Raw genomic sequence first — 72,089 nt, 5'->3', positions numbered from 1 at the left:
AAACAGCCATGGGGTCAACGCTATTTCCCAATTCATAGTTCCGGTGAAAAGTAAAAAGTGTGGAAGTTACCATGGAAACGAAACGGTAAATATACAGGTAGCTACGTGCTTCAACCTCGCGGAAACGACGAACTGAAAACTAATGGGCACTTGAGTCGACCCAATGTCTGCTTCGCATACCACTCGGGGTTCCGTTACGGGAAGATGGTGTAATTTTTTGGCGGTTTTTATGTTTATTTTTTAGTTTTTATTTTGTTTTAGCATTCCAAATAGCTCAGACGACTATTCTCTCGATAGCATTTGTGGAGTAAACGTCCCTTAGATTTCCATAAATATGTCATCTCTTACTGCAATGCTTAGTCGGAAAGCCGTTTGCAGATATTGAGTGGTGCGTCTGACCCCTTGGCTAGTTCATTTAGGGCAAAAAGTGCTTCTCGTGCCTTGGTTTGAAGCTGTAAGGTAAAAGTTTCGGTTGATCTTAATTCCTTAGTAACTATGTTAACTTCGCTGACTCTTCTGCCGCCTTCAATTGGCCTTTGATATTTCTGCTAGCGTACGAGTAAGCGAACTGTCGCATGTAAGTTTGTATGGAGCTACTTGGACTTCAAGCATCATCAGCTAAAGGCCATCGGTGGCTGAGTGGCCGGGCATATTGCCGCTGCTTACCGCTTTAGATGAGCGTCAGTGATTGACATGGTATCGGGGGACAAATAGTCAGCGATGTGGCCGGCGGGGGTCACTTTCACTCACCATTCTCTACTACTGGTATCGATGGCTGGGTGGCCCACCATATTGGCGGTGCTTACGACTGTCGAGCATCACCAATGATTAACTACAATCTGGAGCGGATTCGTGGAAACATGCCAGCGTTAACTGCTTTGGGTCAGCATCAGTGATTAATTGACATTGGTGACCGCACGGCTGGCATTATAACTTGGTTTGGTAGCGTAGCCGGCCATATTTCTTGTGTCGACCACTTTGCATCAGCATCAGTGGTCGGGCCGTGTCAACATCAGAACTTCACTGGTATCGGGTAAAAAATGTCCGGCTATATTTCCGATCTTTAGCACTTTCGAACAACATTAGCAGTTCACTAACTGAGTGGCTTAGTTGCCTGTCATATTGCCAGTGTCGACGGTTTTTATCAGCATCCGCCCTTAACCTCGTATTAGGGACTGAATCGCTGGACCTATGGCCGGCCATTCGGTTCCCGATACCAGATGGGCTTACCACTTGCAATTATATTTAGCTGGTAAATACAATAGGAGAGTGAGTGGCCGGCCATTTGGCGAGTGCTTTCCACTTTTGATCCGTATCAGCGGTTAATTGCTACCCTTGGCAGATTAGCCGGCCATATTGCCACTGCTTGCCACTTTCTATCAGCATTAGTGGTTAAATGGCATTGATAGGAGAGTGGCTACACATATTTCCAGTGTTTACCGCTTCAAATCAGCATCAGTTTAAGTGAGATCGGCTTCTTAGTGGGCTGCCGTATTGCTTGTGCTTGCCCCTTTGAATCAGCATCAGAGGTGAATTGGTATCGATAGCCGAGCGTCCGGCCATATTGCTGGTGCCTACCACTCATTCGTAGGAAGATTGTGGAAGCTGTGGTAGTGCTAACCAGGACGAGAATGTAAAGGTCATATCAGTTTTCGCCCGAACGTCTCGGTACGACGATGAGGCTGTTGACAGTTTTTTGCGAGTATGTGGAGTGGCCATTGAATAAAGTAAGCCCTAAGTACAGAATAGTGGTGGGTGATTTTAAGGAAGGAAGTTATGTCGTTACATTTTTTATCTTATGTGTGAAAATGCCCTAGCATCAATTCTCGCCTAATTGCGAAAGCATGCTTATGTGTGGGTGTGTTTACGCCTTATCTAACGGAAACTGGAGAACTGGCCGTGATCCACTGACAGTTTGTGTCATCGTCGCATTCCAGTTCATTCCTCTGAATCGGAAGCTGGTGTGTTGACGTGGTAGCCAGGTGAGAGCTTGAAATTGGCCATGAGGTTCTGATGACAACTGATGACACGAAATCGTCATTGGCTGATCCTCTTGAGTGTATGCGTTGGAATTGGTGTTCCATGTGAGTGGACGAAAGCCAAAACGGATGCTACTCATAGCGAAATTTCATTTCCCGAATGGTACAAAACCGGCACCTCCGGCATGGTTCTGAGCTTCAGTTAGGCACAGCGAGAGGCTGCACACTGCCACTAAAGCAATCCAAAACATACCAATCCACCGCTATTCCCGAAAAATGTGTGCACTTGATTTAAAGTACGTTGACATACGAAAATCACGACTTAAAGCAGCCTTTGGGATGCCATGAGCTCGAACGTCCTCTTATATAATTAAAACCTGATACTACGGCAAAACTATGAAGACATTACATGGGCATATTTTCCTGTGATGGGGAAAGAACGTCGGAACGTCACTGCTTTGAAAGCAAACCAGTATTTAGCGCTAGGTGCTTCCGGCAGGTGCCAGTGCAGTACTGTTTAGGAATCTGAATGCTTCTCTGTGAATTGACTGTGAGCTTCTGTTGTCATCCGCACTAACCGGATGACTAGAGTGTACGTTGTTATGCGTATATTCATCCTGACTCTTAGTAGGCCTTTACGCTGACCCTAACAACGTGCCAGCCAACGTCAAACTCGTTGTACGCAAGCACCGGTCACAGATTGAAAACGTTAAACCTGCAGCGCAATGTTCGGGCTAACACCAGGTGACGGATATTCGATGGGGGAGAACTGGCTCCACATAACCCCGTTCACAGCTGATTGGAATGAATGGGCTGGTACATATCCGCCTTTGCTTCCGGTGGACATCCTTATCAGAGGTTTGTGGCCCAACGTGGAAAATAATAATCTTGATGACATGTTCTGCCCACTATAATGTAGAACACTGATTTTTTCACTAACTGAGGCGAGGGATGTGAGAGTAATTTTCGTGCACTAACAGGAGAGACCGAGGCGGGGGGACGTTGAAGCCTTGAAATATATACTGTTTAAGTGGGGCACCCGCACAAGGGCGCTTGGCTGCTGAGGCCAAATGCCTCGTACATCGGCCGGGAGGAATCTCGCCCCGCTGTCCAATGGCCGGTGGCAAACATTCCTGCCTAACCAGGATGGCCTTCATTTTACGAATTTAAACGGCGGCCAGCGAGATTCCTGGTTTAAGAAATTTGAACTGCTGGCGGCTGAAACGGATTTCCACGGGTATGAAAGCCCGAGTCTCTCGAAATGGAGTGGCGTTGGGTGGCAGACCTCGGAGACACCGAGCTGATGCGTGGTCCTGCCTTTTTGCAAGCCAACTATGCAACGCCTTCGTATATAAATGCGTCTTTCACTCACCGTCGCCTCGACCACTTCATCCCTGAGCTATCACAGCACTGGCAGCGGGCTCAGCTAGGCGCCTTGGCAAAGTAGTCGGAATACCCGAGCTGACGTACCCGTCGTGTTTTCGTGGAGAAACATGTGGGTAAAGGCCACAGTCCTCCTGAAAGGGCTGTATATAAAATAAACGTAGAATAACCCAAACGGACAACGAAACAGGAGCTTAACTTTATTTAAACCCCACGTACGTGTTGTGCAGCATGTTCAGGTGCTAGGCAAAGGCAAGAGCAGGTGCCAGGGAAGGGCAGGGCGCAGAATGGTGTCAGACCTAAAAAGGTATGAGAGACAAAACTCGTGAAAAGCTAGAAACCGAACTCTCCTTCAGTAAAATACTGGGCGCAGTCGCTCAGATTAACTGTTTATATAACAAATTTGCGCTCTTCGGCAGGAAGGATGACGATGGCGTAGATATACTATACGACAGTCAGAGATCATCATGGAGTCGCCTAAGGTGCAAGGAAGACGATAATTAGCCCACCCCACCCCAAAGCAGAAACTGGTAAACTGTTACTGAAAACAAAGGAGCTTACCGATAAACCCATGAGTAAAAACGTTTCGGAGTGGTAGTAGCAATTCGAATTGCCGAAGCTGTGGGAAATGATTAGCATAGGCAAGATAAACGGTATCAGCGCGAACATGGAATAAATACGGAAAAATTAAAGTGGAAAGATTGTATATCGGCAACGAAGAAGCAGCTTGGTTTCGAAAGATAGAGAAAGTTCGCCCTAAGAAACGACACTGGAAACACAAGGAGCAGCCTATATGAGGTAATGAAAGTATCGGAAATAATATAGGCCTTTTAGTACGTAGCCACATTCATCCCAGAAACACTTCTTAATGCGCTTTATTGTTGTGCAATATTGCAGAAGTAAATGAAAACTGTGTTAAAAATGCACTTAGGGCAATTACGAGAGCAAAAACAGCAGTTATGGCAAAATAACGGCGTGTCCTTGCCAGAATAACGGGGATGCAATGCCGTTTGAGTATAGCCTTGTGTATAATTGTTCTGCTACTATTATTATAATATCGAAATTGGGCGTAATGGTACCCTGGTAGTCTCCCAGTGCGTACATTCTACCTCTGCCAATACCCAGCTTCTTCTTTGTTGGCCTCAAGCTTTCTCCTGTCTTCAGTGTTTTCTCTTTGGCTACCTTGGTGTCCGCATGAATGTCATTCGGTTTACTATTATTGATCAATTTAAACAGCTCCGATAATTCAATTTCATCCATCGTACCCGACAACTTCATGTTATTATGCTTCTCAATATTGCCGCGAACCATACATTGGGTTTATTTGTGTTTTGCTTTTACCGCCCGGCTGCGCCGGTCTGTGTTATCTCTGCGCCAAGGGAAGCGTGTGTTCCATTCTTTCTTTCTGTGCCGCATGTGTTATCTGTTGTGATAGGGAGAGCATTCCGATCTAACGTGAACAGCCCAGAATAATCTTCTTGGATCTACTATGTTCTCGATGCGAATCGACGTTTCGAGAACCACGCGCGCCGAAAGATAAAAAGCCTGCACTGCGGACGCCGGGGCATTCGATTCTGCGACGCTCGCCGACGCACGTACGTCACTTTGTTGGCCACTGCTTCGCCGCCTCTGTATTCTTTTCAGTTGTTAGGGGAGCACAAGTTCGCTCCAATAAACTTGTTTCTTTTCCAAACAACTGCTTCGTCCTTGGCTACGTGACATCTGGTGGAGGTGCGGGGTACGCACCCTTCATGCCCACTACAACCTCTGGAAGCCGTCAAGCCAGTCCAACAAGAGCCAGCCTCCGCGTGCAAGATTTACCACCCGAGTTCGGTCTACTACCGGAGAAGACGAAGAAGAAAAACCGTCGCAACCAGCACCATGCTCAACCAAGCCAATCCTCCTGTCGTTCTGCAGCAGCCACGGGAACCGCCATCATTCCGAGGAGCCCCCGCAGAAGACCCAGAAGAATGGTTGGAGAAACTGGAGCGCGTCCCGAAATTCAACAGGTGGGACGACGCAGAAACGTCCCGGCATGTTTTCTTTTACTTGGAAGATTCGGCTCGCACTTGGTTCGAGAAGCACGAGAGCTCCTTGACAAACTGGGCTCAGTTCAAAACCGAGTTCACTAAGACCTTCACTACCGTCGTGCGGAAAGAAAGAGCCGCCCTTTTGTTGGAAACGCGCACGCAGCACCCCAATGAAGGCGTCTTGATCTTCGTTGAGGAGATGAAGCAGCTATTTCGCCGCGCGGATCCCGAAATGACGGAAGAAAAGAAGTTGCGGTTCTTAATGCGCGGAGTGAATGAGGAACTGTTTGCCGGACTTGTCCGAAATCCGCCCAAAACCGTCGCCGAATTCGTTACCGAAGCCAGCACCATTGAGAAAGCCCTCGAGATGCGTGCTAAGCAGTATGACCGCAACTTTGTTGGCGCGGCCAATGCGAACGACTTTGGCAGCACGCGGATCCCGGCCGACAGCCTACGCGAGACTATCCGCCAAATAGTGAGGGAGGCGCTGCGGAAACTGCTCCCGACGCCGCCGCAACCACAAGTCGCTTCTCTTACCGACGTCATTAGAGAAGAAGTGCAGCAAGCGCTGGGAACTTCAACGACGCCAGTAGCACCTCGCGAGCCGCAAGCCATGACCTACGCAGCTGCTGTACAGTCGCGTGCGATTTGAAGGTAATCGCGCGAGCGTCGACCGACCACGACGATAACGCCCCCACGCGGCTTGTTTTAGACTGCCTGGTTCCTGGTTTACGCATTCTTCTCTCCCTGGGTCGCTGTTTAATTCAGCAGCCATCCCTCCTGCAGCAAAATCAATAACCCCTTCCTCTTGTTTTATCGCGCACGCAGCGACGACGTCGCACTCGTGGTATTTTACAGCAGTTCTCGAAAAGGTGCGCAGAAACGCATTCTCTGGAAATACTGGACATTTATAACAATGGGTGCTATCGTTGCTCACGATAACCAAGCAAAAAAGGCACACGTGATTGCAACCACACAAGATCACCACAGAGCGGAAAGGGTGGTTTACTAGCAGCGGGAGTGATCACTGCTTGATGGAACAGCGACCCAGAGAGAGGAGAATGCATAAACTAGGTCCCAGTCGCTCCGAAAAAGGCCGCGCGGGGGCGTTATCGCCTTTATCGGTCGAAGCTCGCGCGATTACCTTCAAATCGCACGCGACTGTACATCGCCCTCGCCCACCTGCACCCTATTGTCACGAGGCTCCGTAACGTCGTCCCCTTTTGCCGGCCCGACCACCTGCGGCGCAACCCCCTGCCCCAAGGAAGACCGACGTGTGGCGAACGTCCGACAATCGTCCGCTGTGCTACCACTGCGGAGAGGCCGACCACGTCTACCGTCGCTGCCCCTACAGGAGGCTCGGTTTGCGAGGGTTCTCCGTCGACGCACCCCGCCCCCGAACTGGCCAGCGCCCATCGGAGATCGAAGAGTACCTGTCCAACACCAGCCGTCGACCAGCCCGTTTCAACCGTTCGCCGTCGCCCTACCCATACCAATCGCCGAACCGCCGTAGCAACGCTGACTTCGCCCGTGGAAGGTCCCCCAGCCCACGCGGGGGAAACTAAAAGCAGCAACTTCTGGAGGTGAAGTTGCTCTACGGCGAAAAACTGGAAACCCTCAAACGACGCAAGGACGCGGTGAAGACAATGATTCACGACATGCCCTCATCAAGACGACCCGACCTAACCCTGACGAGACTCCAGAACACGACGACAGCTATACGCCGCGACGCGTACCCGACCTGACCGAGACGTCCGCTGAGAAGACGACGAAAACGACGACGCACAGTGCCCGACCGCCAACACGCACAAGCAGAGATACGACGCCCCGACGAACCCGGAACTCGAGGAAGACTGCATCTGACGTCAAGGTGTCCATCGACGGCTTTGACGTAGTCGCCCTCGTAGACACGGGAGCTGACTATTCGGTAATGAGCGGACCATTTGCGTCTAAACTGAAGAAAGTTATGACCAGATGGGACGGTCCGCACATACGCACAGCAGAAGGCCACCTCGTGACGCCAAGTGGAACGTGCACATCGCGCGTCACCATAGACGGCACAACGTACCCTGCGGCGTTCGTCGTTCTGCCTAACTGCTCCCGCGACGTGATTCTCGGAATGGACTTTTTGACGGACAACGGCGCAATAATTGATCTGCAGACCAAGTCGATAACATTTTCCTGCGATCACTCCACGACGCCGCAGCCGAACCCCGATCACCGTGCTGCTGTCAGGATTGCCGACGATCACATCACCCTGCCACCCCACGCAAGCTTGATGATCGCCGTCTACTGTGAGGATGCTGCTTCTGACATCGACGCTATCGTAGAGAGTGATCGAAGGTTGCTTCTCGACCGCGGTGTCTCCGTCGCAAGAGGAATTGCGCACTTTAAGCAACGCCAATCTCACGTTTTGGTCACTAATTTCACCGACGAGTACCAGCATTTAAACAAGGGAGCTGCAATTGTGTTCCTCGAAGAAACGCAAGAAGCAAGTGATGTGATCGCAGTCGCCGACTTTGAACGCACACCCGTAGAAACCTTCAAGCTCCCGCAGCCATTCGACGTGAATCCGGCGCTACCGCAAGAACAACGAAAAAAATTATTGGCTTTGCTGCGTCGCTATAGCGAATGTTTTTCGTCGAGCGCAAAACTACGTCAGACCCCTCTAGCGAAGCACCGAATAATAACCGAAGATGGAGCCCGACCTACCCGACAGTCACCGTACCGCGTTTCTTCACACGAACGGGAAGCCATCCGGACTCAAGTCGACGACATGCTGAGCGATGACATTATACAGCCATCGAAAAGCCCCTGGGCTGCGCCCGTCGTACTCGTAAAGAAAAAAGACGGCACATTAAGGTTTTGCGTTGACTACCGGCGACTGAACAAAATCACGAAAAAGGACGTGTACCCCCTCCCCCGAATCGACGACGCCCTCGACCACCTCTGCCACGCGAAGTACTTCTCATCGATGGACCTGAAGACCGGCTACTGGCAAATTGAAGTGGACGAGAGAGACCGAGAGAAGACTGCCTTTATAACCCCAAACGGCCTATACGAGTTCAAGGTGATGCCGTTTGGGCTGTGCACAGCACCAGCGACGTTTCAAAGAGTCATGGACACTGTGCTAGCTGGCCTTAAGTGGCACACCTGCCTCGTATATCTCGACGATGTAGTGGTATTCGCGCGGACTTTCGACGAACACCTTGCAAGGTTGGAGTCTGTACTCGAGGCCATTCGTACGTCGGGGTTGACGCTGAAGCCTGAAAAGTGCCGTTTCGCATACGGGGAACTCAAGTTCTTGGGCCACGTCGTCAACGCCTTGGGAGTCCTACCTGACCCGGCAAAAACTTCAGCCATTGCGAACTTCCCAAGGCCGAAAGACAAGAAGGGCGTGCGAAGATTTCTCGGGCTGTGCGCATACTACCGGCGCTTCGTCGCAAACTTCGCACGCATTGCAGAGCCACTCACGCGCTTGACGAAAGATAGCACCCCTTTCAGCTGGGAAAACGACCAAGAAAAAGCATTCGGCGAGCTGCAAAAACGCCTGCAAAGCCCGCCCTTGCTCGCTCATTTCGACGAAAATGCCGAAACGGAAATGCACACGGACGCCAGTGATATAGGCTTGGGTGCCGTCCTTGTCCAAAAGCAAAGCGGCTGCGAAAGGGTAATCGGCTATGCCAGCCGTGGTCTGTCGAAGGAGGAGAAAAACTATTCTGCCTCTGAGAAAGAGTGCCTGGCTATTGTATGGGCGATTTCAAAATTTCGCCCATACGTGTATGGAAGGCCATTCAAGGTTGCAACAGACCACCATGCGCTGTGTTGGCTCGCCAATTTGAAGGACCCCTCTGGCCGTCTTGGGCGGTGGAGCTTGCGCCTGCAGGAGTTCGACGTTACAGTCGTTTATAAATCCGGCAGGAAACACTCCGACGCCGACTGCCTGTCCCGCGCCCCCGTCGACCCACCACCACAAGACTCTGATGAAGACAGCGCGTTCTTCGGGATCGTGACGGAGAGCGACCTAGCCGCCCAGCAGCGTGCCGACCCCGACTTACGCGTCATAATCGAGTACCTCGAGGGATGCAACGTTGCCGTTCCTAGGACGTTCAAACGCAGCTTACCAGCATTCAGCCTGAGAAACTCCGTCCTTGTGAAGAAGAATTTCAGCCCCGGAACAAGAGCGAATTACCTTCTCGTCATCCCCGCGGACCTTCGTGACGAAATTTTGGAAGCGTGCCACGACGACCCGTCTTCCGGACATCTGGGCACAGCCCGCACTATTGGAAAAATCAAGGCGAGGTACTACTGGCCCGGCCTTACCTCTGACGTCACCCACTACGTCCGGAGCTGCCGTGACTGCCAGCGACGAAAAACGCCGCCGACAAGACCCGCCGGACTTCTGCAACCGATCGGCGTCCCATCGAGACCATTTCAACAGATTGGAATGGACCTTTTAGGCCCGTTCCCTACGTCACGATCACAGAACAAGTGGATTGTCGTAGCGACAGACTACATGACGCGCTACGCAGAGACCGCCGCTCTTCCGAGGGGGACTGCACAAGAAGTGGCGAAGTTCTTTATAAGCCAAGTTGTGCTGCGACATGGAGCCCCGGAAGTCCTAATCACAGACCGCGGAACGGCATTTACTGCGGAGCTGATGCAAGGAGTATTACGCTACAGCAACACGGATCACCGAAGAACGACGGCGTACCACCCCCAAACGAACGGACAAACAGAACGTCTGAACAAGACAATCGCAGATATGCTGTCAATGTACGTTGACGTTGAACATAAGACTTGGGACGAAGTGCTCCCGTATGTCACGTTTGCGTACAACACGGCTATCCAGGAGACGACACAGCTGACGCCGTTCGAGCTTGTCTACGGTAGAAGGCCGACTACGATGCTCGACGCCATGCTTCCGCACGTAGAAGACGACGACCTCAACGCCGACGTCCACGGATATCTTCAACGCGCGGAGGAGGCCCGCCAGCTCGCTCGAGTTCGTATAACGGACCAGCAGCTGGTGGATGCGGGCCGCTACAACCTCCGACGCCGAGACGCCGAGTACCAACCAGGGGATCGTGTGTGGGTTTGGACTCCCATCCGACGACGCGGACTCAGTGAGAAGCTCCTGCGACGGTATTTCGGACCCTACCAGATTCTACGACGTGTTGGCCAACTTACCTACGAAGTGATCCCCGATGGTGACTCCGGCACATCACGACGATGCACGCGGCCTGAAGTCGTCCACGTGGTTCGCTTAAAACCTTTCTACGGACGATGACGAACTTTTATTTTCATTTGTTCGGACTGTCGCTTATGCTAGCATCGGGTCGATGCACTCTTAGAGGGGGGGTAATGCCGCGAACCATACATTGGGTTTATTTGTGTTTTGCTTTTACCGCCCGGCTGCGCCGGTCTGTGTTATCTCTGCGCCAAGGGAAGCGTGTGTTCCATTCTTTCTTTCTGTGCCGCATGTGTTATCTGTTGTGATAGGGAGAGCATTCCGATCTAACGTGAACAGCCCAGAATAATCTTCTTGGATCTACTATGTTCTCGATGGGAATCGACGTTTCGAGAACCACGCCCGCCGAAAGATAAAAAGCCTGCACTGCGGACGCCGGGGCATTCGATTCTGCGACGCTCGCCGACGCACGTACGTCACTTTGTTGACCACTGCTTCGCCGCCTCTGTATTCTTTTCAGTTGTTAGGGGAGCAAGAGTTCGCTCCAATAAACTTGTTTCTTTTCCAAACAACTGCTTCGTCCTTGGCTACGTGACAATATGTTCCGTTCGTTTAGTTAGCGTGCCAATATGTTTCATACATGCTGCTTCTCGAGCAGATGTTGCAGAGTCTGTTGCAGAGTCTCCAGCAAATGTTGTAGAACCAGTGTATATCTGCGACTATTGCGAGTGTCTATTCAAAAAGTTCCCACTGACCTTTCTGCTACTGTCTTTTCACCTACTTTGCGTTAAATGTTTCCCAATACAATATTGATTTGTGTTGTTGGTTTGTTCAGGGCTGATTCTACGTCTTTGTCAAAACAATCTACCACATCCTCATCGTAGCTAGCTGTCAGTGCATAAGCCTGTGCTATATTTAGTTATTTATTTAGGTATTTTGCTTATTTATTTATTTTTATTTATTTATTTATTTATTTATTTGTTTGTTTATTCTTTTTTATTTATTTATGTTTAATATTTATTTATTACTTGAGGCTATTCCCGCGCGCCATCGCCACCAAGTTCCGACGTACGAGTACTGGATCTCGCCACCACAGCACACGCGCGCCGCCCGAGTCCTGCGTTCCCTCTGGGGCTTCGCACGCAAGGCTGACATTCCGAGCCGGACATAATTTTACCCCCTCCTTTTCCGCCCTACCATTCTTATAGGGCTCCTAGCCAACCCTTTTCCTAATAAAGTTAAATTTATTTATTTTTTTGTTTATTTTTGTCTTTATTTATTTATTTGTTTATTTATTTATTTATTTATTTATTTATTATTACTGCGCCCTTGGTATAGAATCTTAGCAGGGCGGGATGATGATGAATAAACTTTATTGGAGACCAGGTGCTGATGTTAGGGCACCCGCCCGGTGGGAGGCTTCCTTAGTCCGGGATGCCTTGGGCTATGCTGGCCATCCGTGCCCTCTCCACCAATTGTCGCTGGTGTGGAAGGTCGGAGCTGGTCAGCTGCTCCACCCACTGCTTATAGGTAGGGTTGGGGTTAGGGGTGAGGGAAGGGGATTGCTGGCACTCCCATACCATGTGGTACAGGATGCCTGGGTGGGGGCAGGATTTGCGTGTGGCAGGGTATTGGGTGGGATACATAGCATGTAGCAGGATATTATGTGGGTAGGAGTTTGTCTGTAGGAGCCGGAAGGTAGTAGCTTCATCGCGAGAGAGGGTCGATTGGGGGAATGGGTATTTGCGACGCTCGTTCCTGTAGTGGGCGAGTATTTCGGCGTATGTTTGCAGCGGCGTGGGCTTAACTGTTGCTTCCGAAGGGGGTTCGTAGCCCTCGTGGGAAACGGCCCGGTGTGAGTGAGCGCGGGCAGCGGCGTGTGCCGCTTCGTTACCCCCGAGGGATTCGTGACCTGGAGTCCAAATTATTTGCAGTGCTGGGAATAGTTTCGCTTGTTGCAGAATTCGCAAGGCGGGTTGTGATATGCGTCCTTTTAGGTAGTTCCTGCAAGCGGCCTGGCAGTCAGTAACAATGGTTAAAAAGTCTTGGCCTGTTGTGGCGGCAAGGGCAATGGCAACCTCTTCAGCTGTTTCGGTGGAGTTGGTGAAAACAGACACTGCAGCGAGCTCAGTTCCTCTGGAATTAACCACGCTGGCGGCTTGTGCAGATTTTTGGGGGTATGGCGATGCATCCGTATATTGCGTGCAGGGTAAATGGTGGTATTGATTATAAATGGTGCGGGATCTTGCTGCTCGGCGTGCTTTGTTGTAGGTGGGGTGCATATTTCTAGGAATTGGAGCAACGCGAATGTTTTGTTGTATAGCCAGAGGGATGCGAATTTTCTGGTCGTGGTTGGGCGGTATAGAGTATTGAAGATTCAAGAGCGTTGCCCTACCCGTTGGAGTTAGTTTAAGCCGCTGTATTAGAGAAGTGTGGTGTGCCTCTTCGATTTCTTCCCATGTGTTGTGGACGCCAAGCTGCAGGAGTTTAGTAGTCGCTGTCTTGGGAGGGAGACCCAGGGCTGTCTTGTATGCTTGGCGGATCGCTGAGTTACGTTTAAGTATCTCGGCTGGTTTAAGGGTTAGATATGGAGCACCATATGCTATCCGGCTGATGAGGATGGCTTGTATTAGGCGAAGCGTGTCGGTTTCTTCGAGGCCGAAGCGACGATGGGAAACGCGATGTATGAGGTGCATGAGCTGTGCGAGGGTCCGCTGTAGGGGGAGGATCGTTTGGGAACCTGACCCATCCTTTGGAATGGTTAGTCACAATATACGGAGGTAGGGGACATTGGGGACTGGCTGGTTGTTGATCTTGAGTTCCGGGTCGGGTATATCTTGCGTGTTTCTCCTGGTTGTTCTTTTGCTGAGTGTTAAAAGGGCCGATTTTTCTGGAGCACATTCAAGACCACGGGCTTGGAGGTATTGCTGTGTCACATGTATTGCAGTTTGGAGGGCCTCTTCTTGGGCAGCGATGGATCCTGTAGGGGTCCATAGTGTCAAATCATCTGCATACATTCCATGTCGGAGGTTGGGGATCGATTTCAGAAGTGGTGGGAGGTCCTTCATTGCGATATTAAAAAGTAGTGGTGAAATTACGGAGCCTTGCGGGGTCCCCTGCGGTATGGTTGTGAAGGTGACCGAGCGGAGGTGCCCAATGCCCACTGTGGTGGTACGGTTGGTGAAGAATGCGGTGACATAGTTGTAAAGACGTTGTCCACAATTGATTGAGCTAAGTCCTCGCAGGATGGCCTGATGTGTTACATTGTCAAAAGCACCTTTGATGTCTAATGTAAGAATGGAATATTTGTGCTGATTTGACAACTTGCTCAGTATATCTTCTTTCAGCTAGAGTAAAATATCGTGAGCGGAGAGGTGCGGCTGAAAACCGAACATTGTGTGAGGAAAGTAATTGTTGTCTTCGATGTGGGGTGAGAGGCGATTGTGGACCGTATGTTCGAAAAGTTTTCCTACGCAAGATGTCAGGGAAATAGGTCGGAGGTTCTTGGTGTTAAGTGGCTTTCCGGGTTTTGGGATCAGTGTTATGTCTGCGTGCTTCCATTGTGAAGGCAAGGTGCCTGCGATCCAGTGTTCGTTGATGTAGTTTAGTAGATTGTCCAGGTTTACAGGATCCAGATTGCGGAGGAGTTTATTGGCAATTTTGTCCTTGCCGGGGGTAGTGTTCCTGGTGAGGTTGTGCAGTGCAGCTCCCATTTCAGTTATGGTAAAGGGTGCATCGAGTTCCGCATTGGAGTGGCCGGTATATGGTGGAAGTATCATGGCAGGCTGTGACGGCGGCACTTCAAGGGGCTGTTTTAGTTCTTTTAGCAGGTCTTGTTCAGTCTCTGGGTGGTTGTGAATAAGCCGTCGTAGTTGGTGTGTTGTAGACGCTTTCGATTCTTTCGTACCCATAAGAGACCGAAGTAAATGCCAGGTGCGGCGGGTCCCGAGAGTTCCTTGAAGTCTGTCGCAAAACTGCGTCCAGTTTTGCCGGCTTAGTTGGTGAGCGTATGCTTCTGCATCTAGCGTGATCTGGGCTATGAGGATTCGGAGTTTTCGATTCGTTTTCCGTTTTTTCCAGCGTTTGAGCAGTCCCCTACGGGCATTCCACAGGTGGCGAAGGTGGTTGTCTAGGACAGGGTTTTCCTGTGTGAGTGGGAATTCCTTGGTGTGCTTGCCCATTTCTGTAAGTAGTGTGGCCGTCTAATCTTCCAGATTGTGGATTGAATCCGTGGGGCAGTGTTCTCTAAATTGCTTCCAATCGGTGAGGCGGGCAGTTCCACTGCGTCGATGAGTATTTTTATGGAAAAGAATTTTTAGCTGTATTATGTAGTGATCACTCCCCAGCGTTTCTTCAAGACACGTCCAAATGGCGTTCTTGATGTTGTAGGTAAGTGTTAGGTCGGGCGAGGTATCACGGGACACGCTATTTCCAATGCGGGTCGGGGTGTGTGGAACGTTGCAGAGATGAAGATGATTTTGTTGGATGGCTTCGTAAAGTTGACTGCCTTTGCGGTTGTTGCGAGAATATCCCCATGCCGTATGCTGCGCATTAAAGTCGCCTAACATTACTAACTTGTGTCCTCTAGTGCACTGTCTTGCTTGCTTGAATAATCGGTCAATTTCAGCGAGTGGGGCGGTGGGAGGACTGTATATGTTCAGAATATAGATACTAGGTAGAGTCTTTTTTCGAGGGAGTATTTCGACAAAGGTGTAGTCAATGGTTGTAGGGTGAGAATGAAGCTGTACTGTTTGGTTGGTTCGTACGAGGATGGCTGTTCGTGCTGTGGAGTTCGTGGCGTATGTTGCATAATCTCGGAGAGTTACGGTGTCTCTGTCGGTTTCTTGTAAGGCGATGGCATCTGGAAAATGTTGCTGGGTGAGGGGAAGAAGTGATGACTTTTTGGTACAGAAAGAAATCAACACTCTACAGCTTGGCACTGCAACCTACGAAGTAATGGCATACCTAAAACCCCCACCGGGCACTGTTCGAGGAGTTATCCATGGCATAGACCAAGGCACTACGCAAGAACAGCTGAGAAACATCATAGCCACCACAGGACCGAGAATCATCGGCGCTCGTATGCTGAGAGCTTCTACTTCTGCAGTGATCACCTTTGAAGACCTGCACGTGCCGTTTTACATCAAAGCTTACGGCCTGCTTACACGCTACAGACCATACCGACCGACAGTCCAGTGTTGCTCACTGTGTGGTGAACTGGGCCACCGGCGAGACGTGTGTCCAAACCCGGACACATCTACCTGTGCTAAGTGCCACGCGAAAGACCCCGCACCGGATCACGACTTCACACCAGTGTGCCAACTTTGCGGGCTTAATCACCTTACAGCTAGCAGGGAGTGCCGAAAGAAATTGCGCCCACCCCCTCCACCTCTTCGAGTGCGGGAGCGGGCCCTCACCGAGCAAGCGCATCGATACTCCTGGTGCCATGAGCAACGGTCACCGCTTCCGCAAGCACCACGACAGCGCCATGCCCAAGCCCAGGTGAGCTGGTCAGCTGTGGCCGCTATATCGCCCACTGCTCTAGAACAATTCCCACCTTTACCCACTCACGCTGAAATACCCCCCACGCCCATAAATGACCCCCGATACACCGAAATTGCGCCATAAACTCGCTGACAATACAAAGCACCTCGCCACCCTCGAACAAGAATTGGAGCAACTTCGCACCCAAATAACGGCAATCCTCCTCTTGTTCAGAAAGCACAGCCTCACCTACGTCGTACACCGCACCCCCTGCTAACCACTCCGCACCTTCAGCAGAAATGCAACAACATTCCAGTTCCCTCTCCGAAACAGCATCCTCCACACCATCTACCTCACTTCGCGCTGGCGGCGCCTCCACTGCAACTATAGACGTCCACAAGCGGTTCATATTTGATATGGTCTCGCAACTCCGATCCGAAATCCAGGTTCTCGACAAACGTCTCTGGGCAATTGTAGCAGGGCGGGAGCAAAATAATATACATAAGTCACCTTCACAGCAAAAAACATGCAAACATTCACAATATATACAGCTAAACGGACAAGTGCATTACGTGTGCAGAAGCGATTCGAAAGCGGATACTGCTGTTTCGGTTACAACCTTGCTAGAGAGATTCTTTCATTCGACAATAGTTCTTGTGAAGTAAGACCATTAGAAGCAGTTGTTGCGTAGATTGAGTGGTGTTATTGATAGCGCGCGTCGGCGTCTTCTATTCTAATCTGTTGAAAAGTTAGATGGAGGCGTCAATCGTCTAGTGTCCAGTAAAAATTTCATTGAAAATTTTAGGACGCAGGATTCGATTCTTTTCAGATAGTGTTGGGCAATTGCTGTCATGATGAAGTGCAGTTATCAATCCTCGCCCGTAAGAATTGTATATAAGCCTGACCGCGTTCTTCTGAACATTTCCTAGTTTCTTCATATTGGTTTTGAGTGTAAGGATCCCAAATAATTACCGAGTACGCACGGGGTTGAAAACTTTAAAGCACGTCTTTAAAAAGTGAGATTTCTTTGCCGTGTATTGCTTATTCAGCTTGATCCCAACGACGTCGGCTATTTCAATTCACTATACTGAACAATTCCTGTACGTTTTCTGCTATCCCTCTGTGGATTAGAAATCCCACTCTATGTTCTTACTTTTCATGAGGTCTTCGGTATAATAGAATATGACCTCTACTCATCTCTTTGAGGTCTTGTTCTGTTATTGTGACCTCGCTCAGCCCTATCATTTTCAATCTAATGTCGGAGGGCATCCCAAGTCATACAGCTAAGCTTCCTTCGCTAGAGAGACTTCGCACATGGAACGTTGCCAAGTTCAAGTTGCGTAGGCAGCCTACCTGGATCTAGAGGTTCTTAGCGCCCTCTCCTGTGTCGCTGGCCAGGTCGCTAGTCAGGTGTGTCGATTACCAGTGCCGTGGTCAAGTGCCCCAGAGATGCTGGAGACTTAGGGCCGAGGGTTTTCTTGGTTAACTTTGGAGGTGGGGCCAGCTACTGCAACATAGAGGCCAGATTCTTCTTCGGTCATGGAGTGCTGTTTGTGGCCCTAAGAGCCTTCCTAGCATGGTTGCATCTATATAGTTTAGCCTCTTAGGAATCCAGGATGATCGTTATTTCCGGAACGCAGCGGTGGCTCACAGCTACAGCATGCTCCTCGTGTGCGGGAAGTACCATGTTCGACTCCGCGGACCTCCCGGCACGCGCCGGTTTCTGAAATGGGTACAGGAGTTCCTGTTTGACTTCGAGACCTTGAAAGTGGAATTCACACCTGGAAAGCTGCTATTGCCCCACACGGGGCACCCTTAGCAATCTTGGTGACGGTATTGGCGAAACCGCCGACCCAGAGCCCCCCTACATAAGCTGTAACCTAGCGTAGTAATATGTTTAAAGGTTAAGGGCAAGAAACCACAAATGGTGGCCTTCTGAGCCCAGGTCAAGCTCCGGCGGATGGGCTCCCTGTCTGTTTACCAGGCAGGGAGCACCGGGACCTCTATCGGTGTCAGGGTAACCCGAGCGAAGAATGTACCCCCGTCCCCTGCTTTTTAACTATGTTGTATCGTATTGTCTATCGTATTGTGTATCGTATTGTCTATCGTATTGTCTATGTTGTATCGTATTGTGCAGCCCTGAAAAGGGGCCGCACGGAAGTATCTCTTCCCCCATTGCTATCCTTAACTTTCGTGAACCAGACAATACTCTTTACTCTTGATTTGTTGTCATAGAATCCCGTGATACAGCGCACTCTCTTGCAACAAAATCACTGTTCTTGAATGCAAAATATCTTGAAGGCATAATTGGGAAATCATATAAGGGTTAAAAACAACGGACTGGTGAAGTCCTTCTTGAGGTAAACCACAAAAGCAGGCTACAAAGCTTCTAGCTCAAACTCGAATGGATGATCTGGATATCACGGTCACACCCCACCGGAGTCTCAACAGCTCGTCGGGTGTGATCGCTGGGCCAGATCTGCTTAGCGAAACGGATACGGATCTCTTTGAAGGCTTGATAGATTAGGGCGACACTGCCGTGAGGCACATCAACATCCGGAGGGACGACAAGGACATTCCCACCAAGCACGTCATCTTGACCTTTGACCACTCAGCACTGCCACAACACATAAATGCAGGTTTTATCCGGTGCTGCATCAGCCCTACATCACGAACCCACCGCGCGGTTTTAAAGGCCCCATGCAACCCTTTTTTCAACTTTTAAATATCAGAAATGATTGCAGAACGTAGCCACCTAACACACTCAGTACTTAGATTAGGGGGTAGGAAAGTACTCCAGCCACAAATTACTTCTCTATGCCCATCAGATAATTTAGAAACTCGCTCAAAAAAAACTGGCGATAACTATAGCTTTCACAGTGCTTCCAGACGCGAAGGAAAGAGTGAAATCGTTTGTCAAAAGTGTTGAAGGAACCCTTTGGGTGCCAGCGCTTCGGACATGGTACAATGTCTTGCCGCGGCCAAACAACCCGTGCAAAATGCGCGGCACAAGATCATCCTAGTGACAATTGTCCATCCAACACCCTCAATTGTGTGAACTGCCGGGGCCGCTTGCGGCATACTCCCTGAAATATGAAAATTTACACTAGAGCAAAAAACATCATAAACATCAGGGTCACAAAGAGCATGACGTTCCCACAGGCGTGGAAGCGATTCGCCTCTTTCCCCCGGGGAGGTACGCCGACGCAGCTCGACGGGGGGCGGAGTGGCATCTGGTGTACTCAGGGACCCAGTTCAGCGATGCTGAACTGGTCCCGCGCCCGCCCCTCGCCGGGTTGCATTAGGCAGCACAACCCGTCACCACACTCCTTGCTGAGCCAGCAGCAGTTGTGGCCCTAACTGTCTCCTGCGGGGCCGATGCCGCTCCCGCCCCTGCGCCCCACCCTCCACTACGTTGGAGGGTACCGAGGGGATGGACACCAGGGACACCGTATCAGGTCCCACCGCTGCCGCACTGCCCTAGCCACCTGTGGCACTCCTGCACCCAAGGCGGTGGCGGCTCATATGAAGGACACCCGAAAGGGTACCAACTCCAGGGGGTCTGGTTCGTCGTGCAGCCCCCTGCCGTCTGACGAGGAGATCGAGGTCGCTCCCTTCCTGCCTGCAACTCAGCGCAAGGAGCAGACTCCGATATCCATCCAACACAAAGGCCCAAAAAGCCCCTTCCGAGAGTACTGTCGCGGAAGCTACCGCGAGTCACGGCCCAGAGCCCTAGACGGAGCGATCCGTGCTTCTTTATTCGCTGTCATCGAACAACTATCGATGATGATCGTGGCGCGTGCTCACGCCCACTTCGTCCTTCTTTTCTACATCCTCCCGCGGGCCCAAGATGATTAGGCGGCTGATTCTAACAGATAAAGTTTTTGCACTGGACGGTTTATCACGTGACCCGTTGCTGTCCGCACCGAGCACGCTCTAGCGACGCCGTCGACGCCGTGGTGCAGCATTGTCACTCGTCCCAGCTTCCACTGCATTGGCGGAGCGTTGTCGTCATGCACTATTACGACGTCGCCCACCTTCAGCTGCGGTGAAGTAGCCTGAGGACAGCTGTGAGCCGAACGCAGTAACAGCAAGTATGCGTTCCTCCATCTGCGCCACAACTCAGCCGTCAGCCTATGATGGTAGCGTGCTCGTCGCCGTAGGTCAGCTGGGGTTGACGACGCCTCGGTCACCGCTAACTCTTGGGGCATGCAGAGCACACGCCTACCTGTCAGGAAGTGGGAAGGCGTAAGTGGCACTACTTCATCGGGGTGGTCTTCGACGTAGGTTAGAGGTCGGCTATTAATAACAGCTTCCACTTCGCAAAGGGTGGTGGACAGAGCTTCGGCAGTAAGGCTACTGCGCCCAAGGTAACGCTTGAGAACGTCCTTGGTGGAGCGAATGAGACGCTCCCACCAGCCCCCCCACCAAGGGGCTCACTCAACGATGAATTTCCAGTGCACGTTGAGCCCAGTCGCATATTCTTGAAGGGCTGACGCAGCGGCCTTAAATGCTCGAGCGCAACTATGAAACGACTGAGCGTTGTCAGAGTAAACAGTGTTCGGTATGCCGCGTCTTGACACGAACCGACGGAAGGCCAGTAGCGTGGTAGCCGCTGTCATATCCGACGTCAGCTCCAAATGTATGGCACGAGTGACAGCACATGAAAATAATAAAATGTAGGCTTTTGCCGGAGGAGCTTTTCCACGCACGTAGAGTGGTCCACAGAAATCCAGGCCTACCACAGAGAACGGGTGTGCTGCCGTGATTCTGTCGCTTGGCAATGGAGCAAACGGCGCAGTTTGGGCAGTCAGCCTCTGGCGTCTGCACGTCGGACATTGGGCCAGCACCCTTTTGACGGTTTGTAGTCCCTTTACAATCCAGAACCGTTCTCGCGTCTCCGTGAGCGTGGCTTCGACTCCACCGTGCAGAGTGTGCTGATGGGCCGCCAGAACGATGAGGTACGTAAACTTGTGCAGCTCAGGTAGCAGAATCGGATGCTTGACGTCGATGCTGGCATTCAATTTGTGTAATCGGCCTCCTACGCGGAGCAGACCTTCGTCATCCATGAAGGGTGAAAGTCGAAGCACCGCTGATGTAGAAGGAACGGTCTGACCGACTGACAGTGCGCGTACTTCAGTGCTGAATAACTCCAGCTGTACTTGCCGCATCCAGTAGCGTTCAGCCTTCATTATCTCAGTTGCTGTGAGGGGACCGCTTACTGATGGCCCTCGCCGCTGGGCATTTTGCAGGAAACGTTGAATCCAGGCCGTGACCCGCAAAAGGCGCCTGAGGGTGCTGTAATTCTCTAAGGTCAGAAGCTGTTCGTGCTTTGTGACATCGCAAGGGCAAACCAAAGTTTCCTGTGACACTGCGAGCTCCTTCGGGTCAACATGATCAATCTGCGTTTCAGGGAACTCCTGTTTTGGACCTAGGAGCCACGAAGGTCCGTGCCACCATTGGGCTGAGTGCAGAAGAGCCGCCGCCGATATACCTCCTGTGACTAAATCTGCCGGGTTGTCTTTCCAGCTATGGTTCCAGTCTGTAGGAGCAGTTAGTCGTCGTATTTCGGCCACGCGGTGTTCTACGAACTGGTCACGCTTTGTGGCGGCGCTAGTAATCCAGTGCAGCGCGACAAGAGAGTCCGTCCACAAACTGACGGGGGAGTCTTCCAGAATTGCAGTTGTTTTGGCATAACGTACGAGTCGTGCTCCAATAACGCAGGCAAGAAGCTCTAGCCGAGGCAGGGAGATGGGCTTGATAGGGGCGACTCGGCTCTTGCTAATTAACAATCTGGTGTCATATAGGCCATTGTCACCCAGCTTTCGAACGTATAGAGAAACGCCGTAAGCTCGCGGGCTTGCATCGCAAAAAGCGTGGATCTGGATTGAACCCTCCACATCGAACGAGTGCGAGAACATGAACCGTGGAACCTGGACCTCATTCAACTCTGTTAATTGGGCGCACCAGCTGTTCCATCGCGCTTGTTCGTCATCTGGAAGGCGTTCATCCCATGAGTGGCTCTTTTTCCAGAGGTCCTGGAACACAAGCTTGGCCGTTACAGTGAATGGTGCAAAGTATCCCAAGGGATCATACATCATCGCAAACGTCTGCAGCACGGTGCGCTTGGTTGACGGATTGGCTGCCGCAAATTCTGATGCGTCTTTCGTCGACAGGTAAATGCAGTCTCCAGCACGCTCCCATGGGACTCCCAGCACCTTCATCCTGATTGCGTCTCCCGCTTCATTTTCGATTGCGACGTTGTCCCGCACAAACTGATGTCCGAGCTCCTCTGAGTTTGATGCCCATTTTCGTATCTCCATTCCGGCCTCGGAGAATATTTTGCGAGCTTCCTCGTACACTTGAATTGCCTTTTCGACGCTAGGTACACCAATTATGAGGTCATCCACGTAGAATGCCCTTTCCAGCAGCGCTACTGTGTCCGGGTACTGCTCCCGACAGGTCTGGAGATAGTGGCGAATCGTGGCACCCAGAAGGAATGGGCTGGATGACGCGCCAAAGGGTACGCGGGTCATCCTCCAGGTGACAATGGGGGACGCCAGATTATCTCGCGTAGGCAGTCTTTCCACCCAGAGGAATCTCAACGCGTCGCGATCTTCTGGTCGAATCAGCAACTGCAGGTACGCCTTTTTTATGTCTGCGACGATGACAACAGGGTGACAACGAAAAGTCATGAGCAGCTGAACGACTTCGACCCCAAGCTTCATGCCCTTGCAAAGGACGTCGCTTAGACATGGCAGGCCAGCTGTATGCGAAGAAGCGTCGAACACTACTCGGAGTTTTGTTGTCACTGCGTCCTTTCGGATGACGGCATGGTGGGGCATGTAATACAAGTTGTCGCCTAGACGCTGCTGTTCCGCCACTCGTTCCGCGTGGTTTTCGTCAAAATATGCTCGAATTGCCCTGTCATACTGCTCGAGCAACTCAGGTTGTTCCCGGAATCGGTTCAGTTGCGTCCGCAGACGGTGCTCCGCGAGCTGACGATTGTCGCTGCCAGGAGGTAAACCAGGAGCCTGGATCATGAGGGGTACTTGGTACCGGCCTGCGATACGGGTGATGTTTCGCTCGAATGTTTCCATCGAGCTATCCTGCAGCGACTTTTCGTGAGTCGGGTTATCAATGCCAATGGCATCCAGCCGCCACATGGCAGACGCGTCAAAGTCCAAATGTCCGGGTGAGGTGCACGACAGGAACATGGCACTTGTAAAAGGGCATGCGGTAGAAGCGAGCCTTCCTTGAACGGTCCAGCCTAGAACTGTTTCTACCGCTGTGAGGTCTCCGTTGATTCTGTCCACCCTGCCCGTGGCCACCTTCCAGTAGGCGTCGGAACCAACCAGTACGCTGATTTCATTTGCCTTCCATGTGCTCGGATGGAAGGCGTCGGCTATGTCGTACCGCTTTTCTATAAGGGTTTTTACGGTCACGTTGTCGAGTTCCGGGCTCGTAAGGGAGCAGATCTTTGGAACCTCTAAAGCTTCCAACACGACCGATCTTCACGAGCTTGTCCGCGTAGCGTCACCTGTACTCGCCGGCACCGTAGAACCTTGGGTGACCTCGCAGTACCGAACGTTACTAAGGATAGGTCTTCCGTGCCGAGAACCGTGCATTTCAGGGCCCTAGCCGCATCCTGGCGAATGAAGGTGCGTTGGCTGCCAGTGTCCAACAGCACTCGAACAACAAGTCGTCGCCGTACACCCTCTGCCAAGGCTCGGGCGGTCTGGAGCAACACGGACGTTGCCCCGGAGTGTCCGCTCGAAGCCGTCATGACGGCAGGTGCGCTTTCTCTAGCTTGTACCTGGTGTGTTGATCTGGGCGTGCTGCTGCCAGTCGGATTGAACAAGTCACACAGGACGGTTAGGTGGCGCCGATTACAACTGCTGCAGGTCAGGTTGCGGGAAGCTCTGCACTGACGCGCCACGTGGTTGTGTCGGCCGCACCGAAAACAGGAGTGAGCGTTGCGCAATCGCGTCCTCTTCTCGTTCGCCATGTCAACTAGGCAGTCCGCCACCTTGTGACCATGGCTGTCACACAAGGGACACGCCGGTATTATTATGGACTCGGACTTCGCAGTCAAGGCCGACGCTGAGGGGACGGGTGCCTCCGGTTGTCCTGGAGAGATCAAGTCGGCGTTTTGGACGGATCGACGAGCTGCGTTAGATGGAGGCTGTCCTTGTCTTCCTTCCTCGCGAATTTCGATTGGAATTCTTAGAAATTCCATCAGCTCCTTTACCTGGCCAGCTCCTTGTTGCTGTGTCGCGGATTCGTCCGTTAGCCCCTTGTCCGTCTCCTTAACCTTCTGCCGGTACATTAGAGTCAGGTCATCCGGCAGGCATCGGAGGAGCACACGGTTCAGGATTACGGCGTACTGCTCTCGCGGAACTCCCAAGGCTTCGAGGGCGCTGACCCGGAATTGCACCTTGTCGTACATTTCGCGGAGCCTCTCGATGTCCATTGAGCTTCTGATCGGCTTCGTTGCCATGAGTTGGTCAATGTGCTCGTTGATGAGCAAGTCTCGTCGGCCGAACCGCTCAACTAAGGTCTTCACCGCGAGGTCGTAGTTCGCGTCAGCAAGCCGGATTCCCTCAATGGCTCGTTTGGCGTCGCCGATCAAGTATGTCAATAAGTACTTGAACTTCTCAATCTTCGGCAGCTCGGCATTTTCGTGGATCGTCACATTAAAATGATCCCAAAACGCTTGCCAGTCGTGCAGATTTCCCGAAAACGCTGGGATCTGGAGCTTGGGAAGCATAACCGTCCGATGACGTGAAGCATGCGTGTGCCCGCCTGACGCACCCATGGGAGCAGACACTGGAGCGGCTGTCCATCCGCTGGCGCTGGAATCGGTCGCGCTGGGCACTTGCTGGGCGTTTCGTAGGAGGAAGCGTGCTTGAGATACGGCGTAGGATATCTTGCGGGTATACTCGGCCGCTCCTTCGAGCTCCTGCTCCAGCCCGTCGTCATCCGTGGCATCGGCGATTTTCTCGTGGAGGGCGGTGAGCTCCGGCTCTCGCTGTACGATGTACTCGACGTGGGAGCTCAGGGTAGCCGCGTCGGGAGACGGCTGCTGCAGCATGTCATTCAGCTTGTTGAGCGCTCGCGTGACGCCGCTCCTGACGACGCCACGAGCCTTCCGAAGGCGGTCGATGGACGAAGCCATGCGGATGATGCTCCAAAGGGCGATTTCCCGGGTTGATCGGCACCAAAGATGTCGCGGAAGCTACCGCGAGTCACGGCCCAGAGCCCTAGACGGAGCGATCCGTGCTTCTTTATTCGCTGTCATCGAACAACTACCGATGATGATCGTGGCGCGTGCTCACGCCCGCTTCGTCCTTCTTTTCTACAAGTACAATCCCCGAAAGACAACACATAAAGAGAATCACACCCTCCCGTCACGCTTAAATGAAATAATGGTAACAGAAAACATCATTCAGTGGAACTGCAGAGGCCTCGTTAAAAATCTTGACGATATTTACGAGATGCTGCATGCTAATCAGCCAATTGTCATGTGTCTGCAGGAAACACACATCAATTGCAAACAAAAAAATTCTTAAATAGGTACATGGTATTCAGATAGGAAAACGTTGGCTGCACACAGTATTCAGATAGGAAAACGTTGGCTGCACACACTCTTAGGGTGGTGGGGCCATTGTCGCCCGGAAATCATTACCATGCCATTCTCTCACACGAATACTCAAAGAACAACAAACTCACAGCCCGCCCCTGGTTAGTACAAGTGACACAATAGAAGACCAGGCTAACCCACTCGCACAACTCTTCCAACATGTATCCAGTTCAGTACACTACACCAACACTTTAATGAAACAAAAAACATCTTGTAAGAAGTTCGTGTGAGATAATAATAAGTCCACCTCCTGTTACAATGTCATGTGAACGGATGTGAGGTTGTCTTTACCAGCTCAGAGATGGACGCAGGAAAGCAGCTGACAGTATTAACATACCACCCCTTTATAGCGCACTTGAAAAACCCTAACGAAAACCACTCAGTAATTAAAATGCACACAAATGAGAAACACTCAAACGTCTAACAATCACAAAACACAATTCAAATTTAAATCCAAATGCCTCTACAATAACGTCCTGCCTAATTAGTTCATATTTACTCATTACTTCAAGTCCTAATTAAAGCTTTTCGCACCAGCACTCCCTAGTTGTGTACTGCGACTGCGTCTCTAATAAACTGGCCTACCCTGTCGTGAGCGCTGACGTGTCGAACCCTTGAGACTGTAGCCAGTCGCACGATAATATTTAATACGTTGATAACGGTGTGCTCTCTCTACAACTTACCCAAATTCCAGCTTTTGGTGTATGATTTCAAGGGCCTTGAAAATCGGCCACCCGAGCCCTTAATTCTCAGTGGATTATGTGCATTGAGATCAATGCACATAATCCACTCTGCGGATCTTCCCGCACGGATGCCCATGGTTGCCTAATTGATTTAATTTCTAACATCTTCAGGAGCATGGGTATTTAACAAAAACAAGCCCACATACCATAATATAGGACAAAACACTTGCTCAAACCTCTACTTTGCTATTGGCTCTGCAGTACTCTTTCCATCTCTTGAGTGGGACGTTGGTACTAGTCCATACGGTAGTGACCACTTCCCAACCAGATTAACACACATAGGTAACGGCCCGAACTGTTCTCCTTCCCTTAAAAGGTTCAATGAAGCTCGAGCAAACTGTAGTACATTTAAAGAAACATCCAAACTGCACCACACATCCATTACACAGCTACACGAGGAAGAAGTTGCCCAAACACCGACGGCACACATTCTCCACGCTGCCGAGAAGTCTATTCCTCAGGTGTCCGGTGAACCGCGCAACCCAAGGAGGCCCTGATGAACGAGGACTGCGCGCGTGAACGGGCGGCCAGAACAAGACGTGGCGTGTTCTCCGTCGGTACCTCACGTCGGATAACATATCTCCTTTAAACAGGCAAAAGCACTTGGGAAGCGCATGCGCCGTGAGGCAAAACATCCAGGCTGTGAAAGTAGCTCGAAAGCAAAGCTTTATACGACACCCCCACTAATTTCCCACGCGACGTCTCTTCAAATCACTCACGTGGCTTTACGAAGACTGAAAGCATAGTTTCTTCCAGCCGTTACCAGGAAATCGGGGGGACCGGCGCCCCGAACGAAGCAGCAGCGTCAGCCACGACCGAGCTAAAGCGGTGGACCCCGTCGCTGTAGCCCGGTCGTGAGCCGGCAGAAAGAAAATGGAGAGGAGCGTCTTTCGAAGGGTGAGACAGCGGAACCTAGCCATCCTGATGTGCTAGCTTGAGGCTACACCACCGCGCGACACAAGCGCAGACAGCGAAACTATTCGGCGTGTGAGCTTAGTGATTCCCTTTCATGCCGATTTAAACTAGTTCAGTAAGTTCGAGAATTGCGAGAAAGCTGAGGGAACTTTTTAATCGGTGTTTATCAAAACCAGTCGCTAGTTTCGCCATTTGTAATACATCTTAAAACACAACCGAATTAGTAATCCTCCATTTAGAAAACGGGATCCCATTTGTGCAAGCACTGCGTAAAGGTAGCGTTTCTCTAGCGGCCAGTTGTCTGTATATTGTCTCTACATTTTGATTTCCCACCCTGCCAACCAATCCTTAAGATATGTTTCCCGTGCGACCACTTAACTCCGTCTGGTGCGGGTTACCCTGGAGGTTCTGTCGAACAAGTTAATGAAGCCGTGCGGAAGCACCACGAAATGGACCTGAAGCTGAGGCTTTAGCGACGGTTGTTTAACCGTCGCTAAAGCCGGCGACTAAGCCGTACCACCGACCCCGCCGCTGGCGATCAGGCACTTCCGCGCGGGGAACGTGGGGTAAATTCGAAGCGCCATTTCTAGGGTGGTCCGTGAGCGAAACCTTCCGCCCCCGGTCCCTCCCCACGCCGCCGCCTCGGACGCGTTGGGAATAGGTTGTACCTCCCACAACGAAAAAACCGTTGCCTGGTAGAGCTGGAACGTTTTGCTTTAAAAGGCAGAGTTGACGCACCGTCCTGACATCCGTAAATTCATACACTGACACTCATAAATTGTGGACACATATCTACACGAATGCTTACAGAACAACAAACTCACAGCCCGCCCCTGGTTAGTACAAGTGACACAATAGAAGACCAGGCTAACCCACTCGCACAACTCTTCCAACATGTATCCAGTTCAGTACACTACACCAAAACTTTAATGAAACAAAAAACATCTTGTAAGAAGTTCGTGCGAGATAATAATAAGTCCACCTCCTGTTACAATGTCATGTGAACGGATGTGAGGTTGTCTTTACCAGCTCAGAGATGGACGCAGGAAAGCAGCTGACAGTATTAACATACCACCCATTTATAGCGCACTTGAAAAACCCTAACGAAAACCACTCAGTAATTAAAATACACACAAATGATAAACACTCAAACGTCTAACAATCACAAAACACAATTCAAATTTAAACCCAAATGCCTCTACAATAACGTCCTGCCTAATTAGTTTATATTTACTCATTACTTCAAGTCCTAATTGAAGCTTTTCGCACCACCACTCCCTAGTTGTGTACTGTGACTGCGTCTCTAATGAACTGGCCTACCCGGTCGTGAGCGCTGACGTGTCGAACCCACTGCGTGGCCGGGACTTGATGATAGTCCTCCTCGTGTTGCTTTATTGCGGGCGTTCAATGCGCGCGGTCACTCCTTGGACGGCGCGGGTTCCGCGCGTGGTGAGGTTTCCTCGGTAGCTACCACCTGGTAGCCGCTGCCGCTGGAGGTCTAGGTAGTCTCGGCACGAGCGTAGCCTTTCGGGGCCGTCGAAGCGCAGGTCGACGGAGCGTAGACTTTGGCCACTGGTGCCCGACCGATGCCGCTGGGGCCACGAAGACACAGGTTAGTGGTGCACCTAGGATGACGGTGCCGATGCGAAGTCGGCCCGCTCCCGCCCAGGCTCGACTGGCATGGTCGATGGCCTGGACGCGTCCCGCTGACTCGTCCCTTGAAGCGCACGCGCTCATACCGCCTCCTGGATTCAGGCCTCCTGCTTCACTTTGTGCGCCCACCTTTTAACCCCTCTGGGCTCTTTCGTGGTGCACTGTCATTGGCTCCTTGCCTTTTCTTGCCCATATATGGTCACCATGCCTCTGGTCTACTGCGCGGCGTTCGCTAATTGGTGGACCAGCGCGCTGCCATATTTGACCATGATGCCCCGGGGTTTAGGTGCTGGCGTTCTCTCATTGGTGCGCTCCGGCCGCGCACTTCAAATGGCTGTTTCCTTGTTCTTTTTGGTCCCTTTTCTAGGGGTTTGGATGCATCCCATCTCGGGGTCGCCCTTGTCACATGGCATACAGAACCCGTTTTTCAAATACTTCATGTGCGGAAGATCGCACTCAGCACTTGTAAGCCTTCACCTCAAGGTCGAGACAACATTCTATTCACTATGATATAATATTTACATGCAGACACACTTGAAACACTCCTTGGCGTCTTCAACAAATATTTTTTTTCGGGGCGCCTTCCAGGGTCTTGGAGGGAGGCCATCATCGTGGCTTTTTTGAAGGAGGGGAAGGACCCTTCCTCTCCCGCAAGTTACCGTCCCATTATCCTGAAAAACTGCCTGTGTAAGCTCTTGGAGAAGATAATAAACAGGAATATCGTGTGCTTCTTAGAGTACAACCGTCTTCTATAGGGCTGCCAGGCAGGCTTTAGGGCAGGACTATCTACCAACAATCAACTAGCTGCATTAGTATGTCAAAGATGCTTTCCTCCACCAGCAGTATTGTATGGCAGTATTTTTTCATCTGGACAAAGGGTACGATACCGCGTGGCGGTACGGCATCCTCAGGGGCCTTAAGGGCTTTCGATGTTGGGTAACATTATAAACAGGATTGACAGGTACTTGTCGGAATGAACCTTCCCTGTACGAGTTGGAAGTGCACTCTCTAGTGTTCATGTCCAGGTAAATAGCATGCCGAAAGGCGGAGTTTTGAGGTGCGCTTTGTTTATTGTGAAAATGACTTTAATCAGAAAGGCATTCCCACCATCAGTTTCCTGTTGAATCTATGTAGACGACATACAATTATCATTTAAGTCTTGTAACCTGTCTATCTGCGAGCGCCAGGTCAGCTTCGTGGTAACGAGCTAGCTGTCTGGTCAGATAGCAAATGTTTTGAATTTAATCCAGGAAAACGTACTTGTGTTTATTTTTCGAAAAAAAAAACGTGGTATTCGGCCAGATCGAGACATCAAACTCAATGATGTCTATATTGCAGTCAGAAACGAACACAAGTTTGTAGGTGTAGTCCTTACATTCATTCAACATATCAATTTTAACAAAAATGCTTAAAGACTATTGATATACTCAAGGTTTTCGCACGCACTTCACATGGTACTCACAACAAAAATTCTTTTACATGTTTCACAATTGGTTCACGAGTAGGTTTACCATTGGACTATGGTCGTGTTGTTTAAAGGTCAGCAAGTAAAACATTCCTCAAACTGCTGGACCCAGTGCTTCATCTGGGGATCCGCCTCGCATGTGGCGCCTTCCGCACTAGCCCGGTCGAAAGCCTCTATGTAGAGTAATAAATGAAACCACCACATCGACTCGGACTACGACGGAACTGCTACGTGTTCAAAGTGTGATGGGCATGTGAACCTGGGTCATATGTTGTGTGGTTGTGCTACGCAAGCCTCCTATCTGGAGGATAAGGTCAAGTGGGACAGTGCTCTCAGGAGCAGTGAACTTAACGATCAACTCTGGGCTGTCCAGAAGGCCCGCGTAGCGGCGGAGAGTCTCGGGCTCCCCGTCCCGACGTGGGAGATGCCCTCTACACCTTGACACCGGTCAGGTGTCCTTCAGGACCCTTTTTGGAAATAAAGTTTCACCACCACCACCACCACCACATCAACGAGCATACACAGACCTGCTTTATGCATTTAAAATCTCAGCAATGCCTCACCATCTTTTTAAATCAGATTTTTTCAATACATCTATTACTGAACTCCTGCTAAATCGACAATCATTATCTGCACCCTTCTCTTACAGAGTTAGAGAGGAAGCGTCAGAGCTTGCTGTCTCATTTTTGCATACATGCCATCCAAACATCTGTAACAGATTTCATAGCACCATGGAATCTCCTCCCTGCATCATGCGACATATCTTTCACACATATAGAGAAAAACCGAGCGCCAAGGTATCCAATCCTGAAGCACTTCTTGTATCTGTAGCATAAATATACCAGTGTGCGGAATTTTATACTGACGCCTTCGAAAAGGACACCTCTGTGTCCTGCACTGCGCAGGCACCCTGCCCTAATTTCACTAGAACTCTGAATAGTAATACTAGTACCTTTACTGCAGAGCCTTATGGAGTACTTCTTGTGGTTAATGACATGCTTCAAATTCTCAGTCCGCAATCCATTGTAGATACCGATTTCTTGTGTCTTGTGCGGGCATTGTCTTCACCAAAGTCTTCCAAAAAGACGTTGTCAATCTCATTATCAAGGGTATTATGTCTGTATATGCTCCCAAATTTTAACTGGTCCTTTGCTGGGTCTTTGGCCACTGTGGTATAGCCGGGAACGAAGCCGCGGAAAAAATGGCGGCAACTTGTACACTCTTGAACGCAGTAGACGTAACAATATTACCCTGTGAAAACATGAAGCCACAAAGCAGACAACCTCGCAAAACATGGCAAACACACTGGGGAGAACAAACATGCTCTTGAAGTTAATTTGGGGTTGCTGTGAACACAGAGACGGGCACGGGGTAACAACGTAGACTTTCACGAGAAGACGGCGCTATGTTTTTATGAAAGTCTACATTTTTTTTTGTGCCCGTCTCTGTGTTCACAGCAAGCGCAAATTATCTTCAAAAGCATGTTACACCAACTAGCACGTCACCAAGCTCTACTGAACAAACAAACAAGTAATGGCAGTAAAACCACACTTGGGAAAATACACTACCGACACACGCAATAGATACACAGAAGTCACCTTGGCCAGATTACGGATGGGGCGCACACATGCAACACACGCCCACATGCTCACTGGATCTCCAAGACCTGTGTGCAGCAGGTGTGAAGGCGGCCTATCCGTGATTCACATCATCATAGAATGCAAAGCACTAGAAACAACACTACACGAACACTTTGCACAGCTATACATTCCGCTACACCCAACCTACTTTTTAGGGGACGAATCCATAATTACCCACAAGCGTACTCTTTGTTTCTTAGCGATGCCAAGTTTTTACGCCTGATTAGTTCCATACGTGCTGACAACCTGGGCTTTTACACCAGCCATCTTCATTGTCTTTTATGTCATTTCACGTTTATTTTAAGTAAATACTTTACATTTAGTGTCACTTCGTCCCCAAAAAACAACTTTTCCTTGGCGCTCATTGCCCTTAGTCGGCCTTGCGCCATAAAAACCAATCCTCATCAAAGCTGTCTTTGCCCTTGCGAGGGGACCCTAACCACTGTCGATCTAGGGGGCCTCCCAGCCTTCTACAACACCACATTCCCGGGTTGTGAAACTGTCTAGCGGCATGTCCTGCCACACGCAGGAAGTGGAAGTCACCATGTGCATTTGTGCGCCTTGGTGGCGCCGGGAACGTAACAATTAAGCGGTACGTGCACGTACCGGCACGTGCTGCTCCTCCCATGTGCGGAACTACAACGCTTGAGTGCTTACCAGGCTTGCACGAGAAATCGCCCTTATGGAATAGGGTGGCTGCAAAAACATAACTTTTTTTCCGGATCAAACGAGTCGGATTTGTTCTGAAATGCTTATTTAGTCTACCAGCACTCGCATAGGTCTTATTCTTCTTTTCCCGCATACAAGTGAGTGACCTCTTCGACGCTATTCTTCTGTCATTATTTGCCTTGTTTCGTGATTTCCTTGCTCATATCAGATGAACACAACTGGCAGAGTTACTTTCAATACGTGTCTTGCGCCTCCGTTGCGTACTCAAAGAATCAGATCTGAGTCGTGCCTAAAAGAGAGCCCCGTAACTTTCAATACGTGTCTTGCGCCTCCGTTGCGTACTCAAAGAATCAGATCTGAGTCGTGCCTAAAAGAGAGCCCCGTACTTCTTTATTTTGGGATGCTTATTTAGTCGGTCAGCACTCGCATAGTCGCATGACACCTATGAGAAAATAATTGACTCCAATCCATGCTGTGAAGGTGGTTCGAAAGCAAAGCTTTAAACGACACCCACAACAATTGCCCATGCGACGTCTCTTGAATTCACACACGTGGCTCTACGAAGAGTGAACCACAGATTCTGCCAGCCGTTACCAGTAATTCGTGGTGCTAGCGTCCCGAACGTAGCAGCAGCGTTGGTCCCGGCCGGGCTAGAGCGGCGGACGCCGCCGCAGAAGGGCGGCCGTGAGTCGGCAGTAAGAAAACGGAGAGGAGCGTCTTTAGAAGGGTGAGACAGCGGAATCTAGCCATTCTGATGTGCTAGCTTCGGGCTCTACCACCGCGCGACGCAAACGCAGACAGCGAAACTATTCGGCGTATGAGCTCACTGATTCTCTTTCATACCGATTTAAACTAGTTAGTTGAGTAAGTTTGAGAATTGCGAGAAAGCTGAGGGGACCTTTATAAATGCTATATATTAGCAAAACTTGCTACTTTCGCCATTTGTAATACTTTTAAAGCACAACTGTATTGGTAATCACTAGTTTATAAAACGGAGTCCATTCGTGCAAGCACTGCGCATAAGGTGGCGTTTCTCTAGCGGGCAGATGTCTCTATGTGGTCTACAAATTTTGTTTTCCCGCCCTGCAAACCAATCCTTAAAGGGACACTGAAGTGATATCTAAACATTGCGGGATTACTTGCGCAAACTGTAGTCCGGAGTCCCCATGCCATGTTTCGACCACCCTGGGCGCGTTTACACGATTTTATTTAGTAGAAAAATTAATTCGAAAATGCTGTCCTCCTCTCTTTACGCTCGCCCATTTTCTGCGGCGTTTTCGTGTGACGTCAGGAGGGGATAAGCTGGCAATTGGCTGCGCTACTGCACGGCTCCCCGGCCTTCAGACAGAGTCAGTCGGCCCAGCGTTTCGTCCGCCGGCCGCCGACGGGTCGTCGCAATTCGTTCGCTCAGTTGAAACGAAGCCAGGACACGTTTGTGACTGCTAGAATTTGCCTTTCTTTACTTGGTTAGTTTGTACACTGTATCTAGCTCCAAGTCAAGGTCGCTTCACACAAGCGCTGCACAAGCGCACATGCGACGCTTCGCTGAGTGGAATGCCAGTAGCAAAATATAAGGCCTCTTGAAGGCGGGAGAAGAGTCAGCGAAGTCAATATAGGTACAATAGAAATAAAATCAACTGATCTTTTTACCGTACAGCGTAAAACTAGGGTGCGGGAGGCACTTTTTTGCGCTGGGCGAAGAAGCACAGCGGTCAGCAGCACGACTACGCATCTGCGAACGCTTTTCCGTCTACGAAATGCAATTGCTAGACGTGAGCTATTGTAGAAACTCGGGCGACGCGTACTGCACGAGCCCAATACAACAAATAGTCACCTAAGCTGGTTGAAATGCCAAAACTAAAGAAAAGTGTAAACTGGTTGTACAATACATACCCTATATTACCAATGCCAGCTGAGCCCGCTCCGTGGCCGAGCGGTCTGGGTTGCTAGGTATGCAACCGCAAGTATTTTGTGAGTGACGAGTTCCAATCCCCGCGGGTACGTGCTTTTTTTTGTAAGTTAACTTTTTCGTTTTCCGCCGATGTTTTGTATATTGAGTTCACCTTTTTTTAGGCCGCAACGTTCATGGCTCCACAAACTAGTTCACAAACGCGCGCAGGCTGGCGCTGGCGCGCTAGCGAGTTCTCGTTGGCGTGCTGTTGCCATAAGCACCGACTGCTTGCAGGCAGTGGGCACAGGCCAGAATGAACAGACCCTTGGCCTGGTGCGAACACGCTTTTTACGACACAGGCATGAGGAAGGCAAGATCCAAATATGGAGGGAAAGCACATGACATTTAGGCGTCTGCGGGTACGCGGAGGGCGTTCATGCACTGCGTAGGTTTCGGCTAGTGAATGCTACGATTCCGATCCGTCCTAGGAAGCTTATCTTTATGCATTTTTACAGCTGATAACATGGCAGAAGCGCGGTACGATGATTACTGAGTTATTGGGAATGCCCATCCAACAACGCCAACGCTTGTGTTTTGCAGAACCGAAACCGAAACTTGTTTGGTTGCTCACCTTGGGCATCGTCCAATCACGGTGTCCGCTCCTCCTAACGTCACAGCTTTAGTTGGTGCGGCCGCCGCAAACCGCGCATGGTAGTTTTTCTTCTTTCGCGTTTTGTAAAATAATTACCGATTTGTCAACCGAATAAACGATGAAAAGTGTGCTAATTTGAGCCAGTCTACGCAGTGCAAGCAAAAACGGGAGCTTGGCAAATTCACTGCAGTGTCCCTTTAGCGTATGTTTGCCGTACGACCACCTAATTCTTACGGTTGCGGGTTGCCCTGGAGGTGCTGTCGAACAAGTTAATCAAGCCGTGCGAAGGACGCGAAGCTGCACCGAAACAGGGCCAAAAAAAACTGCTAAATCAGACGACAAAGTCGTACCGCGGACGCCGCCGCCCGCAAGCAGGCACTCCCGTGAGGGGAATGCTCGGTAAATTCGAAGCACCATCTCTAGTGGGCTCCGTGAGTGAAACCTACCTCTCCCTCCCTCTCCCCGTCGCCGCCTCCGAAGCTTTGGGAGTTTTTTGTCCCGCACACCACGAAAGAACCGTTCACTGGTAGAGCTAGAAAGGTTTGCTTTCAAAACAGCCCCGTTACAATTATTTTATGCGTACTATTATTTCGCAAAGCAGAAGCTGATGCTACTTTGTTCTTTGCCGGACGGCTGGCCGGAACGAACAAGTTTTTAGACGTGCGGTATAATCCGTGCACAGCAAGATCATTCCATGGATGATCGCAGCAGAATACTTACAGAACCATCAGAGCATCCGCAGCTTCTTTTGCTGTACTACCTGGCGGGCGTGCGGTATCGCAAGGGTCCTCCTCTTCCAACGCCTCATCCGCAACACTGAGGGCATCGTTGATGATCTCATCATCGCTTAATTGGCCAAGGACAGTAAAGGTATCATCAATAGCATTGCAGTCCACCTGCAGAATATCCAGCGGTGCAGATAAACGAATGTGGCATTGTTGTCCCCCTTTTCAGGTGCGGGAGACCGCGTTCTTTCTTATGTTTCGGGCCGACCCAACCGGGTATTCTGGAAACAGTGGCATCACTTCTGCCGGCATATTCGCCACATAACGCCACAATGTTGTGAAGACGTTACCACGTAGTGGCGGAACAAAGATGAGACGAACCATGCGTAATTGCGAACCGATGTATTTACAAGACCATGATATCTGTGTGTAAGTTCATGGCGGTCCCAGCCAGTCTGCGTGTAGCCTACTCTGTCGTCATCGTCGGTGGTTGGGGGACCCAGGCGCTACAGGGTAGCTTTGGCTGCTTTTTTATGTCGTGATAATAATAACAGCTGAGCTCATTTTACTGGCCGTAAGTAGGCGTTGCTGGAAAAAATATCATAGAAATCCGAGCGCTATTGTGACGTTTGCCTTGCTAAGCCCGCAACCAGCGCGGCGTATATCTGAGCAACGAAGTTGTCTGGCTGACGGAGACTTGAAGTAGCATTTAAATACAATGTGTACACGCGTAACATGGGCGTTACATGGCTCGCACAAAGGCGAGACCACGTCTCAACTCAGTGCATTCGTTCAATGCCGCGCCCGCCGCCGCTTCCTGGCTGTTTACCCCCGTGGGTCTGTTACCGTGCTAGCATTTTAAATCCCTCCAATCAGGACTCTCCGCTGGCCGTAGTTTGAATTCGACGAATAAAGGCAAAGTGGTTGAGTCATTCGATATGCCGCGAAGGGGAAAGGGGAGGCGACCCTGTGGCGCTCTTTCCGTCGTGTTGGTGCACGTCTGGCACGGGCGGTTTGACCTAAGCGTGATTCGGCCCAGCCGTTGGCGCGTCGCCACGCGAAGCGGATTTCTGTCAGGCGCTCTGGCACAACTGCGCGTGCCTCTCTGCGACCGCCGAGCTTGCTAAAGCTTATGCGCGTGCCGCAAAAGCTCGGCGGTAGCCGCGAGGCACGCCCAGTGGCTTTAGCAAAAAACCGGCAAAACGCTGTGGAGGAATTCGTGAGCGCTCGTGAGCACGTGCTTCGCCGCGACCGCCCAGTCCTCGGTTCCTAGAGTGGCTCTAGAAAAAAAACTCCAGCGCTCTCGTCAAGCGCTGCCTCGTATGTAAAAACTATCCAGCGCTAGCTGGTAAAGATGAAAATTCACACTGCTTTGGAGAGGACACCACGGCGGCCGCATTCTCTAGAAGCCCTAATGGATGATTGAAGACATGGAAACGAGTGGGCCACTCCTTCCCGAGTCCTTCCCGAGACGACTTGCAAATCCCGCTATGGCTGCCTCGAGTCTATGATGAAGAGCTCGTGGAAGTCTAGAATACTGAGGATTATTCTCCATCCACGACATTTTTATGACGGTGATTACTAGCCCCGCAGCTATGCAAACAAACAATGATTCTAAAAGTTCACTATGTTTCCGGCAGTGCTCACCAACAACAAATTTGTCATTTAATTGTTGGGCATGAGTGCAGGCTTTCCTAATTTTTTATCGCCGCCGGACGTTTACTGGCCATGATGTATGCTCGCATCACCCCCATCGAAAGGGGTAAATAGGGGGTGAGCAAAGTGTGGTGTGTTGTTCCTCACGTTTTAAGAAGGCGTTACTCCCAATTAAGCAATACGCGCGTAAATGTGCGCCAAATAACGAAGGTCCGTGAACGTACAGCAACGCGCATTTTTGGAGTGATAGATGGGAGTATGAGCGCCATATTACCCGAATTTTTATATTAACGGGGCCACATTACCGAGGCTTTATCAAAGTGTTCATATATGATGACGACTGTTTGCTATTTGTTATAAATTTTTTATGCCGTGACAGGGTACCTGTGATGGTGAAAATTTGCCAGTAGTGTTGCCTAGATCTTAAATTTACGTTTCAGATTCTAAAAACAGACAAGATTCAATTCCTACTTATGAAGTTGTTTCAAAAGAGACATGTTTGATGGGCATATGACTTTGGGTAAATGATGCAGGTTCTGAATTTTTATTATTAGAAACCAAAGCTTGTGAAGACTGAAAGCCGTTCCTTTCGTACGCTCATTTTTTTTGAAAACTCACGTGTCCATTGTTAAGGTGTGGCCCCGTTTCGCGAGGAGGTAGACAAACACGGTAGGAGAAAAAACACTTTTCATCCATGCGTTTTGTACGCAGAATGCCTCATGGAATAAAGAATGAAGCAAGACGCTATAGGGTGAACGTTTTATTCCCACTGACACACGAATAACAATAAATAATTATCACCGTAATTAGAAGCTGGCAGAAAGAGCTAATGGGGGCCATGTATTGTTAAAAATGTGTCACCATTTTCACGTGTAATGTTGGTGTGCCGTATTTGATATATTCTTCCTCTGATAAAATTTATATTCCGCAAAGAGGTCAATGCCTTAATATTCGAATCAGGGAGCATAGGCGTTTTTTACGGGAGTGTGAGTACACACATTCGACGCAGCAACACATAAAGTGTGGTCCTTTCTATTTCCTTAAAGAAACTGAGCAGTTTCCAATGTAAACCGCCGTTAAAACAGATACATAATTGAACTTTTTACTCTAAAAGGGATGAGGGAAGGTGCATTACAGTGTACTCTTTCTGTATAATTGCACTTCCTATTTGACAGCCTAGTCTGACATTTTTCTGCTGCGGAGCATCACACTAGAACAATGGAGACAAATTTTAACTTGTTGGTTGTTTACTCTTCTGAGATAAATGCTTAAAGCCCTCTTCGGCTTCTTGTATAAATATATGTTCTCTCCAAATAAAGTTATAGCGGCGAGTTTGGCGTTGTGACGCCTTTTCTCTCTATTTGCTTGAGAGCATAGCGCTATTTTAAACATAAATCATAACCAACAACTTCAACCCGCCATTCTTTAGCATTTGGAGCACGCTAAAACGCATTTCAATACATTTTATACCTGGGTTGGTGTTTGGGTGGTTCATGTCAGCAACTGGCCCACATTCCTTTGGATCAGTACTTATTTTCAGGAATAATAATCGCAGATTATTGGTTAAATGCGCAATCTTCAAGATTTTAAACTAAAATGTTTGAGGCCACTAACCTCGGAACAAATATGTATGCGATTCCCTTGGTTTGCCATGCAGGTGGCCATGACGACTACACTCAATATGACTGCTTTGTCTGCTGGATCCTGACGCCTGCTCAAAACGGTGACGTGTACACCGACAATGGCGACGTATTGACGGTCGAGCACTTCGTGGGACCCTTCTGCGAAAATCAAGGGCTCCTCGGAAAACCAAAGCTTTTCTTCATTCAGGTACTCCCTTGTGCCCTCGGTTTAACTGCAATGAGGGAGGTAGACTACTTGCTGCCAGCCGCGCGGATTCACTGTCAAGCTAGGACCCGTACAACAGCTCAACATTAAATTACCGCCAAACAAATTCTATTGGAACTAGAAACTATTGAAAAAGCCTTTTTTAATTTCGTATGGAACTCAACACGTTTATTTTATGGCTTGTGAAAAAATTTGTGCTTTGCGGAAGTACTTGTCTAACCCACCTTCTACTACGCTAATGCAATTTTGAGAAAGTAGAGATGTAACATACTCCGCACGTTACAGTCGATTTCAAGTGCTCAATGAATGGTAGATTTCTGAAGTGCCTACACCCCCTCAGTAGGCACTTGGCGAACACCTCCGGCCACACTCTTGAATTCAGTAGACTTAAGAACATTACCCTATACCGACATGAAGCCACACATCAGACAACTTCGCAAAACGTGGCAAACACACTGGGGTGAGCAAACCGATGACAAGTTATAGGTAATAAAACCACACTTGGGAACATACACCGCCGACACACGCAATAAATACACAGCATCAATATTGTCACGAAGCCAAGGACGACGCAGTCGTTTTCGAAAAGAAACACGTTTACTGGAGCGAACTTGTGCTCCCCTAACAAATCAAAAGAATACAGAGGCGGCGAAGCAGCGGTCAGCAAGGTGACGTGCGTTGGCGAGCGTCGCATAATCGAATACCCCGGTGTCTGCTCTGCAGGCTTTTTATCTTTCGGCGCGCGTGGTTCTCTAACCGTCGATTCGCATCGAGAACATTGTAGATCCGAGAAGATTATTCCGAGCTGTTCACGTTAGATCGGAATGTTCTCCCTATCAGACCTGATAAGACATGCGGCGCAGAAAGAAAGAATGGAACATGCCCTTCCCTTTGCACAGAGATAACACTGACCGGCGCAGCCGGGTTAAAAAAACAAAACAGAAATAAACAAACCCAATGCATGGTTCGCGGCATTACCCCCCGTGTAAGAGTGCATCGACCCGAAGCTAACATAAGCGACAGTCCGAAAAAAAAGTTTGTCATCGTCCGTAGAAAGGTTTTAAGCGAACCACGTGGACCACTTCGGGCCCCGTACGTCGTCGTTATGTGCCAGAGGCACTATCGGGGGTCACTTCGTAGGTAAGTTGGCCAACACGTCGTAGAATCTGGTAGGGCCCGAAATATCATCGCAGAAGTTTCTCACTCAGTCCGCGTCATCAGATGGGAATCCAAACCCACACACGATCCCCAGAATGGTACTCGGCGTCTCGGCGACGGAGATTGTAGCGTCCGGCATCCACCAGCTGCTGGTCCGTTATACGAACTCGAGCGAGCTGGCGGGCCTCCTCCGCACGTTGAAGATATCCTTGGACGTCGGCTTTGAGGTCGTCGTCTTCTGTGTGCGGAAGCATGGCGTCGAGCATCGTAGTCGGCCGTCTTCCGCAGACAACCTCGAACGGTGTCATTTGCGTAGTTTCCTGGGTCGCTGTGTTATACGCAAATGTTACATACGGGAGGACTTCGTCCCAAGTCTTTTGTTCAACGTCGACGTACATAGACACCATATCCACGATCGTCTTGTTCAGACGTTCCGTAAGTCCGTTCGTTTGGAAGTGGTACGCCGTCGTTCTTCTGTGATTCGTGTTGCTGTAGTGTAAGATTCCTTGCCTAAGCTCCACAGTGGAGGCCGTTCCGCGGTCCCTGTTTAGGACTTCAGGGGCTCCATGTCGCAGCAGAACTTGGTTAATAAAGAACTTGGCGACCTCTTGGGCAGTCCCCCTCGGAAGAGCGGCGGTCTCTGCGTAGCGCGTCGTGTAGTCTGTCGCTACGATAATCCACTTGTTCTGGGATTGTGACATAGGGAACGGCCCGAGAAGGTCCATTCTAATCTGTTGGAAGGGTTTCGATGGGACGGCGATCGGCTGCATAAGTCCGGCGGGCCTCATCGGTGGCGTTTTTCGTCGCTGACAGGCATGGAATCTCCGGACGTAGTGGGTGACATCGGATGTAAGGCGTGGCCAGTAGTACTTCGCCTTCTTTTTTCCAATTGTACCGGCTGTACCGAGGTGTCCGGAAGAAGGGTCGTCGTGGCACGCTTCCAAAATTTGGTCTCGAAGGTCTGCGGGGATGACAAGAAGGTAATTCGCTCTCGTTCCGGGGCTGAAATTATTCTTCATGAGGACGGAGTTTCTCAGGCTGAATGCTGGTAAGCTGCGTGTGAAGGTCCTAGGTACGGCGACGTTGCATCCCTCGAGGTAGTCGATTATAACGCATAAGGCAAGGTCGGCACGCTACTGGGGGGCTAGGTCACTCTCTGTCCCGATTCCGATGAACGCGCTGTATTCATCGGAGTCTTGTGCTGGTGGGTCGACGGGGGCGCGGGACAGGCAGTAGGCGTCGGAGTGTTTCCTGCCAGATTTATAGACGACTGTAACGTCCAACTCCTGCAGGCGCAAGCTCCACCGCCCAAGAGGGCCAGAGGGGTCCTTCAAATTGGCGAGCCAACACAGCGCGTGTTGGTCTCTCACAACCTTGAATGGTCTTCCATACACACCCGCCGCGGTGGCTCAGTGGCTAAGGCGTTGCGCTGCTGAGCACGAGGTCGCGGGTTCGATTCCCGGCCACGGCGGCCGCTTTTCTGATGGAGGCGAAAAGCAAAAACGCCCGTGTGTTCGACTTTTTGGCGCACGTTAAAGATCCCCAGGTGGTCAAAATTAATCCGGAGTCCTCCACTACGGCGCGGCTCATCGCCTGCGTTGCGTCGGCGCGTTAAACCCCACAATCAATCTTTCTTTGTCAAGCTGGTGCAGACGTTAGGGCACCCGCTCGGTGGGGGGCTTCCCTATTGCGGGATAGCCTGAGCTCAGCTGGAGGTCCAGGCCCTCATCACCAGTTCACGCTGGATCCCAAGTTCCGGGCTCGTCAGGCAAAATCATAATAAAACACATATTCTCCAATAAGGGCTACGCAAAGATACGTGCAACACTACAATCTGAATTAAAAAGGATGCAAGAAGAACTCAAACTTAGACAACCCCTACATAAAACTGGGAAATGCCTATTTTAAACAGAAGGCAAAGTCCCCACCAATTGTTCAGCTCGATGCTGTGGTGTTTTCATCGTGTCGTGGGTTCAGCTGATGATGCAAGACGAGGTGCGACATGGTAACTATGCCGGCGTCCCGCGTACTGTGATGTGGACAAGGAAGACGCACTGTTGTCCTTGTGGACAACGATATTCTCCCAGCCACTCACGACCGCCTGCCAGGTTCGGCAGGCAACCGTGAACTACCGGTTGATGGCGGGCAGCAGGCTGCTGGGCGTCGAAGTGCGTGGGCGTGCCAAAATTGCGTACCTCCGCGAGTCAGGAGCCGCGCCTCGGCCACAGGATGCCAAGATTCCAGGTGGACCCCTCTCGAGCTCGGGTCCCTGACACCCGACGAGCTTCGAGTCTTCTTCCACGTGAACGTCGCGCTCCTCGAGCCTGCTCCGTCCACTCCTCCGGGAGTTCGCCCGTTCCGGGCAGCCCTCCCTGCTCTTTCCTTAGCGCGGCCTCTTATTAACCCATGCCATCTCCTCGTGCGGCTTGCTGCTTCTTCTTACGAAGCGTAACCATACGGAGGTAAATCCCCACAGCCCGAATTCACGCCTCTCGCGCATTTCGTTTGCCCGTGCCCTCGACGTTGTCGTCGCTTTCGTCGTCGCCGTATTCCGCCGAAACGGGCACCCCACCACTAATGCGTTCGTCTTTCAGGAAAGTTTCGTTCGTCTTTTAAGAAAAAACTGGGCATGCAGGAGACAAAAAATGAAAGTACTTCCAATTGCCGTGAAAGCTGTGAAGTGCGGAGCAGTAAACCGCCAGAGGCTGTGGCACCGTTCTCCGCTCTTTGTTGCGCACCTTCACGCTCTCCACCACCCTTGTGTTGAACAGAGGTTTACTCAAAGCAGTTCATTTTTTCGCGCCTTCGCAGTGATCGCACGACCCCTGCCTGGAACAGCACAAGCGGGAGTTCTGTTGTTTTTGGCCTGGCGTTATTATCGTACGTGCTGGAGCCTCTCTCTGCCATTTTGAGCACGTTTTTTTTGTGCGACCACATTTCTCGCTCACTATCGTAAACAGCAACACAACTCACATTCCTAGCTAAGTGAACGCTCGGACTGCCGGTTAAGTAGAAATATTTTACCTCAAATGTACCTGCACTTTTCTTTGCGCTGAATATTGGGAAGATGTATGGGCAGTGCCAGCGGTTCCAGGAGTTTCGAACGGTTCTGCTTATATTACCGTCTTGTTCAAATATCTTTTTAGTTTTGACCGGAAGGCTGAAATTTTTTTTATATAAAGTAAAGTTTACTTTCCCATTTTTGCATAGATTACCTGAAAACGGCTGAAGAAAAAAAGCTGCCAAAGCAGCTTGATGGGCCTACCAGCACCTTGGGTACATGGCAGTAATGAGCAGAAATTATGCGGAAACTTACTTGCAGGCAACTGTATCAGCCTTGCTACACGCGCACATACAAAAAGATAGTTTGCGTGACATCGCCACTGTACATTGCAGCCCGAAAAAAGTTTTTTAAAAAGCAGGGGTGGGGGTATTAAAATATGCGCAATAGCTGGCTTGCCAGGCTCTGTCGATAATAGAGGTCACATATACGGAAAAACAAAGAAATCGCCGTAGACACTCCTAATTTTGCACAAAGCGGCCTGCGTCATGCCCAATGTAGCACAGCATGACTTAAAGTGCAGCATTTATAATTTGTAGAAAATAACACAAACAAAAACAAAAATTCGTACATGCATAAACGGTGAATACAAGAGGAAAAAGATACGAAATGAAAAGTAGTACAATGGGCATGTATCCTAAGCTCTCCTAGGAATTTTTTATTTCTGATCAAAATTTTGTGAACGGAATTTATTTAAAAGAACGCGGCAACATGTTCGATACACTTTGCAAGCCGTACCTTGTACAACAAGTAGACACCTGACAGTGGTCCGCGTTTCGACTGGCATAAGCAGGTTCATTAACACATACGACGGCAAGTGCGCGTACAATATTAAACCCCTTTTTTATCTCTTTAATGGTAGCTTCACGTGGTACATGTCAAATATCTGCAGTGTTAGCATTTCAAATGAGTGAGCCGTGTGCGCTGTATATGCAAGATTTTGAATGGAACGGAACACTCGTTTCTGCAATACAAATGTGATTATTTACCATAGTTGTTGTTCCCCACACTAAGTCAGCATAGTCAGATGGGACATGATTAAGGAATTATATAACAGCAAATAAACTTTAGTTGGCACAAATAACGGTGCTGGCAGATGATTACTGTGATTCTTGAAGGCTTCCAAAAAACCTCATTAAGATGCTCTTCCCAGGTTCAGAGGCTTTTGAATATTACACCCAAACCCAACTTTTTCCACAAATTCTATGGTGTCACGACCTAACCGTAGATGAGTAGAAATTACACCTGGTTTGTTTCGCGGTCGAAAAAACAGTGCTTCTAATTTCTTGCTTTATTTTTAGCTTGTTAAGCTCAGTCCAATGTTGTACGTTTTTGAGTGTGATGTCGGCTTCTTTAGTGACGTCCTCATTAAACTTAGAGGAAAAAAACAGAGTGACGCCATCCGCCTACAGTATACATTTTGAATTGGTACCAAGATCTACAGATGGCAAAATTAGCGCGAAGAAACGGCACGGAAGACGAGAAAGAGACAAACACGGGCGTTGTTTTTGCCATCAGTACTAACCAGCTAGCCTGTGTTCACACTCTAGTACAAGATCTAAAATATCAATTATGTACAACTTTAGCACAAGCGGCACTAAAATACTACCCTGCGACGCAGCTGTGAAAATTTGTTTAACTGATGAATGGTGATTCTTGGTGCTAACGTATTGCGTGCGATGAGACAGGTATGATGCAAGAAGGCTTCGAACTGAATCCCTGAAACAATACTTCTCTAGTTTAAATAGAAGTCGACTATGGTTAATCGTGTCAAAGGCTGGCGAAAAGTCAATGAAGACACCCAATACAACTTTTTTTTCTTCCAAGCATCGCAAAATGTATTCTTTTAGGTTTAGAAGAGCTACCTCTAGATTTGTGTTTAGAGAAACCGAATTGGGTGGTTTCAGTTATGTTTTTCACTGAGAGAGTTCATTCGAATTTGTATTACTTTTCTAGTCTCTTTCAAAATACAGGGAGAACTGAAACTGGCCTGTAATTTGATGGGATTTCCGGTCCCCTTTCTTAAACAAAACTATAACTTTAGCTTTCTGCAATATAGAACAAAATACAACAGATTCAAAGCACACGTTCGAGGTGCATGTGAGTGCGGGAGCTAAAATATCAATTACGTGCTTTATCGAACTTATCGGCAAGTCATCCGCGTCGCGGGAGCCGCTGTTTGTCATCGTCATCAAAGCGGAGACAACCACGGGAAACGTAACCGGAGCCATGTACATGTAATTCGGAATAGAACAAAGAAAAAACACACGTCGTGTTCACGGCGATTGCATATGACTTTGCGCTTCTCTGTCGATGAAACAATCGTTTATGGCATAAGACATTTCCGTCCTTCGAATACTTCGGCCATCAATAATTCTCTCGGCAGGAGCCGAACAACGCTTGGAGTGGATGGCAAAGTTGTTAAATTTTTCCCATAGTTTCTTTGAGTTGCTCTGACGTGATTCGAACATGTTAAACTAGAACAAATGTACCACCAGTCGTTGCTCTTTGTTGAGTGTATTTCTGTAGGCTTTGAACTTTGCAAATAATTTGGAATCACGTGATTGAAGGAACAACATTCTGTCTTTAATTTGTATTTTCCACCGTAGTGTAGGCGTAACCCATTCCTTACGAGCCTTCTCAGCCGTGATACGTGTTTTAGGTGGGAAATGCGTGTTATAAATATATATAAACCTTTCAAAGAAATGATTGTATGCCATGATTGGGTCAGAAAAAGCTGTCACATCAGGCCAGTCGACAGACGAGCTCTTGTAGTCGAATGTGAGTGTTCGACCCCTTGTAAACAGATTATTAAATAGTATGTTCTTTATCACCCGTGGGATAAGGCAGGGCTGCCTTTTATCGCCTCTGCTCTTTTGTGTCTGGCTTCACATTTGCGTCTGGCTTCAGGGGCGACGTAAAATTGGTTATGAGGTTCGAGTACTTGGTGTAATTTTCCATTCAACGGGTGAAGTGGTGCGTGGTACGTTAAACCGCATCCTCGAGACGCAGGAGCAGCGTATCGTGTTCGCAGCAAATTTCAGGCTCTCCCTCGCGGAGCGAAGCAAGATATTTAGGTCGTCCGTCTCGGCGGCGCTTTTTAATGTAGCACGCGTAGCAAAACCTCCGATCAATTTTACCCGTCAGCTCGCCACAAAGTTTTGGCCGTTCTTTTGGGCGGGAAAGAGAGAAACAGTTTCCCGCGCGCTGTTGAGGCTGCGCAAATCAATGGTTGGTTTCAGTCGTCCTTGCTCGCAAGCCATTTTTAGCTTTATTGCCGTATGCACAGTATTTGACCTTTTAGACTCAACTTAGTAGCCAGGGAGTGCGCTGCTGCTGTACTTCATGGGGACTTCCCGCTCAGTGTTTTATACCGAATGCATTACCGGTCCGTCTTCCGAGCAGTCGCCGCCATTTTATGCCTACGTAGTCAAGACACTCAAAAACTTCCAGTGTACCTGCCAAGCCTAAGTTTTAGGCAAAGTGCGGCGAGCTAATTGTGCGAAAAATTGGCAATAAGCTAGTTAGACAATCAAGAGATAGGAAGATCACGCGGCATCCGCTGACATCAGCTTACTTCAGCGGTACTTCCGGCTGTTGTTCGGGATTTCGAATGGTTGCGTGGGTGGGAATGTCTCCTGATATGTAACCGTGTGGTGAGATTCGGGGTTGTGCGTTCCTCACGGTGCCCGTACTGAGGTCGCACTGAAACATTAGAAAATGCTTTGTTTCAGTGTAGTGTAACGCCAAACGTTTTCGAATTTGTTAAGCAGGTTGTTTGGTCTTACGCTTCGAATGAGCATACATTCAAATGACATGTTGGTGAACTTCCTGATGTGTGCTGGTGCTTTTGTATTGTGTCGAGGTAGTGGGGCCGTTTGTCTTCCCACCCGACCGCAACGGGCGATGTTCCTACTGCTGTGGTGTGTACGGTCGATCCTAATACGTCACTTACAGAACATGTTAGCGGCTCCACAAGAAGAAGCATTTCTGTAACAGTGGTCCTCACGGCTCATAGTGGTCAGGAACAACATCCTGAGCATATCTATATTACCGTTTTCAGTTTCAGCTATTTTCTGAACTCTTCTTCGAACACCCGTGAACTTCGGTGGATTATTTTGGCAGTAGCTTGGTGCCCCCCCCCCCAGACATTCGTTGTGTGTGTGTTTAATGCCCGGAGTAGTTGAAAACGAATAAAATTTTTATGGTTTTAGGGCGGCGCTGTTACCACCAGTCGCGGCACCCTGACAGGTCGGTTGTAATAAATTCTCTTTTCGAGTATCTCCACGAGACTCTGTTTCGGTGCGTAGCGCCCCGTGACTCCGTTTGGGCGCGTGAGTCAAGATAACACCGTGACCGTGGACGAGATACGATGACAAGCTCTGCCCCTTAAGTGCTCAGCTCTTAAAACACTCCCGGGACGTCGTATGGGCTGATCCAGATTGCAGCACCTTGACACACACAACGTTCACATGGATAACATCGCGACAATCGCGCCCCAGAACACTCACAAGAGTCCCCCAAAACAAAGTACTGCGTGATTCGTGGTGTCAGTACATAAGCACCAACACCAAAAGTACTCAAAAATCACCTCGCAAGTACACAACAGTACACATAGATTGCAGAGTATTTAGCCTCGCGGGTAATATTTTATATAATAATTTGATAATAATATAATAATAATATTAATTGTTATAAATTCTCTTTTCAGGTATCTCTACGAGACTCTGTTTCGGTGCGTAGCGCCGCGTGACTCCATTTGGGTGCGTGAGTCCACGTAACACCGTGACCGTGGATGAACTACGATGACAAGCGGTGCCCCTTAAGTGCTCAGCACTTAAAACACTCCGGGGTGGTCGTATGGGCAGATCCAGATTGCAGCACCTTGACACACACAACGTTCACATGGACAACATCGCGAAAGGCGCGCCCCAGAAGACTCACAACAGCCCGCCAAAACAAAGTACTGCGCGATTCGCGGTGTCAGTACATAAGCATGAACACTCAAAAGTACGTAAAAACCACCTGGCTAGTACACAACAGTACACATAGATTGGCAGAGTATTTAGCCTTGCGGGGGAGTACATCATAGAAAGACGGACTGTTTGGTCTCCTCACTGCCAAAAACAGATTAATTGCAGCAACTCACCGAATATTTTGTCCGTCAATGCCATCGCAACCCTCGACCAACAGTAGGCTTCATTTGGATTAACCCCCTCGACTCTGATTACAGGCAGGGGATCAAGCTATTGAGAGCTACTCGTTCGAGGGGTTAACGATAAAACATCTGCGCCCAATCGGTTCATTTCCAACTTTATCTTTCTGGAATGGCCTTTCGCACTTTGGGATGAATTGGCGTACCTGCGCACATGCAGATGTATTCCCAACCAAACCAGTGTCCAATACCCCAAACATGTTCTTCTTAACACGGAAGTGCTTTCCTGTTGTAGTCTTGAGAGCCCGGCTTAGTATCTTGGTCCGGAACTTGTTCGGTACTACACCCTGTTGAAATACGTCTCCTACTGTCTCGTGACGGCTGCAAAGAAGTCCTTTCTTCACAAAAAACGTGTAAGCGCCAATCGCTTCACGGGTACAGATGTTCCTTCTTTCTCCCAACACATCCGCAGGGTTCAGTGTTCTCCTTGTTCCGCACGAAGCTCTTCCAGAGCAACTGTAATAGCGTGCAAGCGCGTTGTTAAACTCCTTTCGCCTATCATAAGGGTTGTCCATGTCACGACTTTGAATCGCGGTGCGGAAGTCATTTCATGCCTCGTCTATTATGCCGGTAACAGCTTGGATCTTGCCTTCCTTGTGGGGTCGGGATCGGAGGCACCGCGTGTACCTAGGATATTGTCCAGGATAACATTGTAGATCGGGTTATTCATGCATTTGGCGATTGCCTTTTCTGAGAAATAGAGCAATGATATTTCAACCAGTGCCTGTAGGACATCGCCATTCTTTCTGTTATTAAAAGCAGCGTAGCTCTTGTGCGCGTAACTGCAGACTAGGGAATACAAGAGCCGCGCACCACCAGGGTGTTCCTTCCGGTGTCATTCAACACCGAAACTCTCTTTCTAAAAAAGTCCCCTTGCAGCCCGAGAAATTAGGGTACTGTGGAGTTCTGTAGTACCATGGTAATAGCCGCTGCTCCTTGCTTAGATTGTGAACAAAAATTACAAGTAGGCCTCTCCATCCTGTCCTTTAAAAACCCGAAAGTGTGTCCAGTTGACGACACAAAACATGACGTCATATCCTCTCTGTTGGCTCGTTCTTTACAAGACGGGACGCTATGGCATAGTAAGCGCAATTCAGAGCAATATTTTAGATTTGTATTCCAATGGCAATCGCAGGCTTTCTGACCTGCTTTGCACAGAGAGAGCACCGAAGGGTTTTAGCTGTGTTGGCTAAGTCTCTTCCCGTGTTTCTTGACGGGCCCGTTTTCTTTCTTTTCTAAACCGGAGCATGGTGATTTGATGCTCGCCCTTTAGGAAGGGATCGGGAGCTTCTGTGATTTACAAGAGTTACTTGCAGCCTCTTTCGCTGTGAAGTGCTCCCAGCGAGAGTGGGCACCTTGGCGTCTGCTGCCACTGCGCATTCCCTTGATTTGTACCCTCGCGTTGCGCTTTCCTCCTCTCTTCCAGAAACGCCGGTTCGTCTCGGCGCCACTGCGTAGGGCCGAGTGGACTTTCCAAACTCTTACCTTAGGTGGAGGTTCTGGCGCCCGTTAAGGCGATAAAACAATGTCAGCGCGACGGCCACTCTATTCTGGTTCGGGGTAAACCTACTCTCATTGGCCCATTTTGAACGGGAACCGAACCCCTCTCGCCGGGCGCGGAACGCGCTCCCTGCGCGAGGTACGAGTCGGGAAAAGGGTCTTCGGGGTGGCTAAGGTACGTCACGATTTCTTCGTCTTCCGGTCGCGGCTCGTTTGCGCAACGTAAGCCTGCAAGCAATTGCAGCGGCCGGCCCATGCCTCAGTAGCTACTTTATTCCTATGATTACAATACGCCGTACGTAGAACTTGACGCGCCTGTGAGGGAACGGGCCGCCTCTTCATGGCTGCTCCGAGGCAATATGGCCAGGGCGGCGATGCGCGCACACAAAGGTGTGGTGCGCCGTTGATTTTGCCCTGACCTCTCAGCCCACTGTTTCGCTCGGTTGCACCTTATCGCCCTTTCAGCCTAAATGAAAGCACGTAAACGTCACCCATGTAACGAGCAGGTTGGCGTACACTGTCTTCTCTCCGTATCCTCGACATATTTATTGGTCGCCGCTACTCTACCTGCGAAATATAGACGGTGTTGAGCTAGCACGGCAGCGTTTCAGTCTCGTGAGAGTGCTTAGCTAGCTCAAACCCAAGCTGGTCCCTCTCTGTGTGTATGATTGCATACTTAGTGTAATGCTGGGATTTTGAATACTGTAAGAGACACAAACACTGGCGCCAAATGAGGGGCCATGGTGTTATTTGCCTTTGGACGCTAACAAGCTCAGCTGACTACTCTCGGAATCAGCTTTGATGTTATGCACCGCTTTGCCGCGGCACCACAATCCGCTAGCGGTGTCTGGTAAGGGGATGGAGGGGCTGCGCCTTCTTAAGCAAGTAGTGTAGGTGCACCAGTAGTTACCGTAGCCCCACTGGGGAGTATGACGGTGCGATCACGCCACAACTGGAGCGGCGGTATTCGTATTCCCGGAGAAAAGACACAGCCGCTACCCGGAATAGTGGACGCAAGAATTATGCTTGTTGCCAGCCCATTTCGATAGTGCAAGAACCTGGTAGCTGACGCCCAATATCGTGCCCGTTTCCCACTGAGGTTCACGGTACAAGTGTGACTTTAGCTGGTACCGCCAAAGCGAGCTCCCGCGAAGAAGGTGAAGCTTACATAGCTGTCGAATGGTGAAGAGTGCCCAGAGTTGAGATAAGCCGTGCGGTCACCCCGCATAGCCGAGGTGGACAGGTGTTTTTCGCATACTCCATGCCACCGCAAAGTGAATGTGCCTTGGCTGAGAGAACAGGGGAAAGAGATGACCCATCACACGTCGGTCGTATTGAGCTGGAAGGAGCTATAAGCCACTCAGCAGAATGACTCGTTTCGTCGGCGGATTTGCGACGGCCTCTGAAAAAGAGAGAGAGATAAAGGTTTATTTATCTTAAAGGAAAAGAAGCAAGCGCGGAAGTGGTCAACCTCCCAAGTCCAGCAGGCCGCGAGCCCGTGCTGATTCCAGTGCCCGATCGACCAGAGCTTGTTGTTGCTCCGGAGCCGAGCTGGTCAGCGCATGCTCCCACTTCTCAGGTGATGGGATGAAGAGGGCTTTAGGATTGTCTGGGCATGAGTGCACCAAAAGGTAGGCAGTGAGAGGGGCTTTGCAAGTGTGGCAGTCGGTTTGGAAGTGATGAATAAATGTGGGAGAGAACCGTGTAATAAAGTAAGGAGAGGTCTGTAGCTGGCGCCAGATATGAAACTGTTGGTTGCTGAGAGTAGGGTGGGGCGGTGAATAGATTCTTCTGGAGTGCAGGTAGTGGGATAGTATGGCACTCCATGTAAGATGGAGGGGTGTTAAAGAGGGTATTGTGGAGCCCTGGAAGCTGAAGGCATCTTTCCTTAAACGGACCCTGCAACACTTACCGTCGACTGCTCGGAATGTATTTTAAGGTAAAGTCTGTCGTCTCCGCAATGTCCTCCCGCAAGAATTATGAGCAGCCGACCACTATCACGGAAAGTACGCGCGTTGAGAAATCGCGCATAATTTTTCCCTCTCCACTTCATCGCGGGAAACCTGACGAAAGCTGCGCGCTCTCTCCCGGAGAGGGGGGCGGCTCGCGGCGTCTTCTCCGGCGGCCTTCGATATATGACAGGCCGGGGAGTTTTCCAGTTTTTTTGCGAAACGTGGAGGGGTCTATCTGCGGATAGGTGCCACAAAAAGCAGGCATATGCTGCCTGCTCGCAAGTGTTCGCTCGGGCTGGTAGGGCTTCTTTAAAGCAATAAACGTTCGTGGTCGAGTGTTCTGGTTGCAAGGGAAGTATTGAGCTCATCACTCAAACTCCATGTGCACTCAAAACACAAACGAAACGGCAAAACTGTGCCTACAGGTTCAGTCATAGAAGAGTGTCGAACACTGCGCCCACGGCAAGGGATCGTCACAGGAAATGGGATAAATTAGCCGCAAAATTGACCACTGTAGCCGATCAGACAGCCATGGCCCTAATGACGTCGTATAGGCCATGCCAGGGGTGCATGAGGAGAACTAAAAGAGAGTGCAGCATTTTTTTCCGCGCCTTTCACAGCAATTAGGGCGCTCACCGCTTCATGTGCACGTGCAATATTTGGTTCAGGTGTTCCTGGCCGTGTAATGTAAACGTCACGCAGGTTTACTTGCACTGCTCAAAGAGTGTTGCAGGGTCCCTTTAAAAATGCGAATTCCTGGAAGTGCAGATCTCGGACGGCAGAGTAGTCTGTCTCGTTCCGCCAAGGCTCGAGTGGGCTGGGGTCCGTACGGTGGCGATTTGAAGATCTTCGGGAAAGGTCCGGAGGAGACGAAGGCCGCTTTTCCGTACCCTGCCAAACTGATACAGTTGGCACGCCTGTTAGAAATCGGTCAGAACTGTGACTTTTAGTTTGTTCTAGTGAATAGCTGCAGCATGTGCAATCGTAGTGGCCTCCGCTGCTGTGGGTGATAAACTACTATAAGATGCTGCTGTGGCCACCTCTCATTGCGGAGTAAGGGCAACGATTGTGGTCCTTCATGATCGGGTGTGCTGTGCAATGTCTGTGTACTGCACCTGATGGTCTTTGGAGTATTTTGTGGCTAGATTAACGAACGCGAGCTTCTCTGGGGCCCTTGTTGAAAATCGGCTGCATGTGGCGAGGTATGGGGGCTACCCGGATCTTGCACCGTATGTTCGGCGTGATCGGGTGCATGGCGTTGTTGGAATTGGGGACTCTATCCCTACGAGTTTGAGCACTCTCCTGCCTGGTGGTGTTAGGGACAGTCGGTTGAGTTGCGCAGTGTGCTGGGCTTCAATGTATCCCCAGTTGTAACAGTTTCTTGTTGCTTTTGTACGCAGGCAGTCCCAGTGACGCTTTATACGTCTTGCCTACAAAGGCATCCAATTTGGCCATCCTTAAATCTTGAGGGCCAGGAACGGCAAGGCGTATGTATGCCTGCTGAGGAGTAGCGCTTGTGTGACGCGGCAGGTGCCCTGTTCTTTCAGCCCAAAATTTTTGTTGCTGATGCGACGAATGATGTGGGTGAGTTGGGCTATGGTTGTTTGCAGTTGGGGTAAGAGGGGCGCGCAGGACCCATCGTGGTGGAGTGGGACCCCCAATATTCTTATAGTCTTGACTTGGGGTATGGGTTGACCAGAGATGGCTACTTGTGCGTCGAGCGTCGGGAGAAGTGGGCGACCGCGGGTGCGGGACATTAAGACAAGGGCTGGTTTGGAGGGTTCACAAGTCAGCCCTCTGAACTAGAGGAGAAGATCGTGGTGTCGACTGCTTTCTGTAGGGCATATTGTTGGTGACCGCTGGAGCCTTCGTGGTCCATAGGGTTATATCATCAGCATACAAAGCATGCCCAAGGCGTGGTATGTACTCCAATAGTGAACGGAGTGGAAACAGGGTTATATTTATTATTAGGGGTGAAATTACCGACCCCTTCGGTGCCCGCTTGGCCGGAGTGTTGGAGGTGGGTGGTACATGTGGGCCGAGCCAGAGTGTCGCCGTCCGATTTGTAAAAAACGTTCTGACGAAGTTGTAAGGTTTAGCTCCACAGTAATGTTAACGAGGTTTTCTAGGATGGCTGCGTGAGTGACGTTGTCAAAGACCCCCTTTATATCTAGTGCCAGTACGGTCGTGGGTGTAGTACGGCATAGATAATGTATGAATTACTCTTTTACTTGTATAAGGACACCCTGGGTCGAGAGATTTTGACGAAATCCAAACATGGTGAGGGAAAAGTTCTCGTTGTTCTAGGTAGGCTGTCAAGCGTTGGTGCACTGGGGGCTCGAAAAGTTTTCCAATGCACGAGATCACTGAGATGGGGTGAAAGAATGTTGGGGAAATGGGCATGGTGGGTTTCGGGATGAGGGTAATATCAGAATGTCTCCGCTCTGCCAGCAAGGTTCCCTGGTCTCAATGATGATTGCACAGTTCTAGAAGTGAATCTTGAGAGTCATAGTCCAAGTTTATGAGCGTTCGGTGGGTGATTTCATCTCTACCGGGCGTTGTGTTTCGGGTGAGACGTGCTAATGCTTGCTGGAATTCTGATACTGTGAAATAAGTATCCAGTTTGCTATTGGGCTGTCTCGTTTATTTAGTTGAGAGAGGGTCCATGTGCCGTAGGTTGACCGAAGAGATTGGTTTTGATGGCCTGAAGGAGTTCTCCGGGTGTGAGATCACTGTTTTTGATTAGTCGAAGGATCTTAGTGTTGGTGATGGATCGGGATTCGGTATTGACAATGAGGTGGCGCAGTCTAAGCCACGTGCGTTTGGAACTCACAGTGCCCTTCAACTGGTCACAAAACTAGCGCCAGGTTTGCTGTTGGAGTGTTTTGGCAAAGTCTTGAGATTCTTGGGTATGTTGGGCTATGCGCTTCCTTAATTTCTTGTTATGGCGCTGACGTTGGCATCTCTTGATGAGGCCTTGGCGGGCATCCCAAATGTGGAGGAGATGCGGGTCTACGTCTGCGCTGGTATCAGTGAGGACTTTTTCCTGTGTGTGCTTGCGTACAAGTGTGTTGAGTGCTTCCGTTCATGCCGTAATGTCGTCTCCTATGGGTGTGAGTGAAGTGGGGTCAGCTCTGAATTCTGGCAAGTTGGTGACTCTAGTCTTCCTCTTGTGGGAGAGTGCGCGACCGTAATTGCAACAAACAGTACGTAGTCGCTGCCCAAGGTTACCGGAAGGCAAGTCCACTCAACATTTGGTGTGTTGGTAACAAAATTGAGGTCGGGTGTTGTACCCCGTGCCACACTCATGCCCAGTCTGGTTGGTTGGGTCAAATCGTTGTATAGTACAAAGCCATGATGTTGGGTGGCTTGAAATAAAGCCGTGCCCTTTTTGTGCTTGTGCGTAGCCCCGGCCGTCGTGTGGGGCACTGAAATCTCCCACCAGAAGGAGGGGGTCTTGCTTGGAGATCTTGTGCGCTTCATGAAGCAGGGTGTCGATTTCATTGAGGGATGCGGATGGTGGGCTGTATAGTTCAAGAATGTATATGCTTGGTTGAGAAGGGCGAGTGGGGAGAATTTCTACAAAGGTGTTGGCCACATCTTCAGGAGGATTGTGGGTCTAAGCGGGCCTATTTTTGTTCACCATTACGGCCATTTTGCTTTGGGTGATCTTGCGAGAATGAGACGTAGTTTGGGAGGCCGGGTTCGGGATGTTTACCTCTTGAAGGGCGACAATGTCAGGGAGGTTTTGGAGCACGTAGAGGCCAACTTGGTCTTTCTTTCTCTTGTACAATCTGAGGTCCATTGGCAGAAGTTAATGGTAAGTGCTCGGGCGGAAGTCAATAGGACAGACTAGATGGGGGCCGCGGGGAGAAGCTGCCGTCGTCAAATGGATGCTAATTTGCTTTTCATGATGATGCTAGGGATTGGGTAGTGGCTGATGAGAGGGCGGAGGTAGCCTTTTTCATTTTGACCTGACGTGTACTACGTGCTTCCACTGCGGCGTGTAGGGGAGGGGTTTGCTTCGGACAGGGCTTTTGTTATGGTCTCCAGGAGATTTTTGAAACGCTCATCAAGCTGCTTCGACTCCGGAACGGGAGAAGCGGGATAGCGGAGGAGGTAAGTTTCTTTAGTTTTTTCTGTGAGGGCATCTAGGCGTGTCTAAAATTCTATATGTTGCTCGGAGAACTGGTTTAGGAAGCCTGTTATGTATGTTGTAGAGGTTGCGAGAGAGCCGTTAGAGTGCCGCGTACTGCCACTGGCCAGCTCACGTGGGCGGTAGGTAGTGGGGGATCCGGGACTACAGCAGGAGGTGCCTGCTGCCGCTGCATCTGTTATAGATGGGCCTGGAACTGGGCAGGCTCTTGCTTACGTGCTCGCTTGGGTGGCGGAGTGAAAAGATGCCTTTTGAGGCACTGTTTGCTGGCAGTGGGGTGTGGCTGATCACAGTTTAGACTTTGGGGGACAGGCGTTGTCTGGTGGGGGGCTAGCAGCACCACACCTTAAACAGTTTGTGGATTCGGGTTTGAGGGCACATGTCCCGGCGGTGGCCCAACTCCCCGCACTGTTGGCACACTTGCGCCACCCGCCTGTACGGGCGGCAGCGAATAAGTTCGCACCGCACTTTCACGTAGAAAGGTACTCTGGCTCCATTGAAGGTCAGAAGGGCTGAAGATGTCGGGCCCAGAAGCGTTGCGTTAATTAGGTAAGGCTTATTTGCTGCAGTCAGTTCGAATAGGGCGTCATTGTCGATCTTCGGGCAGGCCGTGGATCACTCCTTGAGAAGTCCCAGGAGGGTGCTCCATGTCGGCAGTGATTTTGAAGCTGCTTTGCGCACAAAACACAATAGCCGCTCTTTCAGTCACCGAATATGTGTAGCCCGTGACATTGAATGGTAAAACGTGACACCGAGAAACTTGTGGGATTTGACATAAGGTAGGGGAATACCTTCTCCGGTGAGTATACAACATCAAATACGCGCCGCATGAATACTTTCGCCGCACACTTCTCTTCGGAAAATATGAGACCACAGCATCAGATATTTTCTCATCTTCAGTATTGCCTTCTGGAGTTTGGCGCGAATGTTTCTACCGTTCCTGACTGAAGCCCAGATACAGATGTCGTCTGCGTAGAGTGAAATGTTAACATCTTTGAGCAGGACTGTTGGGAGGCATATGAGACTCATGCCAAAATGCGTCGGGCTCAATACATGGCCTCGAGGAAGTCCTTGCATAACGAGATGTTTGGCCGCTTCGCCATCACTGGTGGCCATGTAGACGTACCGGTTCTTGCAAGTGGTCACAGTGCCACTGCCATCACTGGTAGCCATGTACACGTACCGGTCTTGCAAGTAGTCCCATAGCCACAGGAACATGCGTCCTCGAAGCCCTATACATATCATATCTCTTCGGATAGCTTCGTGTGTGACGCTGTCGAATATTGCTTTGATGTCAAAGAAGTTTTTTTTTGCCGGGGGAGTATCTCCCACCAAGGAATTGATGTTGTCTACGCTACTACGTCCTCTCCTGAATCGAGACACTTGCAATGAATAAATGTCTCGATTCTCCATGTCCGAAACAAGTCGTTTCAGCACCATCTTTTCCATTTCCTTGCCAAAGAACTTAGTAGTGCAATTGGCCGATCAGAGTTCGTATTCGTTGCCGGTTTGCCTGGTTTGAAAATTGCCACGACTAGGGGGTAATCTTTCGGCGGGCCTCAAGTTGCCCCATCTGCCAGCATTGGTTGTAGAGGGAGAGCAACTGCTGGATATTCTTTGGGCCCAAGTGGCATAAAGCCAAATGCGTAATTCCGTCGACGCCCGGAGATGAAGACAAGTTGAGATTTGCCAACGCCGTGGTAATCTCTTGTATGGTGAAGGGTTCATGTATTAGCGTTGCGTTCGCGGTGCAGTAGCATAATGCGGACACTTCTGAAATTACCTTGTTGCTGAGCGGAGTGGTGATTTTAGTGCAGCATTTCTCGGCAACGCTCACTTCACTGACATCCTTCTGAAAAGCCCATGCTGAGAACGGGTGAAGTGGGCTTGGTGGAGTTCTCAAGGTGCGAAACCTTTGCCAGATACGCGTGAGTAGTTTGCGTGGATTCAGCCGAGAGCAGACCTCACTCCAGCGCTATTCTCCAGCTTGCAATTGGGTCTTTGGACATGTATCTGTGCCCGTCTAGCGTCTCTAATATCATCTAGTAACGCCGTTTTTTATGCTCGCCGCTCTGCTCTCCTGCGAATTGCACGAAGTCGCTCGTACTCTCTGTCTACTGCTGATGCCACCTGGGGGAGCAAACAGCGTCTTTCAGATGCAGCCCTCTTGTTCAAACAGCGTCAGCAAACTTTTCGTGTGTGTGTAACAGTGGCACTGGTGTCCTCCAGAAAATTTCTGAACTTCTCCCAATTTGTGCCGTGTACCCTGAGTTTTTGTGGACCTCCACAGGTTCCCTTGATCATTGTATATGTGGGCAAATGGTCACTTCCAAAGCTGCCTACGCCAGCAAACCACGACGCAGACAACAGCAGGGGTGTCCATATCAGCGTCACATCGAAGGCACTGGATGTTTTTTCACGGACCAATCTGGCGCTGCCGTGTTTAAGACATGCAATCCAACGTTGGTAGCAACGTTTAGATTGCGGTTTCCCCGAGATGATGTGCTTCTGCTGCCCCAAGGCCGGTGATGCACATTGAAGTAACCCGTCTGAACATGAGGTGGTGGCGTGTTGGCCAGAATAGAATGCAAACGCTTGGTGTCAAAGCGCGCTCGAGGAGATATGTAGCTGTTGATGGCTGTGAATTTTATGGCCTTGTGTTGCGCCGTAGCCACGACGTTTTCATTAGAAGAGTACTGGTGTACACTGTCGGCAAGAAATTTGTGGTCATTGCGTGTTAGTAGTAGGACTCTGCTCGGTTCATGTCGTTTGTGGATTCCAAGAGCGAATATCCAGAAATTCTAACCCTGGAGCGCAGGTTAGATTCCAATATGCCGATTATAGGGAGATGGTGCTTGCAGATAAACTGCCAGAGGTCAGATTATCCTGGGTAAAGTCCACATGCATTCCACCGAAGTATGGTCGCCTCATTGCGGATATTTTGTAGGCGCATTGTTGTGCCGGTGCTCAATGCAAGTGTTGTATGATGGAAGCCACGACATCGAGTAATTTTATAATCGCGCCGACCACGGGAGACTTGCAATGAGCAAGAAACTACCACGCAACACTAGCAGCACTTGCCAAGAAGAGCTTGAGGTTTGAGTGGGCAGCTGTTGCTGCTGGCCCGCTTGGTCTCGGCGAGGACCCCTCTAGGCCGGCGAAGCAGGATAATGAACTAGAGGCAGATGATGCGACACTTCACATATATATTCTTTCCCTGTGATTCCAGATGGAACCACATTACGTAAGACAACGAGAAAACGTTCTGAGCACGTATTTTTCTATGAAAACGTTTGCAAACATCAACATTAGCTTTTTATCTACATTCACCTGCAACCATAAACTTGTCAGCAAGTGCCGTTATCTAATACCAGTCGAAGCACATTTTCTTTTGTTTTTATAGCCGTCATCGGAGCAACTTCGGTGGATTTTCGAGGTTGGAAACATTTTTTTTGTTTCTTTCGGGTGATCGTCTTGAGAGGGACCTAATTCACTCCAAAATATCGACTATGTATAGGAGAGAGGCTCAAATGTCTTGAAAACATTGCGAGAATAACTAATATTCCAAATTGACTCATCGGGACCGGCAGGGTTCATTTTGCAAAGCCTGACGCATTCAGTGCGCAGTGGACAACAGCGTCCTTATGGCGTGTTGTTCTCTCCTAAGCAGCTTCAAAGCTGGACTTTCGCACGGCTATATCGTATAAAATGCGCAAATTACCTTTTGACGGGAGACACACCCCCTGCGACACACCCCTCAACGCGCCTCGTGGGATTCGGTGGGCCCGCCGTTGGCGGCTGCGGGTGCCGACAGTGGTCGACACCGCCGCAGCGGCAGAGGCAGCCAACCAAATCCGCAGCATCGCATGCATGCGTCGCTGGGTCGTTTAGGGCAATGTGACTCGTCTCACGCCCAGCGAAGAGGAACTGCGCCTTCACCATTAATGAACGCCGCGTTCTGCCGGGCTCCTTCTGTGAGCGTTGCACGGAACCGAATCGAACGGCTTTGAGGCGTGGTCGGCAATACAGCCAAATCAAAGTTTAACCAAGCGAAACCAGGACTAAATGAGACTAAGCCAAGGTTTTGCTTTGCATACTCACAGATAGCGGAAATAAGCCCCAGCCAGTTTTTTTAGTTATGCGTTTGTGTTTTTCTCCATTTAAAACGTGTTCTTGTGTTTCAGTGCGGTTCTAAGTTTGGAATGTTGTTTCTATGCAGATGGTGGGTGTCAGCATGGCATGTTTTAATTAAGGAGAAAACAAGCGTTCACCAACTGCGCTCCTTATTCCTCAAGGGGCGACGAGTCGGATATAGGTAGATCTGGACACCTCTGATGATGATGATTAAGAGAATGCCACAAAGCTCACGGCTCAACGAAACTGCGCTGTCAAGAAGGCAGCCTAACTGAAATTCGCCTTGATGTAGAAACTGACTACGTCGAAGAGAATGAGAATACCAACAGCGCCCTAGGCGGAACATCTTCTGAACAATCAGCAGTACCTGCTCAACCGGCAACGAAAACTGGAAATAAGCCTGCACAGGAAGCATTGAATTGTAGAAGTGGTGATATGGATGCTGTGCTTGCAGATTTTTGTGAACAATTCGGACCACGATCACACGGTTCTCTGTCTTCATATTAGCACTTTTACAAACTGTCTTGGGACGAGAATGTGTTCAACGCTTCTGGCGAACAAACGTACCTCTACTCTCTGCAGAATCGATGGTAATCAGTAACCACAAATGCGAAAGAAATTGAGGAATTTGTAGGAATTCATGTCACCTCCGGTGTAGGGCAATCACCATCGTACAAGATGTACTGGAGTGAAGCCACACGTTTTGCCACTGTGGCAGATGTGATGACAAGGAATCGGCGTAGAAAACTGAGATCTCTATCTGACGTGAGCGATGATAGTGTGAGGGAGAGAGAGAACGTTATTTGCGAGCCTGCGGTATAGCCAAAACTAGGTGTCGCTACCATCACCGCAGCATAAAACGGCTCGCTATGAAGCACCCTTCAAAGGCATGCGTTATATAAAAGCAGGCTCAAATCGGCGATGCTGCGCCAGAGAGAATTAGAGAGAGAGAGAGAAAGAGTGCTCTACTCAGAGCAGGCACAACTGACGTCGCTCGTTGAGCACGTGTATCCCTCAATACACGTGCTCAACATATACAGCCCCCCGCGCAAGCTAAGCATAACTTTTTACCACGTTTCCTATCAAGCATTTAAATCTGCCCCTCGTGATAGTTGGGGATTTTTACTCCCTGAGCCTTCATTTGGGATACCACTTCGAGCAGGCCAGGGGACGTGAGTTAGCGGAGTTAATATCCACGCTTCGACTTACGCTACTCGTGGACCTGGCACGTCCCCCGTGTATGGAAAACTCGGTAACTCGAGACACGTGTCCTCACCTATCCCTAGTTAGAAAGAGTACCGACGCTACTTGGGAAAACCTGGAAGAGACACTTGGTAGCAATCACTGCCTCCTTAGGATTACCCTCTTGGCGAAGGCTGCTAGAAGATAGTGGGACGAAGCCAAACTAACCAACTGGAATGAATTAAGGTTGCAAGAAGTTCCGCCTGTTCTCCTCACAGACAGCTATACGGAGTGGACAAACCAGATCACCGCCTTAGAAGAGCAAGGCGTTACAACATTAGACCACCGAAAAGAACCCAACTGTTGACAACCATCAGATCCATATATGGGAGGCACGCCGGAGCCTTACTAAAAAATGGAAAAAACAGAAACTTAATCGTAAGCTGCGAGCCCGCATGAGTGATGTACCTGGAAAAGCGGCGGAATACGCTGTCAACTCAGCGATGAAAATTGGATAGAAGGATGCAATTCGGCTGCGAGTCAAATGTGATCAAATGGGACATGGCGCCTTTTTCGTAGTCTCATTGACCCAACTCTGACGAGAGGGGAAACGCAGCGTCAGTTCCCAAGAGCGCTACACGGGTACCAAGGTACGACGACCCAAATTGCGGATACTCTATGTGACCGATATCTCTGCCACACGTAAGACCCCAGTGGACCTAAGTACCAGTACGCACGCAAGCAGAACCCAGACATGGATGCCCCCTTTACACTACAAGACCTTCGGGCAGCTTCAGCTAAGATGCGCCGAGGTACAGACCTGGGAAGAGGCCGTATAACAGTCCTACTATTGGCGAACCTCGCGCACCTGGCCTACGTCCAAATGTTAGATTACATAAATCAAATCTGGGAAGGCCGTCCACTCCCCCAAGAATGGAAGACCTCCATGGTCACTTCTATACTTAAATCAGGAAAAAGTGTAATATTCATATTCTGAGGCCAACTTCGCTCACCTCATGCACGTGTAAGCTCATGAAGGTGACGGTCCGCAATCATCTCTCTCCACACATTAAGTCCACGGGCCTCTTTGCAGACACCATGTTCGGGTTCCGACCACATATGTCAGAACAGGACGTCTTTCTCCAGCTACATCGCAACGTAATTTGTCCAACTACAATGCGACAAAACGATAAAGCCATCCTTTCCCTAGAACTCAAGGAGGCATTTGACAACGTCCGCAACAGGAGCATACTAGGGAACTTAAGCACAACGAATAGTGGTCAGAAAGCCTTCGCATACGTAAGAGATTTCCTCTTCAAACGTCAAGCATTCCTTTCGATTAAAGATGAGGAGTACGGTCCATATTACATGGGTACAAGGGGTACTCCACAAGGAGCGGTCTGGTCGCTGCTACTCCTTAACGTCGCTATGATGCAGCTGCCGCACAAATTAGTTCGGGTAGAGGGCATACACCATGCCCTTTGCGCCGGTGACATAACAATCTGGAGCACAGAAGGCAGCCTTGGGGAAATGGAGGACCGCCTTGAAAGGGCTGCCAGCATTGTTGAAAGCTTTGCTAACGACTGCGGCCTCCAATGTGCAACAACAAAATCAGAACTTTTGCACACTAAACTCAATCCTAAAGACAACACATGGCTGTACATCTCCTTTTTAACAGGTGGTCCTATCAGAGAAGTGGAAGAAATCAGGATTCTCGGTCAACTTATTCACAACGAACTTAGCCCAGAGACCACCATTGCCAAACTGAAGCGAACAGGTTAACAGGTCGGACAGATGATACAAGGCGCATCCAACAAGTGCGGTGGGTTACGGGGCAGGAACGCGCTCCGGCTCGCCCATGCCTTTGTAACTAGTAGAATCCTCTTCTCCGTACCCTACCTACGTACGACCAAACAACACGACAATCGCATTGACGTCATCTTGAAGAAGGCCACCAAGCAAGCCCTTGACCTCCTGGTGGCTACCTCCAACACCAGGTTATCGGCGCTGGGAGTGCTCAATTCGTACCAAGACTTGAAAGAGGCTCATCTCACAAATCAGTACACGCGGTTCGCACAGACGCCGTGGGGGCGCCACTTGCTTGACCGCCTACAAATCAAACACGATTGCACCCCAGAGGAGACGTGCAAACTCTCAGAGTTGTGGCGGCACAGGTTCTGGGTGCATACACTTCGGCGTAACAAGGAAAAGCACACTCACGTTTGCAGGAGGGAAGCACTCGCCAGGACCCTGGAAAGGAGACACGGAAATAGGCGAGGTGTGTCCTACGTTGATGTGGCAGGACCGTCGCCTCTGGGGTTCTTCACTGCCGCTGCAATTCACAGGGACCATCAAGGCGATTGGCTCTCCTACCGGGCTTCTAAGTTCACGCAAGCCGAGGTGATTGCTATAGCGTTCGCCCCCTCGGACCCGATGTCAAGGCCATCAATCACGGTCTCGCACCGAGCCGGTGAAAGTTATTTAGCGGGCACGGCACGACCGTTGGCCTACAGTATTTTAAAATGGGTGGTGTGGTCCGTGGTCTCTGGTGCATCAGGGTCTGAGATGTAACAAGGCCGCGCACGCGGCTGCCCGAGCGCTTACCCACCGGGCGCCTCACCCAAGCTCTCCCGGCTCGGAGATTAGCAAACGACGGCGGTTTAGAGAAATCGTAAAACATTACTGCGATAAACGCCGGCTTTACCCAGCCCCTGAAAATGGTCTGAGAAAGGTCGATGAGCGAATACTGCGGCGCCTGCCGACGAACACATTTATGTGCTCTGTAGTAGCAAAGCATTTCGACCCTAAAACAGATGGGCGGTGTCTGCACTCTGGGGAGATTTACGACACCCTCCACATGGTGTGGGCATGCCAGCGCAACCCTGCGTTATCCCCCAACCCTTCCCCTACCTGACAGGTATCGCAGGCAGACCTGCCTAATTGCTAGGTGCTGGATTCTCAAAGGGCTCTAGCTCAACGGGCGAGAGCGGCCTTTACCATTGGGTTCCCGGAATAGCGACTGCACCTGTGCGGAGTGCCACAGGACCTCTCTTCTATTCGTATCATGAAATAAAGTTTCACTCCACTTCATCCTCCTCCCATAAGAGCACCACTTCAAACACGACCAGTCCAAGACGTGCATCTTGACATGATGGGTCATTGACCTATTCACGCGGACAAAAAATGAAGGTTTAGGCTCTGTGTTACGTCTCACTCGTGCATTCTCTGCCTGAAATGTAAAATGCACTTCCGCCTGAACAAGGACAAAAACGGTTTCAAGGACTTCCACAACAAATAAGCGTACCCCGGACTGTGTGTAGTTGGTAACATATTTCACACCCACTGTGTTTAAATGATTCCACTTGGAATCATACAATAAAATCATAATGCTCGAACGTAGGCTTTTATTTTCTTTTTATTTTTCTAATGTACTAGGTTTATGACGGCTTCAGGTTAGGACTTCAAATTTCTTACGACCATTTTCTGTAAATCGGGACTAAGAGGGTAAATTTAAATGTAAAAAGAGAACAATGAAGGAAAACAAAAAATAAAATATTATTCGGGAGCAGACTATCTTTACTTTTTTTGCTGACAGGGTACGATACCCCCTAAAAGTATTTCGGACTACGCTACTGGTTCCACTTGGTGGCGCGCAAGCAGTGGAACGCGGAATACTTAAATGAAATTGAATTACCTTAACAAATCTCGACCTTGCTTGTCGTAGGACGAGCGAAACGGGAGGGGAAGAGCGTGACAAGGTAACCGGCGAGAGAAAAGAAAAGGGTAAATGTGAGAGAGAGAGAACAAGACTTTATTATCACTATCCGGCGTGTGAGGGAGTGGGTCATGCCGCGCAGGGCTTCGCCACCCCTCTGTCTCGCTAGACCTCTATGTTGCCTGACTCATCATTGGCTACTAGGAGGAGTCTCCGTTCGCCTCTGCCGGGCCAGCGCAGCATCGAGCCGCTGGATAGCTTGGAGTTGCATCGCCTGATGGGGCGACGTGACGCACTGTTCAATGTCCCGTGGAAACGAGTCCCAGGTATTCCCCTGCACGGGAACACCACACCCCCACATCAAGTGGGCTAAGGTAGCCGGTCCGTCCCCGCACAATGTAGAGGCCACAGAAGACTGTCCTTTGTTTAAGGACATTATCAGCGAAGTGAGCAGCGAAGTGGCCAAAATTTTTAAAGAAGCTGGTTCTATCATGCAGAGTTTTCACATATTAGGTGAACATATAGATAAGTCTCACCATGCTGCGTTCTGCATTTCTTTTATTTTATTTTCGTTTTACGAGACTTTCTCTTTATGGCCGAGGCTTAATAAGTTGTACATTCAGCTCAGTATGAGGGCAGTGCAGTTTTGTCGCCATGACATCATCCATGTTTGTGGCAGCTGGGGCCCATCGTTCTTGCACTGCTCGACTTGCGGCCTTAAGAGAAAGCCGAAATAACCTTGGTGCCCAGTATTTTGTTTGCTCCGTATTTATTATTCCTCACACGAATAAGGCCAATTTTGAACCTTCGTTTGTTGTCTTTTCTTCCATCATGCCCTAAAGGCCTGCAGTGGAGGCCGTGTTGAGGAGGTGGAAACTATCGTTGGCATACGAGCCCGCCATGCACTACCGCCCCGTGTACCCGCTGACGCCGATGTCCTAGTTGCCTGCTCGACTGTTCCAAGTAAGTGATCACTTGCATGCTTGGAGCAGCACATCTTCACTCACTACAACATCCCTCCACTGCTGTTGCTGCAATATGCTCGATCTCCTAGCATCCATTTCAGTTGTCCTCATCTGACACACCCTGCACCTCCTGGCCTAGTCAGGCTGGTATCGCGGCTGACCAGGAAATGAGTTTGGAATGCTTTCGTAAACCGACCAAATGAAGCACAAAACATGTACATGGGTTTTAAACCGAAGCTTTCTACGTCTACCAGCGAAAGGTTCTTTTGCGACCGTCGACGTCAACAGAAAACCCCCAGGAACAAACAAAAATAAATTACAGGCACCGCTATAAATGGAACATACAAAGGATAGAGAAACGCAGCCAGAGCTCGTTGTCTTACCAATTGAGCCACGAGCACACGCGGAGACGGCGGAGACAGATGGTGCCCTCACAGAGCACAGTTACGGGTTTCCTGCGTTCTCACTGAATGACACGTTATAGCGACACGCGACCTTTCGCGCGGCTGGGCGCTCCGCCCACGGCGTTTGTAGCGGCCGTGTGCGCGCCAGTGGTTTGTCCATTTCGTCTTCGAAGAGCTTGGACTCGTGTGCAACACCGATACCGAACAACGGACTACCATCCGTGGAACTTGCGTTGACTTAACGCTCACGATGAATTTAACTGCGGTGAAAACGTAGTCTGAATGTGTATCGCACCGATCATAAAGCTGCTCTGAACGTCGTGCTGAAGTGAAATAATAAAGAACCTGTTACACGCGCAGTGCAGCGTGTGAATATTAACGCAAGCAGGTCATATCACCCGTTATAAGTGCTGCATAAAGCATCGCTTCCCAACCGCCTCAACAGGGTGGCACTGTTTTGCGCTGTCTTAAGTGTTAGTAGCTCAGGGACCACCATCCGAGTTTTATTGAGTCCATGTTCTCTACCCTCAGCACAGATGCATCTCTGTAACCGTTTTGAACAGAAACATCTCTGCTGATAATGCCCCAGAACGTCCGAAACCGGGATTGTTAGATCGGCCAGCCTCCCGGTATGAAAGAGACTGCCAAAAAAGAATGCTGGCAACTATGACACCGAGTCATAATCCCCATTGCGTTTACATGCGCACAACAATACAAATACATGTGCTCCTCTGAACGTTATTCAAACTAAAATAGTGACAACTAGCCTACTTATAAGAATTTTGTATGGAACATTTTACTCCTGAGCCCGTCAACATAAGATTTCGATTTCACTTCGGTAGAGCGCTCTAACGGCGCGTCCAACAAACTATGGAAATGTCGGACGTGCCGGAGCTTACCATTAAAATGTTGTTAATTTTTGGTGCGCTTTGCCAAAATTTGAGCTTGCAAAACAATTTAAGTTGCGTCATGCGCGGCGTTGTAATTTACCAGTTTAGGCACGGATCTTCACCAGCTTTCAAGTGCCCAATTTCTTACTCTTGGTACCACACTAAAATTACGCGTTCTGCACTAATATGAATATGTTTACGTGTTCCTAACTATATACAGTACCGTCTCTCATCTGCACTAGCAACCGTGTGTTCGACATAAATCGGTTGCTAGTCCCTTTCACCACTTTATTGCCACACGTGTAGACAGTATGCACCTTCACACAGCAATCAAGCAGGAGGCAATGCGTTCCGTCAATATCGCGTTCCCTTCGGGCAAAGGCTCGGAGCAAATGAATTTGTCTGTATATCATCCAAAAACAGAATAAACCGCGCTCAAGACAGGCAGTATGATGAGGGAAGGTATACATGTATCTGTGTCGCGGATACTGGTTGGAAAGTTTCTAGAGAGACCAAGCGTGCGTGCCCAAAAACTCGCTCTCAACAAGCAGGTGCTGAATCATGGCGAGTAGAACGAGCTAACGCGAGCTCTTCGTGCACAACTGCCCAGAACTGAATGGAAATATTCTCGCGGAGTGTTTGGTTCACTCTGACTAGATCCTTTATAAATGTCTTTTGGAACTCTTTACGGCCACCAGGATATTTCCCAGGAGAACGGTCGCAAGCTGGGCAAGTTGGAACCGTGACATCTTTACAAGGGAAAACTAGTGTCATACGTCTATTGGGCTCGCAATTCTCGCCACTATGCTTCCATGTTTTATACCCCTATGCGCAGGCTACTTTTCCAGAGGAAATGGACTGAGCGGCTCTTTGTTCGTGCAAGCCTTCTGCTGTATGTTGGAAACCAGCACCGGATCCGAGGACTTAATCACCATGTTGATGGAAGTTTATCGTGTTGTGGCGCTCTCCTACGAAGTGTGCAATCGCTCGCAGCATTACACTTACGGCACGAGACAGATGCCTTACGTGACTTCGACCCTCAGCCGTAGCGTGCGCTTCCCGAGGGTACGCCAACATGAAGAGGGGCCCACTCATTTTAGAGACAGTGGTGAGGGATTTCATCTTGTTTAACAAAATACCGAAGCTAATTAAAAATTCCAAGGAGAAACGAAAATGGAAAGCACAACGCAATTGAATACACTACTTGTAAACATGAAAGCGTCTTTTTTTCACAAGTGATTGATACTTACCTGCCCAACATGAAGGAGTGTGATTCTTCAAACATGCGCACAATGCAATAAAAATTGCAACAAATCACGGCCTGTGTATTACTCGCAGACGGGGTCCGCAATGCCATGATCAAGGGAGTATGATTACATTATTGAGCACAGTTCTCTGGGGAGTTTATTAATGCCAACTGCAGTACCGATGGCCCATTTGCTTTCTGAAAGCTCAGTCGCAAAAAACGCACTGGTAGCAAACGTTTTCCAATACTTTTTTTCACAGCGTGGTTTTTCCTTTTACACTGAGAGCTGCGCACTGTACGGCGTGATCCGTTACCTACAGCGTCGAGTTCAAAATCCCTTAATGCCGGAATTCCCCGTCCATATCCCCCAAAACGTTACGCACACGGGCACATGCTGCTCCCCGAGAAATTATTTCAATGTATTAACTTTTTCTGTTAACACATTGTCACGTTGTGGATGGTGAGGGTGTCTTACCCAGCTCAGAGAGATGGGTGCAGGATATCCACTGACGGGTTTAACAAAACACACATTTAATGCACACTTTGAAAAACCTTAACGCCAACCACCCATGCAGTTATTTGGAAACAATTGATTAAAACTCAAACCCCTAACAAAAATTCCAAAATGCAGGTTAGATCAAAAAGCAAATGTCTTTACAACAGTTTGACACAATTGGTCCAAATACACTCATTACATCGTTCTAGTTAACTCTTTTCACCCCGCCAATCCCTTGTTGTGTGCAACGACTGTGTCGCTAATGGACTGGCCTACCCCGGTGTCGCCGGCGCTAACGTGGCAGCCTTGTGCTGCCGCGACCTTATGGTAGCCGTCGACGTCTCTTGTTGATGCTGGTGTTCGATGCGCGTGGTCGATCCTTCGACGACGTAGGCTCCGCGTGTCCCGACTTGTTTCCTCGGTGGCTGCCCCTGGTAGCCGCTGCCTTCGGGGTTACCCAGGTAGATCTCAACACGAACGTACCCCTTCAAGGCCGTCGAAGCGAAGGTCGATGGAGCGTGGACGCTGAACAGCTGGAGCCCGACCGATGCCACTGGGGCCACCAAGACACAGGTTGGTGGAGCGCCTAGGACGCTGCAGCCGATTTGAGGTCAGCCCGCTCCTGCCTAGGCTCGAATGGCATCACAGCTGGCCTCGCCGCGTCCCCTGGCTCGTTCTTATAGTGCTTCTTACGCCTACTCGTTGCGTGCCTCCTTCCTTCTCCTGGTGCGCCCCGCTTTTAACCCCTCTGAGCTTGATCGCGGCACACTCTGATTAGCTCCTTGCCTTATCGTTTTCATATTTGTACAACATGCCACTTGCGTCGGCGCGGCGTTCTCTGATTGGCTAAACAGTTCGCTACCACGTTTGACCATGAGGCCTCAATGTTTAGGCGCGGCTTTCGTTCATTGGTGCTTTCCTGGCACGCACTACAAATTTCCGTTTTTGTTCCTTTTTTTCTTCTTGGACAGTTTTTGATATATCCCATCTCCGGGGCCGCCCTTGACACATGACACACATGTTGGTACACTGTAAACCCCGCTTTCTTCGGATAACTCATTCCCGAGAGTTATCGCCAACTGCAGAGGCAAGCAAAAATATGAAATTCCTATAATAATATCAAGCTGAACGAATGACCCGGCTGGCATTGTTTTTTCCCGGGTTATTGCAGATAACCAGCCTTATAGTTCAAGCGACCGTCCACAACACAAATTACATTGTATGCAGCGCAGGCCGCTTTGGTTTTAGACAGACTGACGGATGGATGGATGGATGGATGGATGGATGGATGGATGGATGGATGGATGGATGGATGGATGGATGGATGGATGGATGGATGGACGGACGGACGGACGGACGGACGGACGGACGAACGGACGGACGGACGGGCGGACGGGATGGACGGAGGGATGGACAGGCACGCGGGCAGGCGGGCGGCAGCATAGTCCAGCCAAATTAGACATTCATTTATATATAGGCATCGCATATACACATATACAAATATATATACATACACACACACATATGCACTAATATATATTCGCACCCGCATACATATACACACGTATGAATGGAGAATTCACACAAGTCGTTTACAGTGTACTGTAAAAATATTCGCATAGGTTATCCTATTCGGTCGGAGGCTCAGAAAAATTGCTCAGTTTCATGAACGTTCTCGTAGAGAACAATTTAAGAGAAAAATTAGTACATTCGACAATATTTAAACACTGGCAAATTCCACGACAAAGATGGTGTACGATATTTGGTGCGGCCTAGGAGTATTGGGTTATGAAATGGAGTGACCCACATCGTAGATAGGCTCACGGCGCCTTAACAGAAACATTCTTAGCATTAGGCTATTGTTCCTTGCTACAGCAGTTTTGTAAATGCAGATCAGCCTAAACATATTCAAGGTAGTCACTCTAACATTATTAGGCTGCCTGAAGTATTCTTCAGTATGAGTAGTGTCACTTGATAAGGTTACAGAGTATCGGCACTCTTTTATCCTATTGTTCCGTGCCGCCGATATGATCATTGGCCAGTTCGCATCACGTGACATTTGTTTACACTGCGACGGTTCATGGGTGCGGCAATTTTGTTGCTTGTGCATTTTCAGTCGTTAAACTGTGGGAGATATAACTTGTCCTCCCTGCTCTGCGGCTGCGCGCCACTAACGTTGTTCCGAACACGAATCAAAGACAAGGCGTGTAGCAGCATTTCAGCAGCCGAAGTGGATACGAAGATGCCGTTTTGCTGTATCTTCGGCAGTGTTGTTAACAAACGCTCCGGTAGACGTTATCGGCGAGGCCGTAGAAGAGGCAATCTCGCAATACTGATAAACACCAAAATGGCTTCCGTTACTCTTATATCTTATGTAGTGACACTTGGTATGAGAATTCGAGGTTACATTAGTTATCAACCCTATTGCTCGTTTTTGTGAGATAACGC

The 72,089-nt window shown here is 49.7% G+C and overlaps 1 long non-coding RNA gene across 1 annotated transcript; it reads left to right on the top strand.

Moving 5' to 3' along the window:
* Nucleotides 1-39,383: 39,383 nt before the first annotated feature.
* LOC144166129 (uncharacterized) lies at nucleotides 39,384-69,184 on the top strand. The gene is made up of 3 exons (XR_013321591.1): nucleotides 39,384-39,549; nucleotides 66,483-66,603; nucleotides 68,735-69,184. It is a non-coding gene; the product is annotated as an uncharacterized LOC144166129 (long non-coding RNA).
* The last annotated feature ends 2,905 nt before the right edge of the window (nucleotides 69,185-72,089 follow it).

The sequence above is a fragment of the Haemaphysalis longicornis genome, unplaced genomic scaffold, assembly GCF_048455015.1.
Source record: "Haemaphysalis longicornis isolate Haplotype H1 unplaced genomic scaffold, Haemaphysalis longicornis Haplotype H1 scaffold_16, whole genome shotgun sequence".
NCBI lineage: Eukaryota > Metazoa > Arthropoda > Arachnida > Ixodida > Ixodidae > Haemaphysalis > Haemaphysalis longicornis.
This window is presented reverse-complemented; position numbering and strand designations above follow the sequence as displayed.